We start from the raw sequence: 72,089 nt of genomic DNA on the forward strand, positions 1-72,089 counted from the left end.
ATTCAAGGCGTGGGGTGGGGGGCCTTCAGTACCTCATGGAGTGGGAGGGGTACGGTCTGGAGGAACGGTGCTGGGTCCCGGTGAGGGATATCCTCGATCCCTCCATGTTATTGGATTTCCACCGTCGCCATCTGGCTCGCCCTGCTCCACGTCCTCCTGGCCGTCCCCGAGGCCGGGGTCGGCGTGCTGCTGGAGCCGCGATTCAAAGGGGGGGGGGGTGCTGTCACGACTTCCGCCGAGGCTGCCTCCCCTCCTTGTTCGGGTATGTTTTCACGTTCAACGTCACCGGCTTACTAGCTACTGCTGATCCATTTATCATCACTCCATTTGTCTTTTCTTCAATCACACACACCTGGTCCTTATTCCCTCAAGAGTCATTGTATAAGTGTTCCCTCTACTTCCTTGTCTGTGTGGGTGATTGTTTATTGTGGAGGATAGTGAAGCTCGGTGGAGCTCGTGTATTTTGTATCGACGGGAGTATTTTCCAATGTGCCTTGTATTTTCCAGTGAGCCTGTTTTGTGCCCAGGAGTGTGTTTGACGCATTTCTGCGTAAACCGTGTTTTTGCGGATTAAAGCCTGTTATTCTGTGATTTACCCTCCTGCGCCTGACTCCTTCAACATCACCTCATCACAGAGAGGGATAGATGGATTGATAGATGGGGGAGCGTTTAGGCCTGTGCCACGTTCAATAGGCAAACATTGCTGATAGAAATGTTCTAAATAGAGCTGATGTGAATACTTATTTTACATGACAGACAGGTGTGTTTTGTTTTACATAATATGTTTCTATCTGAATGTTCCACCAACTTTGTGTTCTGCTGAACCCAGCATTGGTGTGGCGTGTGGTGTAGGGTGAAATTTTCCCTTGGGTCAGATTTAGTTTCATTTATATTTACATTTACATCATTTAGCAGTCGCTCTAATCCAGAGCGACTTACAAATTGGTGCATTCACCTTATATCCAGTGGGATAACCACTTTACAATATGTTTTTTTTTTTTTTGGGGGGGGTGGGGTAAGGAAGGATTACTTTATCCTATCCCAGGTATTCCTTAAAGGGGTGGGGTTTCAAGTGTCTCCGGAAGGTGGTGAGTGACTCCGCTGTCCTGGCGTCGTGAGGGAGCTTGTTCCACCAATGGGGTGCCAGAGCAGCGAACAGTTTTGACTGGGCTGAGCGGGAACTGTGCTTCCGCAGAGGTAAGGGGGCCAGCAGGCCAGAGGTGGATGAACACAATGCCCTCGTTTGGGTGTAGGGACTGAGTTGCCGTTTCCTCACAGCTCCATAGGCAGGCACCATTGTATTGTAGCAGATGCGAGCTTCAACTGGAAGCCAGTGGAGTGTGCGGAGGAGCGGGGTGACATGAGAGAACTTGGGAAGGTTGAACACCAGACGGGCTGCGGCATTCTGGATGAGTTGTAGGGGTTTAATGGCACGGGCAGGGAGCCCAGCCAACAGCAAGTTGCAGTAATCCAGACGGGAGATGACAAGTGCCTGGATTAGGACCTGTGCCGCTTCCTGTGTAAGGCAGGGTCATACTCTCCGAATGTTGTAGAGCATGAACCTACAGGATCGGGTCACCGCCTTGATGTTAGCGGAGAACGACAGGGTGTTGTCCAGGGTCACGCCAAGGCTCTTTGCACTCTGGGAGGAGGACACAACGGAGTTGTCAACCGTGATGGCGAGATCATGGAACAGGCAGTCCTTCTCCGGGAGGAAGAGCAGCTCCCTCTTGCCGAGGTTCAGCTTGAGGTGGTGATCCGTCATCCACACTAATATGTCTGCCAGACATGCAGAGATGTGAGTCGCTACCTGGTTATCAGAAGGGGGAAAGGAGAAGATTAGTTGTGTGTCGTCTGCGTAGCAATGATAGGAGAGGCCATGTGAGGATATGACAGAGCCAAGTGACTTGGTGTATAGCGAGAATAGAAGAGGGCCTAGAACTGAGCCCTGGGGGACACCAGTGATGAGAGCACGTGGTGCGGAGACAGATTCTCGCCACGCCACTTGGTAGGAGCGACCGGTCAGGTAGGATGTAATCCAAGAGTGAGCCAGGCTGGAGATGCCCAACTCGGACAGGGTGGAGAGGAGGATCTGATGGTTCACAGTATCAAAGGCAGCAGACAGGTCTAGAAGGACAAGAGCAGAGGAGAGAGAGTTAGCTTTAGCAGTGCGGAGAGCCTCCGTGACACAGAGAAGAGCAGTCTCAGTTGAATGACCAGTCTTGAAACCTGACTGGTTTGGATCAAGAAGGTAATTCTGAGAGAGATAGCAAGAGAGTTGGCTAAAGACGGCACGCTCAAGAGTTTTGGAGAGAAAAGAAAGAAGGGATACTGGTCTGTAGTTGTTGACATCGGAGGGATCGAGTGTAGGTTATTTGAGAAGGGGTGCAACTCTCGCTCTCTTGAAGACGGAAGGGACATAGCCAGCGGTCAAGGATGAGTTGATGAGCGAGGTGAGGTAAGGGAGAAGGTCACTGTAGATGGTCTGGAGAAGTGAGGAGGGGATAGGGTCAAGTGGGCAGGTTGTTGGGCGGCCGGCCGTCACAAGTCGCAAGATTTCATCTGGAGAGAGAGGGGAGAAAGAAGTCAAAGCATAGGGTAGGGCATTGTGAGCAGGACCAGAAGTGTCATATGACTTAACAAACGAGGATCGGATGTCGTCAACCTTCTTTTCAAAATGGTTGACGAAGTCATCCACAGAGAGGGAGGGGTGGGGTGGGGGGGGGAGGAGGATTCAGCAGGGAGAAGAAGGTGGCAAAGAGCTTCCTAGGGTTAGAGGCAGATGCTTGGAATTTAGAGTGGTAGAAAGTGGCTTTAGCAGCAGAGACAGAGGAAGAAAATGTAGAGGAAGGAGTGAAAAGATGCCAGGTCCGCAGGGAGTCTAGTTTTCCTCCATTTCCGCTTGGCTTTCCGGAGCCCTGTTCTGTGAGCTCGCAATGAGTCGTCAAGCCACGGAGCAGGAGGGGAGGACCGAGCCGGCCAGGAGGATAGGGGACATAGAGAGTCAAAGGATGCAGAAAGGGAGGAGAGGAGGGTTGAGGAGGCAGAATCAGGAGATTGGAGGGAGAAGGATTGAGCAGAGGGAAGAGATGATAGGATGGAAGAGGAGAGAGTAGCGGGAGAGAGAGAGCGAAGGTTGCGATTGCGCATTGCCATCTGAGTAGGGGCAGAGTGAGTAGTATTGGAGGAGAGCAAGAGAGAAAAGGATACAAAGTAGTGGTCGGAGACATGGAGGGGAGTTGCAGTGAGATTAGTAGAAGAACATCATCTAGTAAAGATGAGGTCGTATTGAGGCGTATTGCCTGCCCTGTGAATAGGGGGGGACGGTGAGAGGGTGAGGTCAAAAGAGGAGAGGAGTGGAAAGAAGGAGGCAGAGAGAAATTAGTCAAAGGTAGATGTAGGGAGGTTAAAGTCAACCAGAACTGTGAGGGGTGAGCCATCCTCAGGAAAGGAACTTATCAAGGCGTCAAGCTCATTGATGAACTCTCCAAGGGAACCTGGAGGGCGATAAATGACAAGGATGTTAAGCTTGAATGGGCTAGTGATTGTGACAGCATGGAATTCAGATGAGGAGATAGACAGATGGGTTAGGGGAAAAAGAGAGAATGTCCACTTGGGAGAGATGAGGATTCCTGTGCCACCACCCCGCTGACCAGATGCTCTCGGGGTATGCGAGAACACATGGTCAGACGAGGAGAGAGCAGTAGGATTAGCATTGTTTTCAGTGGTAATCCATGTTTCCGTCAGCGCCAAGAAGTCGAGGGACTGGAAGGTAGCATAGGCTGAGATGAACCCTGCCTTGTTGACCGCAGAACGGCAGTTCCAGAGGCTGCCTGAGACCTGGAACTCCACGTGGGTCATGCGTGCAGGGACCACCAGGTTAGAGAGGCAGCAGCCACGCGGTGTGAGGCGTTTGTATAGCCTGTGCGGAGATGAGAGAACAGGGATAGGCAGAGACATAGTTAACAGGCTACAGAAAATGGCTACAATAATGCAAAGGAGATCGGAATGAAATGAACTAAACATCTGGCAAAGTGAGAGAGCGGGGCCTCCCTCACTTACGTTTCAATGAAACACCCAAATATAACTCTCCCAACTTCCACCTCAGAACCTATAATTGTTGTAAACTACAGCGATTCAATGTTGTCTAGGAATAGACTAACTTAGTTTATTCAGCTAGCTAACTTGGTACAGTATTCTTCCGTGAAAACCGTCCAGGGCACCTAGTCCTATGACGTCACAGCCAACTAGCATGCCAGCCTCCAACACAAGGTTTAGCACCAATACTCGGCCACAACAAACCACCAGTGTGTTAACACGCCAAGCAGATCATACGTGTGCGTGTCTAACGTTGTGGGTTAGTCCCGACAGCTTGAGCGAGTCCGTCGTCAACTTATTCAGCCAGTTAGTTAGCTAGAATAGTTAGCATACTAGCTAGCCATTGCTCTCTGTCCACGGCACGAACACGCAGAGAGAGCCAAGCTAACGTTAACTAGTCACCCATGTCCCGAATTCCCTTGAATGACTCTGGCTACCAGTATGTAAAAACAAAACACAAATGTACATTTTAACTTACCCCTAGCAGCTACTGTTAGCTAGCCAAGTGCAAAGCTAGCCACTGAATTGACTCAGCCGGTTCGCATCTGTTCGCTAGGTCATTCCAGCTATTGTTTAGTAGTTATCCAGGTAGCAACAAGCTAGCTACATTTTGAGCACAGTAGCTACTTACTACCTAACGTTAACGCTTCAGACAATGAGGTTAGAAAAACAGCTGAATGGTAGGCATTATTGTATGTAATTATTGTAGGCAGCTAGCTGGCGTAATTACAGGTACTCTCAGGCGTGAAACAACTATCCACGGTTGCTAATAGTTACCACTAGCTACCCGCCAGCCAGTCCAGGTACTGAGTTAGCTAGCCTCGTGCTTCACCGGGCTCAGCCGAATACAATACTTACCTACAATAATTACACACAATAACCTACAATAACTACAATAACCTACAATAACTACCTACAATACCTAACTACAGTCTAAATACATGGTTTAAGCTTTACTCTACACCATATAAGCCATAAGAGCCAAGCTTACCTCCCGCCAGAGAGAGACACAACCTCACCCGACGACGACACAGGGGAACACACAGTTTCCCACACTAATGGTAAAGGTTAGGGTTGGGGAGGGGAGGGGAGAGGAAATTGATCCTAGATCTGTACCTAAGGGAAACTTGACCCCGGAGCGTGACGTGGTGTGGAGGGACAAGGCGAGAGAGTGAGAGAAAAAGAGAGATTCTGCCGATCAGTCTTTCACAGTCCTCTGAGTGCATGCTGCTTTGCACGTTGGCACACTTTCCCCCTATCTCACAGCATCCAGGGCCAGAGAGAGAGGGTGCTAAAAGCAGCAGCAGAGATGAGGTATTATTTGTAAGGCCTGGAGATGCATTAAATCATTTACACTGAACATACGGTTAAGCTGATAAAAAAAGATTGTCCTAAAAGGTGCCTTGACTCGACACTTTCGTTCTCACCCTCTCTCTTTCTCTGCTCTCCTTCTCCCTCTCGCAGAGACACACTCAGACACGCACACATAAACACACGCACACAAATAAAACACATACATCAAGACACAGTTGGAAAAACTAACTGAAGAGACTGCAGGGGTTCTATTTTAACAAACCTAATGCAATGGTCAATCTTAGCGCTGGCAGTATCCCCGACACAACCAGAATTATGGGTGCAGTAGCTGGTGGTGGCGTGAAAGGGCTGGGTTTTGATTAATAAACAAGTTCTGGGTGTGTCGGGGCTTGACCACTCAAAGGGCAATCAGAACGTGCTCCATGGCTAAATTGATGGTTGTTTCAAGTTGTGTATTCACTGTATTTTATGTATTGTGTTGTCATCAACTGCTCGAATGTTAGTCCGTTATAGCCTAGTTCGTTAAATAGCCTGCCCCATATTTGCTAAATATGTTGAACATGTTTGCAGTCCACATTGTTCTAATTGCATTGATTCATAGGCTATAGCATTCGCACTGATATAGGGGCTAGGCGTACTGTAAATTGCAGTCTGGACATGGACATGCCAAATGTAGTCAGTAAGCAACATTAAATTCACTGGGCTAAAAATACAGTGTATAATTCTAATCAAATTTGAATAAAAACTAAACAACAACTTGTTTTAAATACACTGTTAGCCATTTCTGTAATTGTATCAGTAATGTACTGTATTAATCAACAGTATGATACTGTATGAACAGAATACAGTAGATTACTGTAGAATGCACAGTAAAATATCATACATTTGTTTTTCAGCACACTGTAAGCCCTTTCTGTAATTTCAACAGTAAAACACTGTAGAATGCACAGTAAAATCTCGTAAAATGTGTTTTATAGCATTATGGTGCATTGTGGGAAAATGTTGTAGGCGGGGAAGGGTGTCTGGCTCATTAACATATTTTAAGGCATGCCTATATTTGTTACACCCGTGAGTGAAAATGCTGTACGCCCACCAGAGCATATGAGCGGAGTGGAGCGGTGAGAATCTCAGCTCCACGCTCACGGAGCTGTTCACCCCTCCGCTCCCCCCGCTCAAAGCCACATCAGGCCAGTCCGCTCATTATTGCTCAGCGCTCAACGCAGTTTGCATCGCGCTCCACTCAAATCGCCCCCCGCTCACTCCAAAAAAGGAACAAAATCTGCATGTATTTCAATTTTAGCTTAAACCACAGCCTTACTTTATCTCCCCGAATTTGTTGCATACAGACTCATCTCGGATTATCCATTCTATCTTGAAATGGGGATCTAACACTGACGCTAAAATGAGATGTTAATCAGTATAGTATATTCCATAGCGAATTGACACGTTGTTTGCCAATGTTTCTGCAAAAGCAGCGATGCCCATTGGAAGTGCAGCGTGAGTGTAATCGGTGAGCAGGGATTTGATTTCTGTGACAGCAGGGAGGATCATCCCCAGGTTCCCCAGCTCCTTCTGCATTTTGTCTGTGAGGTCTGCTAGTGGTGTCAGCACACTGACAAGGTGCGTCAGCTGCCGTACTTGATTCAGGGTGATGTTAGCAACATTAGACTTGAGTTTGTTTTGCCATACCGGGTCTTTTTGGAACAACCGGATGAACGACTGAATCATCCGCAGCTGGCTGCTCCATCGAATGGCGCAGGCATTTGTGGGGCGGACACCTAATTGGTCAGTTTCCTCTGTGCTCTTGCGTACACTTTTCACCAGGTGCCCGACTTTCACTAACAGCCTATTAATGTTGTCGTGCTCGTTAACGGCGTTTTTGATCGCCAGCTGAAGCATGTGAATGGGGTATCTCAGATGTAAATTTGACAAAGTAAAGTACTGATTTATCATAGTTTCTTGGGGGGGTGTAGCCCGGTTGAGCTGCACTGGCGAAGTGTTGCATCCCTTCGCGTTCTCCTTTACTCAGCGGTTCATAGTCCATGAAAATAATTTTTAAAAATGCTACATCCAGCTCTCTTTTTCTCTCCCTTGTTATGGTTGGGCCTTTGCGTGCAGTGAATAAACTTTTGAATTCCTCAACCCTTTTCTCTTGTTGCTGCTGCTGCTCCTCTCGCTCTATAAAATACAAATTCATTAAACGACACAAATTAAATTAAACAGATGGATTCTGGGTCAGGCTTGAGCATGCTTCAGACTCGTGGTGTGAGCGAGCGAAATTGGAGCGGGACATAGGGCGACGCTCCGTCCTTTTAAAAATGCCGCTCTGCGCTCTGTTCAAAATCCGTCCGCTCACGCTCCACGCTCGCTCCCGCTCCACTCCGCTCATATGCTCTGACGCCCACAGAATACAGTAATATACTGAATTTTAGGAATTATTCAAGCCTTGTCCTGAAACTCTACAGTAATATACTGGCCAATTGCTGCCAGTGATTTACTGTAATTCAGAATACATTACCATTAACCTTTTGAACACTAGTGGGTGCATAGTATTGTTGTTTCTGACTCATTAACAAAACATTTTGGTGTGTCTTGTAAGAGGCTATATTTGTTGCACCCGTTAGTGAAAATACTGTACGAATTTAAATTATATGTGGTAGTGGTTCCCTAACAATTACATTTATATAGAGGACAGATCAGAGTGACAGCAAATCTCAAACCTTTAATCTGTTTTGCCCTGTAGTCACTGTCAGTTTAGAAGCCTTTGATAAGGCCTGAAGTGCAAGTGATTTAAAACACCAAATACCAGTTGGTATGCTGTAATATACACTGAGTGCACAAAACATTAAGAACATCTTCCTAATATTGAGTTGCACGCGCTTTTGCCCTCAGAACAGCCTAAAATCATCGGGGCATGGACTACAAGGTGTCGAAAGCGTTCCACAGGGATGCTGGCCCATGTTGATTCCAATTTGTGTCAAGTTGGCTGGATGTCCTTTGGGTGGTGGACCATTCTTGATACACACAGGAAACTGTTGAGTGTAAAAACCCAGTAGTGTTGCAGTTCTTGACACAAACAGGTGTGCCTTGCACCTACTACCATACCCCGTTCAAAGGCACTTAAATATTTTGTCTTGCCCATTCACCCTCTGAATGGCACACATACACAATCCATGTCTCAGTTGTCTCATTAAAAATCCTTCTTTAACCTGTTACCTCCCCTTCACCTAGGCTGATTGAAGTGGATTTAACAAGTGACATCAATAAGGGATTATAGCTTTGATAGCTTTCATAGCTTTCTGGTCAGTCTATTTCATGAAAAGAGCAGGTGTCCTTAATGTTTTGTACACTAAGTGTATAATTAAATATTTACTATTAGCAATTGTTGATTTTATTTTCAATACAATTTAACAATAAAGTACTGTATTGCTGTTTTGCTATATATTTCCGGTAGCATACTGTACATGATGATGCAATGTGGAGAAATATTGTGGCAGGAGAAAGAATCACTGGCTCATGAGCATATTTGAAGGTGTGCCTTGTGATTGGCTATATTTGTTGCACCTTTAGTGAGAGTCCTGTACGAAAATGGTTGAATATACAGTGGGGAGAACAAGTATTTGATACACTGCCGATTTTGCAGGTTTTCCTACTTACAAAGCATGTAGAGGTCTGTAATTTTTATCATAGGTACACTTCACCTGTGAGAGACAGAATCTAAAACAAAAATCCAGAAAATCACATTGTATGATTTTTAAGTAATTAATTTGCATTTTATTGCATGACATAAGTATTTGATCACCTACCAACCAGTAAGAATTCCGGCTCTCACAGACCTGTTAGTTTTTCTTCAAGAAGCCCTCCTGTTCTCCACTCAATACCTGTATTAACTGCACCTGTTTGAACTCCTTACCTGTATAAAAGACACCTGTCCACACACTCAATCAAACAGACTCCAACCTCTCCACAATGGCCAAGACCAGAGAGCTGTGTAAGGACATCAGGGATAAAATGGTAGACCTGCACAAGGCTGGGATGGGCTACAAGACAATAGGCAAGCAGCTTGGTGAGAAGGCAACAACTGTTGGCGCAATTATTAGAAAATGAAAGAAGTTCAAGATGACGGTCAATCACCTTCGGTCTGGGGCTCCATGCAAGATCTCACCTCATGGGGCATCAATGATCATGAGGAAGGTGAGGGATCAGCCCAGAACTACACAGCAGGACCTGGTCAATGACCTGAAGAGAGCTGGGACCACAGTCTCAAAGAAAACCATTAGTAACACACTACGTTGTCATGGATTAAAATCCTGCAGCGCACGCAAGGTCCCCCTGCTCAAGCCAGCGCATGTCCAGGCCCGTCTGAAGTTTGCCAATGACCATCTGGATGATCCAGAGAAGGAATGGGAGAATGTCATGTGGTCTGATGAGACAAAAATATAGCTTTTTGGTCTAAACTCCACTCGCCGTGTTTGGAGGAAGAAGAAGGATGAGTACAACCCCAAGAACACCATCCCAACCGTGAAGCATGGAGGTAGAAACATCATTCTTTGGGGATGCTTTTCTGCAAAGGGGACAGGACGACTGCACCGATGAGGGGAGGATGGATGGGGCCATGTATCGCGAGATCTTGGCCAACAACCTCCTTCCCTCAGTAAAGCATTGAAGATGGGTCGTGGCTGGGTCTTCCAGCATGACAACGACCCGAAACACACAGCCAGGGCAACTAAGGAGTGGCTCCGTAAGAAGCATCTCAAGGTCCTGGAGTGGCCTAGCCAGTCTCCAGACCTGAACCCAATAGAAAATCTTTGGAGGGAGCTGAAAGTCCGTATTGCCCAGTGACAGCCCCGAAACCTAAAGGATCTGGAGAAGGTCTGTATGGAGGAGTGGGCCTAAATCCCTGCTGCAGTGTGTGCAAACCTGGTCAAGACATACAGGAAACGTATGATCTCTGTAATTGCAAACAAAGGTTTTTGTACCAAATATTAAGTTCTGCATTTCTGATGTATCAAATACTTATGTCATGCAATAAAATGCAAATTAATTACTGAAAAATCATACAATGTGATTTTTAAGTAATCATACAATTTGATTTTCTCTCACAGCTGAAGTGTACCTATGATAAAAATTACAGACCTCTACATGCTTTGTAAGTAGGAAAACCTGCAAAATCGGCAGTGTATCAAATACTTGTTCTCCCCACTCATGGACATTTGATCTGTTTTGCCCTGTAATCACGGCCAATTTGAAAGCCTTTGTTTAGGACTCTAGAAGTGCAAGTGATATAAAACAACAAGTAATTCAGTAATATGCTGTAATATGCAAATGCCTACAGCCAACCTGCTTGTGATAACCCCTTGTAATTACAGTAAAATACTGTAGAAATCATTTTTGTTTCATTGCTCTCGCTTCAAGTTACCATGATTATCTCAGTATTGTATTGGCACTATCCAGAGATACAGTATATAATATGATATCTTGTTGTAATTACAATTGTTTTGAAGACCAATATATCCTTAACTACAACAACATTTTCAGTAACAGTTACAGAAACATTTTACTTGCTATAACTGTGATATGTGTTTTTTTTAATCATCCTTGGTTGAATGCACTGACTGTAAGTTGCTAAGGACAAGAGTACCCGTGGGCCTCCTATAGCTCAGTTGGTAGAGCATGGTGCTTGCAACGCCAGGGTTGTGGGTTTGATTCCCACGGGTGGCCAGTATGGAAAATGTATGCACTCACTAACTGTGAGTCACTCTGGATAAGAGCGTCTGCTAAATGACTCAAATGTAATTCCAGTAATATACTATACATTAGCTTACAGTAAAATGTTTGATACCGTAAAATGGATTACCATAAAATGGATTGCATTAGCTATACAATAAATTACAGTATCTTGCTGGCCCATTGCTGCCAGTAAGTTACAGTACATTTTACAGAAAATGTTTTACAGTGTAGGCTATGTCTACAGTTACAGGCGCCATAATTGCTTCCCGTAGGCGTATAATACAGACAAGGCAATTTAGACTATGGAGGATTTAACGCACATCCAAACTTTTCACAGGAGCTATAAAGAGAAAGGGGGAATGTCCACTCACCATTGTACTGCTCACAAATGTAATGTTTTTAAACATCATGGAACCATCTTACAGATCATATTTGCACTTCTCCAGATATAGCAGACAAAAATGCATTTCATTCGAGCCATGTACGTTTGCGCCATAAACCCATGGACGGTGAATCTTTCTAATAAGTTTGGTTTTCAATCAAATTAAACAAATTAAACAATCTATCTGTTTTTTAAACCAACAACAATATTCCTAAATAGGATCGGGTCAGAAGCATGATATCATAAATCACTTCTCTCATTCCATGGCACTGTGTGCAGACGTAGGCCTGAATGTCTTTACGCATACAATATAAAATACTAGGCTCCTGTCAATTGTATCATTGCCGATGTGCGAGGCAGAATCTGCCATTGATATGGCATTATAGGATTAATAGTTTGGAGGAGTGTGTGTGTGTGTGTGGGGGGGGTGTTCTACTAAGGGGGGTCATAATAGTTTGTAGGCCAAACCGTGATAATTTTGTGAGAAGACCGATTTTTGGGATGTCTCATGGTCCGACAAACACCGCTCTAGCTCCGTCACCTTTCACTGCAGATGCGGAAGTGCGACATCGGCGGATGCATCCAATGCAAAAAAACTGATATTTCTAACTTAAACTGACAGATTTCTATGAATATGTTTTGTTATTATGCTAATTAGATTAAGTGGGGTGCGGACATCCACTCAAGGGGTTTTTAAAACCCCTTTATTCATAGGCTACTTTTGGCTAATGGCCAGGATAAAAAGACGCACCTACAGTGAGGGAAACAAGTATTTGATCCCCTGCTGATTTTGTATGTTTGCCCACTGACAAAGAAATGATCAGTCTATAATTTTAATGGTAGGTTTATTTGAACAGTGAGAGACAGAATAACAACAATAAAATCATGAAAAACGCATGTAAAAAAAAATTATAAATTGATTTGCATTTTAATGAGGGAAATAAGTATTTGACCCCCTCTCAATCAGAAAGATTTCTGGCTCCCAGGTGTCTTTTATACAGGTAACGAGCTGAGATTAGGTGCACACTCTTAAAGGGAGTGCTCCTAATCTCAGCTTGTTACCTGTATAAAAGAGACCTGTCCACAGAATCAATCAATCTATCAGATTCCAAACTCTCCACCATGGCCAAGACCAAAGAGCTCTCCAAGGATGTCAGGGACAAGATTGTAGACCTACACAAAGCTGGAATGGGCTACAAGACCATCGCCAAGCAGCTTGGTGAGAAGGTAACAACAGTTGGTGCGATTATTCGCAAATGGAAGAAGCACAACAGAACTGTCAATCTCCCGCGGCCTGGGGCTCCATGCAAGATCTCACCTCGTGGAGTTGCAATGATCATGAGAACGGTGCGGAATCAGCCCAGAACTACACGGGAGGATCTTGTCAATGATCTCAAGGCAGCTGGGACCATAGTCACCAAGGAAACAATTGGTAACACACTACGCCGTGAAGGACTGAAATCATGCAGCACCCGCAAGGTCCCCCTGCTCAAGAAAGCACATATACAGGCCCATCTGAAGTTTTCCAATGAACATCTGAATGATTCAGAGGAGAACTGGGTGAAAGTGTTGTGGTCAGATGAGACAAAAATCGAGCTCTTTGGCATCAACTCAACTCGCCGTGTTTGGAGGAGGAGGAATGTTGCCTATGACCCAAAGAACACCATCCCCACCGTCAAACATGGAGGTGGAAACATTATGCTTTGGGGGTGTTTTTCTGCTAAGGGGACAGGACAACTTCACCGCATCAAAGGGACGATGGACGGGGCCATGTACCGTCAAATCCTAGGTTTCCAAGATGGCGAAGTAGTGCAGTCCTGTTTCTCTCGTGTGTCTGTAAATAGCCTGTAAATACCCTGTTTTTTTGTATTTTTCGTACATATTTCCCTATCAGACTTTTCATCCTTCTACAAAATATACTTTCCTGCAACCCGCCTCACTCAATGTGGAACGGATTCTATTATTGACTTACCTTTTATCTAGAATCTAGAATCTCCAGTTGAAACTAGCTAGCCAGCTAACTAGCTACTTGCTACTAGCCACAGCTAGCGGTGTTTCACCCAGATCATTGGATTTTTTCCGCGGGATTAATGTTTAATCACTGGACATTGATCACCGGATATTCGGCCAGTCTGCACAGCGCGTTATCGACCCAGAACATATCAGTTTTTCCGCCGGAATCGCTGATTCACTGGACCTTTAACTCCGGATTCATCGCTACCAGCTGGCTACAACAAAACGGACGCTGTGGTCTGGCTAATCATCCCGAGCTAGGCCCATTCTCCCATTCTCCCGGCTATCTACCTCTCTATCAACCGGACGGGACCACCTAGTGTTGACACGGAGCCCCGCCGATCCTACACGACTGGTCTGCCGACGAAATCGTCTGATGTGGTTACGACGTTAACCACGAAGATTCCATCCATCTGCTAGCCCTGGCCCGTTAGCACACTTTATCCGTGGCCTCTTACTCACTAAACTGAACTAGCTACTGAACTAGCTACTTGCTATTAGCCACAGCTAGCGGTGTTTCACCCAGAATATTGGATTTTTTTCCGCGGGATTAATTTTTATTCACTGGACATTGATCACCGGATATTCGGGCCAGTCTGCAGCAGCGTTATCGACCCAGAACATATCAGTTTTTCCGCCAGAATCACTGAATCACTGGACCTTTAACTCGGATTCATCGCTACCAGCTGGCTACAACAAAACGGACGTAGCACACGCTAGCCGTGGCCTCTTACCACCGGACCTTATGATAACTCAGCTATACAGCTGATATCTGCTGGACTGTTCCTTTTTACGGTACTACATCCTGTTTATGTTTAGCCTCAGCCCAAACATGGTTAGTTTATTGTTGTTTCGGTTATTTCTAATTGTACTATATCACTGTAGACCCCCAGCCTAGCTAAACCTGCCTTAGTTAGCTCCTTTGTTCCTCCCCCATACACTCAGAGACCAACTCAATTGATGCCTCTAGAGATACTATCTCTTTCATTGTTACCCAACGCTTAGGGTTTACCTCCACTTTACTCATATCCTTCCATATCCTTGTCTGTACACAATGCCCTGAATCTTTTCTATAACACCCGGAAATCTGCCCCCTTTATTCTATGTACCCAACACACTAGAAGACCAGTTCTTAAAGCCTTTAGCCGTATCCTTATTCTAGTCCTCCTCTGTTCCTCTGGTGATGTAGAGGCTAACCCAGGCCCTGTAGCCCCCAGTATAACTCCTACTCCCCAGGAGCTATCATTTGATGACTTCTGTAATCGCAAAAGTCTTGGTTTCTTGCACATAAATATCAGAAGTCTACTTCCTAAGTTTGAGTTATTCACTGCGTTAGCACACTCCGCCAACCCTGATGTTCTAGCAGTGTCTGAATCCTGGCTCAGGAAGGCCACCAAAAATTCTGAAATTTCCATCCCCAACTATAACATTTTCCGTCTAGATAGAACTGCCAAAGGGGGTGGAGTTGCAATCTACTGTAGAGATAGCCTGCAGAGCTCTATCATACTATCCAGGTCTGTGCCCAAACAGTTTGAGCTTCTACTTCTAAAAATCCACCTTTCCAGAAATAAGTCTCTCACTGTTGCCGCTTGCTACAGACCCCCTCAGCCCCCAGCTGTGCCCTGGACACCATATGTGAATTGATTGCCCCCATTTATCCTCTGAGTTTGTACTGCTTGGTGACCTAAATTGGGATATGCTTAATACCCCAGCCATCCTACAATCCAAGCTAGATGCCCTCAACCTCACGCAAATTATCAACGAACCTACCAGGTACAACCCTAAATCCTTAAACATGGGTACCCTCATAGATATCATCCTGACTAACATACCCTCTAAATACACCTCAGCTGTCTTCAACCAGGATCTCAGCGATCACTGCCTTATTGCCTGCGTCCGTAACGGGTCCCGCGGTCAAACGACCACCCCTCATCACTGTCAAACGCTCCCTAAAACACTTTAGCGAGGAGGCCTTCCTAATTGACCTGGCCCAGGTATCCTGGATGGATATAGATCTCATTCCGTCAGTAGAGGATGCCTGGTTGTTCCTTAAAAATAATTTCCTCTCAATCTTAAATAAACATGCCCCATTCAAAAAATACAGAACTAAGAACCGATATAGCCCCTGGTTCTCCTCAGACTTGACTGCCCTTGACCAGCACAAAAACATCCTGTGGCGTACAGCATTAGCATCAAATAGCCCCCGCGATATGCAACTTTTCAGGAAGTTAGGAACCAATATACACAAGCAGTCAGGAAAGCAAAGGCTAACTTTTCAAACAGAAATTTGCATCCTGTAGCACTAACTCCAAAAAGTTTTGGGACACTGTAAAGTCCATGGAGAATAAGAGCACTTCCTCCCAGCTGCCCACTGCACTGAGGCTAGGAAACACTATCACCACCGATAAATCTACAATAATCGAGAATTTCAACAAGCATTTTGCTACAGCTGGCCATGCTTTCCATCTGGCTACCACTAACCCGGCCACCAACTCTGCACCCTCTGCTGCAACTTGCCCATGCCCCCCCCGCTTCTCCTTCACACAAATTCAGACAGCTGATGTTTTGAAAGGCTGCAAAATCTGGACCCCTACAAATCAGCTGGGCTAGACAATCTGGACCCTTTCTTTCTAAAACTAGCCGCCAAAATTGTCGCAACCCCCTATTACTAGTCTGTTCAACCTCTCTTTCATAACGTCTGAGATCCCCAGAGATTGGAAAGCTGCCGCGGGTCATCCCCCCTCTTCAAAGGGGGTGACACTCTAGATCCAAACTGCTACAGACCTATGTCCATCCTGCCCTGCCTTTCGAAAGTATTCGAAAGCCAAGTTAACAAACAGATCATCGACCATTTCGAATACCACCGTACCTTCTCCGCTATGCAATCCGGTTTCCGAGCTGGTCACGGGTGCACTTCAGCCACACTCAAGGTCCTAAACGATATTATAACCACGATTGATAATAGACAGTACTGTGCAGCCGTCTTCATCGACCTGGCCAAGGCTTTCGACTCTGTCAACCACCGCATTCTTATTGGCAGACTAAATAGCCTTGGTTTCTCAAATGACTGCCTCGCCTGGTTCACCAACTACTTCTCAGATAGAGTTCAGTGTGTCAAATCGGAGGGCCTGTTGTCTGGACCTATGGCAGTCTCTATGGGGGTGCCACAGGGTTCAATTCTTGGGCCGACACTTTTCTCCGTGTATATCAATGATGTCGCTCTTGCTGCTGGTGACTCTCAGATCCACCTCTACGCAGACGACACCATTTTGTATACATCTGGCCCTTCATTGGACACTGTGTTAACAAACCTCCAAACGAGCTTCAATGCCATACAACAATCCTTCAGTAGCCTTCAACTGCTCTTAAACACTAGTAAAACTAAATGCATGCTTTTCAATCGAACGCTGCTAGCACCCGCCCACCCGACTAGAATCACCACTCTCACGGGTCTGACCTAGAGTATGTGGACAACTACAAATATCTAGGTGTCTGGTTAGACTGTAAACTCAACTTCCAGACTCACATAAAGAATCTCCAATCCAAAGTTAAATCTAGAATCGGCTTCCTATTTCGCAACAAAGCCTCCTTCACTCATGCTGCCAAACATGCCCTCGTAAAACTGACTATCCTACCGATCCTTGACTTTGGCGATGTCATTTACAAAATAGCCTCCAACACTCTACTCAGCAAATTGGATGTAGTCTATCACAGTGCCATCCGTTTTGTCTCCAAAGCCCCATACACTACCCACCACTGTGACCTGTACGCTCTTGTTGGCTGGTCCTCACTACATGTTCGTCGTCAAACCCACTGGCTCCAGGCCATCTATAAATCACTGCTAGGCAAATCCCCGCCTTATCTTAGCTCATTGGTCACCATAGCAGCACCCACCCGTAGTCTGCGCTCCAGCAGGTATATCTCACTGGTCATTCCCCAAAGCCAACACCTCCTTTGGCCGCCATTCCTTCCAGTTCTCTGCTGCCAATGACTGGAACGGATTGCAAAAATCTCTGAAGCTGGAGACTCTTATCTCCCTCAATAACTTTAAGCATCAGTTGTCAGAGCACCTTACCGATCACTGCACCTGTACACAGCCCATCTGAAATTAGCCCACCCAACTACCTCATCCCTATATTATTATTTATTTTGCTCTTTTGCACCCCAGTATCTCTATTTGCACATCATCTCTTGCACATCTAGCATTCCAGTGTTAATACTATTGTAATTATTCTGCACTATAGCTTATTTATTGCCTTACCTCCATAACTTGCTACATTTGCACACACTGTATATATATATTCTGTTGTATTTCTGACTTTATGTTTTTTTTTTACCCCATATGTAACTCTGTGTTGTTTTTATTGCACTACTTTGCTTTATCTTGGCCAGGTCGCAGTTGTAAATGAGAACCTGTTCTCAACTGGCTTACCTGGTTAAATAAAGGTGAAATAAAATAAAATAAAAAAAAGAACCTCCTTCCCTCAGCCAGGGCATTGAAAATGGGTCGTGGATGGGTATTCCAGCATGACAATGACCCAAAACACACGGCCAAGGCAACAAAGGAGTGGCTCAAGAAGAAGCACATTAAGGTCCTGGAGTGGCCTAGCCAGTCTCCAGACCTTAATCCCATAGAAAATCTGTGGAGGGAGCTGAAGGTTTGAGTTGCCAAACGTCAGGCTCGAAACCTTAATGACTTGGAGAAGATCTGCAAAGAGGAGTGGGACAAAATCCCTCCTGAGATGTGTGCAAACCTGTTGGCCAACTACAAGAAACGTCTGACCTCTGTGATTGCCAACAAGGGTTTTGCCACCAAGTACTAAGTCATGTTTTGCAGAGGGGTCAAATACTTATTTCCCTCATTCAAATGCAAATCAATTCATAACATTTTTGACATGCATTTTTCTGGATTTTTTGTTGTTATTCTGTCTCTCACTGTTGAAATAAACCTACCATTAAAATTATAGACTGATCATGTCTTTGTCAGTGGGCAAACGTACAAAATCAGCAGGGGATCAAATACTTTTTTCCCTCACTGTATGTGATGCTGCTAAACCAGCCTTGATTAAGCGGAGAGTAGGATATGCTTGGTTTTTAATCAAATTAAATACGAGATTCACCGGCACAAAAGGCACATCTCTCCTTCCATGTGCACTGTGCGCCATGATTGGATAGGCTGCGCATCTGCTTTCAAAATCCATGCCACTATCAACTGCGTTACCGTTAAGACCTGCTTTTTGTCACCGCTTGAAATGGTCTCTTTTGCTCTTGTTTTTACGGACACACCTCAAATATTGCCACCCCTCCTACCTCAGCGCAAACGAGCTGATGTTAGACTGTCAGCGAGCTGATGTTATATCTGGCGTTAGGGCTGTAAAATGCCAGTGCGCCAGTTTTTGCATGATGAAATTGCAAACTAATCTGCATTTGACACTTGCGGCTCCTTAGCGCCAGCCGAAAAATAGAGCTACCAGATGTTTGCTAAAACATTTTTTTATTGATATTAAAAATTAAAGTACATGTATTGTGCATTTCGGACATTGTAGCATGCAGATGTTCAATCAATAAAATACACATGGGCTGAGTGTGTTACTGACACAAAAATAACTGCTGATGCTCGCCAAGAGATCCCTTCATATCCAGAGCAAAGAAGTGGTTGTCTTCTACGTCAATCAAAAGAACACTAGAGTTGCCTGTTTGAACAATACAATAGTGAATGCAGTCTTAGCAGGGAGAACACATTTCTAATCAAATTTGATAAACAATTAAATAAACCTTGTCCTTGTCACTGTCTGGAAACAAGATACATGTAGATAACCTTCTGGGAAATCTAATAATAGTAATAATAAGTGCACTGCTTTGTTACACAACTGAAGTGTAATTTAGAATCAAAGACAGGGAGTCATAAAGGTCACAGGCTAGGTCAGGGCCCCCTTAAGGTGGAGGGGAAGAGAGAGGATATTCAGTATTGGCTTGATTCACCCCTACCCCTCCTGCTGGGATGAGTATCTGTTACATAGGCAGATATCATATAAAATAGCAAGAAATAAAAGTGGCACAGACTTCCAGCATGGAAGTCTGTGCAAATCATACTAAAATGAACGTTTTGTTATTGTTGATGTCATTGACATTATTGTTGTTATTGAATTTTTTCTTCTTATACCCGTTATTTTTGTACTATACTCTTCTTATTTAATTCTATTGAATGAAAGGTTGTTGTGGCCAGATAGTCTCACTATACTAATTTATCCCTTACACTCAACAACAACTCCACATCTTCCTTTTTAGAAGCTATATATTTTCCTGAGTAGTTCAACTGCTTAAAAAATGGTTCAGTGTGGTAGCCCTTCATCGAGTACATGTTGATGATAGATCAGGGTTGGGGTGGTATAGGAGGGATGCTCCACCTCTGTGCCTATGGCAACAGGCCCAACCGTTCACACTATGAATGGCACTGGCATAAAGGCTCTTTATATAACATGATGCACATTAATACAGAGAGAAAGAAAATGTAAATGTAGGATAAAAAGGACTGATCAGCAATACTGAAGTGCTTTTAAAACGTAGTGAGTTGAGTACAATCAATGCATAATGTTATTGAACTGGTATTTGCTACTCAGGTCAGTCATGGATATGTTACTTTAACACAGAGATACCGTCCAGGCTTCTGAATGTCCATGCCGACCAGTGTAGTCAAAGTATATGCCTATTTCTGTGACATAACAAGCCTAAGCAATCCAGGCTATTCTACTGTTAAAATATTTAAGTAACTCTGTGACTCTGAAATATTTTTGGTACAAAGCATCTACAAAAAACATTACAAGTTAAATGGGAAAAAAATTTGATCATACAAAGAAATATGTCAGTTGAGCATCAGTGCTACTATGTATATTATTTGGACAATGTTTCATATATATTTTTAAAACGAAATAAATAATGCCTTTATACAGTGCCCTTATTTGTATTTCATCAAACAAACAAAAAAAGCTTGGTGGCTCATTATGCAAGATCTCCCCTGGAAACTATTTATATACACACTACCAGTCAATGGTTTGGACACACATACTCATTCAAGGATTTATCTTTATTTTTAATATTATTTTTTTTACATTTTAGAATAATAGTGAAGACATCAAAACTATGAAATAACAAATATGGAATAATGTAGTAACCAAAAAAGTGTTAAACAAATCAAAATATATTTTATATTTGAGATTCTTCAAATAGCAACTCTTTGCTTTAGATGACAGCATTCTTTCAACCAGCTTCACGAGGTAGTCACCTGGAATGCAATTCAATTAACAGATGTGCCTTCTCAAAAGTTAATTTGTGGAATTGCTTTCCTTCTTAATGAGTTTGAGCCAATCAGTTGTGTTGTGACAAGGTAGGAGGGGTATACAGAAGATAGCTCTATTTGGTAAAAGACCAAGTCCATATTATGGCAAGAACAGCTCAAATAAGCAAAGAAAAACGACAGTCTATCATTACTTTAAGACATGAAGGTCAGTCAATACGGAAAATTGTGCAGTTCAAAAAATTGTGCAGTTGCAAAAACCATCAAGCGCTATGATGAAACTGGCTCTCATGAGGACCGCCACAAGAAGGGAAGACCCAAAGTTACCTCTGCTGCAGAGGATATTTTCATTAGAGTTACCAGCCTCAGAAATTGCAGCCCAAATAAATGCTTCAAAGAGTTCAAGTAACAGACACATCTCAACATCAACTGTTCAGAGGGGACTGAGTGAATCAGGCCTTCATGGTCGAATTGCTGCAAAAGAAAAACACTACTAAAGGACCCCAATAAGAAGAATATACTTGCTTGGGCCAAGTAACACGAGCAATGGAAATTAGACCCGTGGAAATGTTTCCTTTGGTCTGGAGTCCAAATTTGAGATTTTTGGTTCCCACCGCTGTGTCTTTGAGAGACGTGGTGTGGGTGAACGGATGATCTCCCCTTGTGTAGTTCCCACCGTAAAGCATGGAGGAGGTGTTATGGTGTGGGGGTTCTTTGCTGGTGACACAGTCTGTGATTTATTTAGAATTCAAGGCACACTTAACCAGCATGGCTAACACAGCATTCCGCAGCGTTACGCCATCCCATCTGGTTTGGGCTTAGTGGGAGTATAATTTGTTTTTCAACAGGACAATGACCCAACACACCTCCAGGCTGTGTAAGGGCTATTTTACCAAGAAGGTGAGTGATGGAGTGCTGCATCAGATGACCTGGCCTCCACATTTCCCCGATCTCAACCCAATTGAGATGGTTTGGGATGAGTCGGATAGCAGAGTAAAGGAAAAACAGCCAACAAGTGCTCAGCATATGAGGGAACTCCTTCATTACATTACATTTACATTACATTTTAGTCATTTAGCAGACGCTCTTATCCAGAGCGACTTACAGGAGCAATTAGGGTTAAGTGCCTTGCTCAAGGGCACATTAACGTCATTTAGCAGACGCTCTTAGCCAGAGCGACTCACAAATTGGTGCGTTCACCCCTATAGCCAGTGGGATAACCACTTTACAATTTGGGGGGTTAGAAGGAATACTTTATCCTATCCCAGGTATTCCTTAAAGAGGTGGGGTTTCAAATGTCTCCGGAAGGTGGTGAGTGACTCCGCTGTCCTGGCGTCGTGAGGGAGCTTGTTCCACCATTGGGGTGCCAGAGCAGCGAACAGTTTTGACTGGGCTGAGCGGGAGCTATGCTTCCGCAGAGGAAGGGAGCCAGCAGGCCAGAGGTGGATGAACGCAATGCCCTCGTTTGGGTGTAGGGACTGATCAGAGCCTGAAGGTACAGAGGTGCCGTTCCCCTCACTGCTCCATAGGCAAGCACCATGGTCTTGTAGCGGATGCGAGCTTCAACTGGAAGCCAGTGGAGTGTGCGGAGGAGGGGGGTGACGTGAGAGAACTTGGGAAGGTTGAACACCAGACGGGCTGCGGCATTCTGGATGAGTTGTAGGGGTTTAATGGCACAGGCAGGGAGGCCAGCCAACAGCGAGTTGCAGTAGTCCAGACGGGAGATGACAAGTGCCTGGACCAGGACCTGCGCCGCTTCCTGTGTAAGGCAGGGTCGCACTCTCCGAATGCTCTCCTTCAAGACTGTTGGAAAAGCATTCCAGGTGAAGCTGGTTGAGAGAATGACAAGAGTGTGCAAAGCTGTCATCAAGGCAAAGGGTGGTTATTTGAACAATCTCAAATATAAAATATATTTTGATTTGTTTAACAGTTTTTTGGTTACTACATGATTCCGTATGCATTATTTCATAGTTTTGATGTCTTCACTATTATTCTACAATGTAGAAAATATTACAAATATAGAAAAACCCTTGAATGAGTAGGTGTGTCCAAACTTTTGACTGGTACTGTATATATATATATATATATACTGTATATATTCAAGTATTTGTTTTCAGGCAAAAGCATGTGAAAACTACTGCTATACAATCAATCATTTTATGTTAGTTGACATTATTGCAGTTTTTTTCCCAGGCTTTGAATTTAATTTAAATTTGTGCCTTTCTTAAAAAACGTCAAATAATATTCTAACAATAACCATGGACAAAATGTAAAACTAAAAATATGCCTTTTTCACAAAAAATAGGAACGTCACGGTACCAGAAACTGACAAGGTTTTCAATTTTTGAAACATAGATATGAAAAGAAAAAAACTAATATGTCAAAAACAAAAAATGTATTCATCATCATCCCATTCGTTATGTGTCCATATTAATGTGTCACTTCCTGCCAGAGCAGGTCAGGGTTCTACAAAGCCACGAAAATACAGGAAGTACTGTCCCGGAACAGGAAGTCCCAATCCAGGCAGTCCATAATGTCCAATTTGTGTCCCAACAATGCTCCCCGTTCTCCTAGGGCCTTGGGGCCATCGAAGGGGGAGCGGGAGGTGGATGTCAGGTCCCCCATACCACTTCCTCCGCCGAGCCGTTAGCGCCGAGAGCTAACACGAGCCGTTAGCCGTGATGATAACGTAGCCTACGGCTCCTCTCAGTGACACGTCCCCCTATAACTTTGCAACAGCCAAGTACTTTGCATCCTTTATTCTCCTTTTTCAAGTCACACTTTCCTTAAAACGGAAAATTTTAATATTCATTCAAAGGAAAAAAAACGTGTTCAACCTCTTCTTCTTTGAGTCCATTCCCAAAGCTAGCACCATGACATTTATTTAAGCAACACGTTTATTGTTCATAAAAAAAAAGTGCCTTTTTTTCTTTACTTTGACGTAATCCGTGGCATTGTGCAATTTTGCAGACTTCTTTTATGTTTTCTGTTTGCGATTAAAAGGTGCTGGAACAGGAATCAAATTGTATAAAATAATTCCTTACAGTGTGAAAGGCCCTTTATAGTTACAGGTGCAAAATAATAAGAAAAAGGACTAACAGAAAGAAAAAAGATCTGCCTCAGGAAGGCCTTCCACAAGGACAAAAAACATTCCGCCTGCTGTCCTCTTGACACTTGCAAGCCATAGAGCTCTTTCATATTCTTCTTCTTTTCTTCCTTTCGTTCTCTTTTTTATTTAAGAATCCACCTGAATTGCATCCAGCCTTGTTGTTAACTTTTTGTTCATCGTTTGTGTTGGTGCCTTTTGTGTCAGTGAATGAAAGAGAGAGAGAGAGAGAGAGAGAGAGAGAGAGAGAGAGAGAGAGAGAGAGAGAGAGAGAGAGAGAGAGAGTAGAGTAGAGACAGGAAGAATGTGAACATATGTTTGATTGTCTGGGTGAGGAGGGCTGGGGTAGGTTGGGGTTGGTTGGGGGGCTCAGTGGGGCAGGGCTTGGGAGTGGGCTTGGGGGTGGGGGGAGAGGTCAAAAGAGGGCTTGCCACAGAAATGATGTCAGAGACAAAGCTATAATCCCCTATTTTTTTTCCCCCCAATCTCCCTCCAAACTTGTCTGTGCAAAGGACTTGCGATGGGGGGGGTTGGGGTGCTGGTTGGGAGGCTCGCTGTGGCTGACGTAATTGTCCGTGGGGTACAGGACTGGGGGAAGCTTGTTGGGCAGGGTGATCAGGGGCAGGTGGAACATCGCCTGCTCCTGGGCCTTGATCTTCTCTGCCTGCCTCTGGAACTTCCGGGCCCTGAGGATGGCCGGGACACCTCTCCGGAGCCGCTGAGCAGCTTTCCTCTGCCACACCTCGTATTTAGAATATTTCATGGTCACATATTTTCTTGGGACATCCTGTGGAGTCAGGAAAGAGAGAGAGAGAGAGAGAGGGAGGGGGGGGGGTTAAAAGATTTGTCGGCACATTGGGTGCCCACCATACACTGAAGGTAGCTGCCGATTCTGATTACAACGGCTATCATAATGTCTGAGGGAATGCGGGATACTCCCTCGACCCTTTAGCTAACCCACCCCCTCTCCCCAACACACACACACACACAAACACACATTGTGGCAGTAAACACATTCCGGTTGAACACCATCCCTGGCCAACTCCTTAAAACAGGGAGACTGGGAAATCCCCAAGGCTGAGGCAGAGGGGGATTGTTTGTGTGTGTGTGTGTGTGTGTGTGTGTGTGTGTGTGTGTGTGTGTGTGTGTGTGTGTGTGTGTGTGTGTGCGTGTGCCTGCGTGCATGCGTGCATATATGTGAGAGAGACACAGAGATTGGGTGGGGTGGGGGCAGAATTTATCTACGACTAGTACTCCTCCTAAATGGCTTGTTTTGTTCCTGCCACTTTGAGAGTACTCTGTGTCTCTTTCTTCCTACACACACAAAACAGCTGGGGGAAAGAGAGAGAAAGAGAGAGAGAAAGAAGAGAGAGCAAGGGAGACGGAGTGAGAGAGAGTGTGAGAGTGTAAGAGAGAGTGTGAGGGAGAGAGTGTGAGAGAGGGTGTGTGTGAGAGAGAGAGAGAGACTGGGGATGTGTCCGAACATATCCGCCTCACACTCACAACACGTAGTAGACGTGAACCATTAGTCTTCAACAGCCCTATGCTTAGCCTGAAAGAGTCGTAAAGAAAGTTGCTCAAATTTACTTAATAGTGCTAAACAGTCATTAGCAGTTCTAAATATTCCTATCACCTTCTCCTTCTTTTGCAACCAACTGATGTTGGCATGAAATGGCAGGTGAACGTTAAAACGGAGGGATATCAATCCAACCCTGAGGGGGTAGTCATAAAGAACAGGAGATGAGAAGAGGAAGACATTTACAGTAAGAGGTTTGGAACGCTGCCCACAGTTGAGATTGTTGTTGACAAAATTCAAAAGCCTGCAGCTTCTTTTCGATTTTGTTTGTATGCTTGATTTTGACATGATTTACAGCACATTGTTTCTCAGGGCTAGGTAGTTAGTGCTGTTTCGGCGAAGGGTGCCAAATGTATGTGAGTTTTGAAGCATCTAGTGTTCCGTGACTAATCGAGGCACACTGCAAATGTTAAAAAAAGGATCTTGATGTTCTTTGTTAAGGTCGTTTTGAAGGAGGCTGTATGAATCAGATCCTAACAGTCAGTGTAACGCGTCACAACATTTTCTAATCTGCTCACTTTCTCGCCAGTTGTGACCTTATTAACCGAAACAGGCACACACACACACGCAAACATACAAACATACACACATACACTCACACACACCTGCAGTTGACCCTGCTCCGCTCTACCCAAATGTACTCTCGGGCCCTGTCGTTTTCCACCTCGGTCAGCAGGTGGAAAACACAACCTATGGCTTTATTTCTGCTCCCATAGACGGGGGCATATGGGTTCAGTATGCAGTGGAACGGAGACAGATGAGATGTGGGGAAATACACTTCCGGTCAAAAGTTTTAGAACACCTACTCATTCAAGGGTTTTCTTTATTTTTACTATTTTCTACATTGTAGAATGATAATGAAGACATCAAAACTATGAAATAACACATATGGAATCATGTAGTAACCAAAAAAGTGTTAAACAAATCAAAATATATTTGAGATGAGATTCTTCAAATAGCCACCCTTTGCCTTGATGACAGCTTTGCACACTCTTGGCATTCTCTCAACCAGCTTCACCTGGAATGCTTTTCCAACAGTCTTGAAGGACTTCCCACATATGCTGAGCACTTGTTGGCTGCTTTTCATTCACTCTGCTATCTGACACATCCCAAACCATCTCAATTTGGTTGAGGTCGGGGGATTGTGGAGGCCAGGTCATCTGATGCAGCACTCCATCACTCTCCTTCTTGGTAAAATAGCCCTTACACAGCCGGGCGGTGTGTTGGGTCATTGTCCTGTTGAAAAACAAATGATAGTTCCACTAAGCCCAAACCAGATGGGATGGCGTATGGCCGCATAATGCTGTGGTAGCCATTCTGGTTAAGTGTGAATTCTAAATAAGTCACAGACATTGTCACCAGCAAAGCACCCCCACATCATAACACCTCTTCCTCCATGCTTTACGGTGGAAAATACACATGCGCAGATCATCCGTTCACCCACATCACGTCTCATAAAGACACGGCGGTTGGAACCAAAAGTCTCCAATTTGGACTCCAGACGAAAGGACACATTTCCACGGGTTTAATGTCCATTGACCGTGTTTCTTGGCCCAAGCAAGTCTCTTCTTTTTATTGGGGTCCTTTAGAAGTGGTTTCTTTGCAGCAATTTGACCATGAAGGCCTGATTCATACAGTCTCCTCTAAACAGTTGATGTTGAGATGTGTCTGTTACTTGAATTATGTGAAGCATTTATTTAGGCTGCAATTTCTGAGGCTGATAACTCTAATGAACTTATCCTCTGCAGCAGAGGTAACTCTGAGTCTTCCATTCCTGTGGCGGTTCTCATGAGAGCCAGTTTCATTATAGCGCTTGAAGTTTTTTGCGACTGCACTTGAAGGAACGTTCAAAGTTATTGAAATGTTCCGTATTGACTGACCTTCATGTCTTAAAGTAATGATGGACTGTCGTTTCTCTTTACTTATTTGAGCTGTTCTTGCCATAATATGGGCTTGGTCTTTTACCAAATAGGGCTATCTTCTGTATACCTTGTCACAACACAACTGATTGGCTCAAACTCATTAAGAAGGAAATAAATTCCACAAATTAACTTTAAAGAAGGCACACCTGTTAATTAAAATGCATTCCAGTTGACTACCTCATGAATCTGTTTGAGAAACTGCCAAGAGTGTGCATAGCTGTCATCAAAGCAAAGGGTGGCTATTTGAAGACTCTCAAATATAAAATATACACTGCTCAAAAAAATAAAGGGAACACTAAAATAACACATCCTAGATCTGAATGAATGAAATAATCTTATTAAATACTTTTTTCTTTACATAGTTGAATGTGCTGACAACAAAATCACACAAAAATTATCAATGGAAATCAAATGTATCAACCCATGGAGGTCTGGATTTGGAGTCACCCTCAACATTAAAGTGGAAAACCACACTACAGGCTGATCCAACTTTGATGTAATGTCCTTAAAACAAGTCAAAATGAGGCTCAGTAGTGTGTGTGGCCTCCACGTGCCTGTATGACCTCCCTACAACACCTGGGCATGCTCCTGATGAGGTGGCGAATGGTCTCCTGAGGGATCTCCTCCCAGACCTGGACTAAAGCATCCGCCAACTCCTGGACAGTCTGTGGTGCAACGTGGCATTGGTGGATGGAGCGAGACATGATGTCCCAGATGTGCTCAATTGGATTCAGGTCTGGGGAACGGGCGGGCCAGTCCATAGCATCAATGCCTTCCTCTTGCAGAAACTGCTGACACACTCCAGCCACAGGAGGTCTAGCATTGTCTTGCATTAGGAGGAACCCAGGGCCAACCGCACCAGCATATGGTCTCACAAGGGGTCTGAGGATCTCATCTCGGTACCTAATGGCAGTCAGGCTACCTCTGGCGAGCACATGGAGCTCTGTGCGGCCCCCCAAAGAAATGCCACCCCACACCATGACTGACCCACCACCAAACCGGTCATGCTGGAGGATGTTGCAGGCAGCAGAACATTCTCCATGGCATCTCCAGACTCTGTCACGTCTGTCACGTGCTCAGTGTGAACCTGCTTTCATCTGTGAAGAGCACAGGGCGCCAGTGGCGAATTTGCCAATCTTGGTGTTCTCTGGCAAATGCCAAACGTCCTGCACGGGGTTGGGCTGTAAGCACAACCCCCACCTGTGGACGTCGGGCCCTCATACCACCCTCATGGAGTCTGTTTCTGACCATTTGAGCAGACACATGCGCATTTGTGGCCTGCTGGAGGTCATTTTGCAGGGCTCTGGCAGTGCTCCTCCTGCTCCTCCTTGCACAAAGGCGGAGGTAGCAGTCCTGCTGCTGGGTTGTTGCCCTCCTACGGCCTCCTCCACATCTCCTGATGTACTGGCCTGTCTCCTGGTAGCGCCTCCATGCTCTGGACACTACGCTGACAGACACAGCAAACCTTCTTGCCACAGCTCGCATTGATGTGCCATCCTGGATGAGCTGCACTTCCTGAGCAACTTGTGTGGGTTGTAGACTCTGTCTCATGCTACCACTAGAGTGAAAGCACTGCCAGCATTCAAAAGTGACCAAAACATCAGCCAGGAAGCATAGGAACTGAGAAGTGGTCTGTGGTCACCACCTGCAAAACCAGTTCTTTATTGGGGGTGTCTTGCTAATTGCCTATCATTTCCACCTGTTGTCTATTCCATTTGCACAACAGCATGTGACATTTATTGTCAATCAGTGTTGCTTCCTAATTGGACAGTTTGATTTCACAGAAGTGTGATTGACTTGGAGTTACATTGTGTTGTTTAAGTGTTCCCTTTATTTATTGAGCAGTGTATTTTGTTATGTTTAACACTTTTTTGGTTAATAAATGATTCCATATGTGTTAGACACTTGAAACCCTACCTCTTTAAGGAATACCTGGGATAGTATAAAAGTAATCCTTCTACCCCCCCACCCCACCCCCACAAAAAAAAAAATAATAATAATAATATATATATATATATATTAAACAAATGAAAATTAAAAATATACTAAAAAAATTATCATTGTAAAGTGGTTGTCCCACTGGCTATCATAAGGTGAATGCACCAATTTGTAAGTCGCTCTGGATAAGAGCGTCTGCTAAATGACGTAAATTAAAATGTACATTTCATAGTTTTGATGTCTTCGCTATTATTCTACGATGTAGAAAATAGTAAAAATAAAGAAAAACTCTTGAATGAGTAGGTGTTCGAAAAACTTTTGACCGGTAGTGTATATGGACACAGGGACAGGTCAAGGACAGATGAGGACAAGTAGGGATGGTTTCCTGGTTTTCCTATACAGGTTTGCTAAGAGGTTATTGTCGTACCTGTTTGAGTGTGGGCACCATGGATATGACCTGCAGAGAGGTGTCCGACACGTCCCTCTCTGACTTGGCAGGTTTGGCACAGTACTGCTCCAACAGGTTGAGGTCACAGCTACGGAAACAACACTCCTCCACGATCCCACGGTTCTGGGAGCGTCTGCTGTTAGACCTGCTGGTTGGTCTACCTGCAGAGAGAGAGAAGAAGGGATGGAGAGCAAGAGAGAGAGAAAGAGAGAGAAAGAGAGAGAGAGAGAAATCATTAGGACATGAGGCAATGAAGTGAATCAAGATAGCGGCATTGGCAGTTTGGTCAAATCCATCAAATCCATAATATTTTCCACCAAGTGACAAATCCACTTCACTTTGTCCAAACACAGGATGAAAGGCTATCTGAGGCCAACTCTGACAGAAGTTGATGTTTGTTTGTTTGCTTGTTTATATGTTTGTTTGTTTGTTTGTGGAAGTGGTAATCTTGTCAGGGTATCTACAGTAATTGAGACATCCAGAAGTCCTTTAGTGGGTAACTACATCAGTAAACATTCCTCACACACTGGAGACTGCAGCAGACCTGGGCAGAAAATAGTTGTATTTTGTAGTTTATTTGGAAATACCAACTTTTCAAATTCTCAAATTGTTAAATATAGAGTTTCAAATCAAATGTAACTATATTTTTGGGATATTCAAATACAGGTCTCAGAAAACCACATCATATTTGAAGGTATTTGAATATATGCAAGTTATTTGAAAACAAAACAAAAATGTTATTTGATGACTGCCAATTATTTGATGAAGAACCAAAAACTACAACAGTTAGTTGAATTAGTATAAATATGATCATTAGCACATAGTTTGGAGGGCTCTCAGATATAAATCTTAATATAGCCTAGAATTAAATACATGAGGGACATGGAATAACTTCAACATTAGAGAGGACCACTTGTGCAGGTTCAAAATGACTTACAAATAGATTTTCGTAAGAGTGAGATGTAAGGTAATACAGATACACTTGACATCAAGTTCTTACACATGTGTAGTAACTTTGCGATTATTACATTAGCGAATTGTTGTTACATAGGACTTTGGAAATTGCTTCATAATTGCATAATAATGGAGTTGTTACAGAAGTGGAATGAGGAATAGACACTATTCCTCTTGTGTACAGTAGTTACAAAAACTCTCAGCTCATTGCTATGTAATTACCAAAGTATTATGTAACAACATGTTAATAAAATGTTGCTCCAAAAGTAATTACAGTTTTATTACACAGGTACAAGAACAGTTTAATGTTAAGTGCTACTGAGAATGCTAACAGTAACAAAACATGGATATTAAGTGTCGAAAGGAAACTCAATTTCCCAAAACTGCCTTCTTGAATCAACTACAGCCAAGGTAGGTGGAAAATCATGTTAATTTGTATTCTGAGTAAACTATCCCTTTAAATATGGTATAGTGTGTGTTTGAAACAAGTGTTTTTGCTAAGCATCCAACTTGCTGTTTGCAATGTTTGTACATGGCTTTGAATTTCTCTGCAGTATTTTCAGGTATCATAACATGTATTGCAGCTTTCAACCTTTTCAGTGGCATGCTGAAAGAGTCACACAGTAGTTGAGTGTCACAACTTATTTATACTTACAGTTGAAGTCGGAAGTTTACATACACCTTAGCCAAATACATTTAAACTCAGCTTTTCACAATTCCTGACATTTAATCCTAGGAAAAATTCCCTGTCATAGGTCAGTTAGGATCACCACTTTATTTTAAGAATGTGAAATGTCAGAATAATAGTAAAGAGAATGATTTATTTCAGCTTTTCTTTCTTTCATCACATTCCCAGTGGGTCAGAAGTTTACATACACTCAATTAGTATTTGGTAGCATTGCTTTTTAAATTGTTTAACTTGGGTCAAATGTTTTGGGTAGCCTTCCACAAGCTTCCCACAATAAGTTTGGTGAATTTTGGCCCATTCCTCCGGACAGAGCTGGTGTAACTGAGTCAGGTTTGTAGGCCTCCTTGCTCGCACACGGTTTTTCAGTTCTGCCCACATATTTTCTATAGGATTGAGGTCAGGGCTTTGTGATGGCCACTCCAATACCTTGACTTTGTTGTCCTTAAGCCATGTTGTCCTTAAGCCATTTTGCCACAACTTTGGAAGTATGCTTAGGGTCATTGTACTTTTGGAAAACCCATTTGCGACCAAGCTTTAACTTCCTGACTGATGTCTTGAGATGTTGCTTCAATATATCCACATAATTTTCCTTCCTCATGATGCCATCTATTTTGTGAAGTGCACCAGTACCTCCTGCAGCAAAGCACCCCCACAGCATGATGCTGCCACCCCCGTGCTTCACGGTTGGGATGGTGTTCTTCGGCTTGCAAGAGACCCCCTTTTTCCTCCAAACATAACGATGGTCATTATGGCCAAACAGTTCTATTTTTGTTTCATCAGACCAGAGGACATTTCTCCAAAAAGTATGATCTTTGTCTCCATGTGCAGTTGCAAACCATAGTCTGGCTTTTTTATGGCGGTTTTGGAGCAGTGGCTTCTTCCTTGCGGATCTGCCTTTCAGGTTAAGTTGATATAGGACTCGTTTTACTGTGGGTATAGCTACTTTTGTACCTGTTTCCTCCAGCATCTTCACAAGGTCCTTTGCTGTTGTTCTGGGATTGATTTACACTTTTCACACAAAAGTACATTCATCTCTTGGCGACAGAACGCGTCTCCTTCCTGAGCGGTATGACGGCTGCGTGGTCCCATGGTGTTTATACTTGCGTACTATTGTTTGTACAGATGAACGTGGTGCCTTCAGGCATTTGGAAATTGCTCCCAAGGATGAACCAGACGTGTGGAGGTCTACAATTTTCTTTCTGAGGTCTTGGCTGATTTCTTTTGATTTTCCCATGATGTCAAGCAAAGAGGCACTGAGTTTGAAGGTAGGCCTTGAAATACATCCACAGTTACACCTCCAATTGACTCAAATTATGTCAATTAGCCTATCAGAAGCTTCTAAAGCCATAACATAATTTTCTGGAATTTTCCAAGCTGTTTAAAGGCACCGTCAATTTAGTGTATGTAAACTTCTGACCCACTGGAATTGTGATACAGTGAATTATAATTGAAATAATCTGTCTGTAAACAATTGTTGGAAAGATTACTTGTGTCATGCACAAAGTAGATGTCCTAACCGACTTGCCAAAACTATAGTTTGTTAACAAGAAATGTGTGGAGTGGTTGAAAAACAAGTTTTAATGACTCCAACCTAAGTGTATGTAAACTTCAGACTTCAACTGTATCTGTACCAAATCTCATTGGTTAATTGGTTTGACTTGATTATGTACACCTGGGGCAATGGTCATTCAGAATGGACATTTAAAAATATATTGTGTAGATCAAATATAACTGCCAAATAGATTGGAATAGTATAGGAGATTGTGTGTGCTCTATTCCTTCTATGTCTATCTTCAGCATGCAGTTCCAGATACAGCCCTGCCATTAGTTGAAGGCAGCCAATCCAATAGTTTCTGAAAAGTAGTCACTTCCTGAGATCTGTATTCAAATCATTTTTAAAAGTAGTTGCTTTCCTAACTCTGTATTCAAATCGTTTTAAAAAAGTAGTTACTTTCTGATATCTGTATTCAAATAGTTTTGAAAAAGTTGTCACTTTCTGAGATCAGTATTCAAATATTTGTAGTCACCTCCAAAGTAACTTTTTGTTCCCCTCCCAATTAAAAAAAAAAACTTTCCACAAAGCATAGTTTCAACTATAGTTATCCCAGGTCTGGACGGCAGATACAACACAGCCAAGCACAGAGACACATAACCAAGCACATACACAGCCATGAAGAGAGACACAGAGATTACAGACACACATAGCCAAGTACAGACACAGAGACAAATAGATCTGAAGCCCTCACTCTTTGGGTGAGTAAACAAACAACATGGACGCCATCCTTTGACCTTGTCCCTTGCCAACTCAGCAGAGATAAAGGGAAGAGAGAGGGGGGAGAGTCCACAGACATCTGAAATACTAGGGGAAGACAGGAGAGGGGAAGGAGGGGTAGATAGTGAGGGAGAGGAACAGAAGAAGAGAGGAATAAAGAATGTAGAGAAATGCACATAAAGATCGAGAGAGAGAGAGAGAGAGAGAGAGAGAGAGTGTGTGTCCAACAAATAGGTAGATAATGCAAGGGAGGCAGAAAGGAAAAGGGTGACTGAGAAGACATGAGAGAGAGAGAGAGAGAGAGAGAGGGATGATAAAGGAGAGATAGAGAGGGTATGAGATAGCGAGGGTATGAGAAGAGAGAGAGAGAGCAAGAGAGAGAGAGAGAAGTGTGGGCGGAGGGTTAAGTAAGTCATAGCACAGGGGAATTCTATCCACGATCAACAATGACCTTGTTTGAAGTCCTTCTTCACCCCATACACAATGTTGAAGAAACCTCAGGAGAGGCAAGGCCAGTATTTGATTACAGGAAGAGAGGAACATGAGATAGAAAGAAAGGGTGAACCAGAGGGAGGAGGAGGGGGGAGCCCATCCATGTTAGTCCAAATTGGATAATGACCTCTCTGGGTAGACAGAGGGCTTCCATGGCAAGCAGCAGCTCAAAGAAGCAGACTGTTTGTCAATGCCAGTGGGTGGGAGATGACAAATATTGAATAAGTTGCATTGTTCAACTTTTGTTTTTGCTGTCTGTGTCAGGGCAAAGGAGGGGGAGAGGACAGGGGAAGAGAGGACAGGAGAGGAACCCTCTCAGTTCTACATACTGCATGTTAATAGTTAGAATTGTTAAAATGCATTTTAGGTCAGCTAATAATAACAATCACAAAGCTGTTACTGGTATAGATCTAGATTAAGTCTACTAGAAGAGCAATACAACTATTAATAATAGTACTGTAGTAATAATCCTTGCTCAATGAAATAATTAAATCCTTCAGATCTAGATCAAACGCAGCGTGGTTGCCTATAGCCTGGGTAGATTTGTGGTGAGGTGAGTGGTATGCCTCTTGGGTGCTATTACTTTCTCGTGCGGAATGCGCTAGTAACAGGCGGCAGATAGCCTAGTGTTTAAGAGCATTGGGACAGTAACTGAAAAGTTGCTGGTTCGAAATCCCGAGCAGACTAGGTGAAAAATCTGTCGATGTGTAATAGAGCAAGGCACTTTACCCTAATTGCTCCTGTAAGTCGCTCTGGATAAGACCGTCTGCTAAATAAGCGGCCCTCAGTGTCCATTTGGGTACTATGTGTGTGCCTTCTGTCCTCACCGCTCTTTCATATGCAATCAGAGGTAGACTATAGCGGCAGAATGCGTCCACTCGGCAGTATCACGTGTGTCTTCAGACACATCACAGTGAAGCACAGCTGGCTATTAGCAAGTGAAGTGGTGTGTGTGAGAGAGTGACAGCACGCGCATACCAAACACAGTGACAAACATGCACGTGCACACAGGAACACCAGAGAAAGAGACATTCCATTTAGTTGGAAAGCCAAAAGAAATGAAAACGGAAATAAAATATTGAAGTTAAAATGGGAATAAGTGAAACCTACTGAAATAGAATCCTGTATCTCCACAGACAAACTGCAAAGCGTCCACCAGTTCTCCTCCACATAGTGTTTCTGCCGAGGCCACTTCAACGATGTACAGAGTCAGTGCCAGTGCAATGACGAGCACTCGACTTGGCGAAGACATCTTCTTGACCTGAGGAGAGAACATTTTTTACATAGTCTACATCTAAAATCAAACATTCACTCCATGCAATAGAAACTGCTAATTGTTGGTGCCTCCCATAGCCACTGTTCAGAAATGTAGGTTACCGGCTTGAATATTGAAACATTCCAGAATCAAAGCTCAAAAGTCAGAGATATAGGCCTAGGCTTCAAATTAATATCTTGCATAAATGACCCTTACAAATAACGTACAGTGTCATGAAACCTATCCAATAAGATTTGTAAATCAAAGTGATTTTCTTACAGTTAAAAGTCTTAAAAGTAATATGGCTCAATAAAAAATTGTAATTCTGTGCAGCTTTGCACTTGAGCTGTATCTTCCACAATCATCAGCTGTTATCGCCCTATTGCATCTGGCGGAGAGTTGCTTATTCTGAGGGAAAATATACTTATCTCTGCTGCCGCACTCTTACACAACAGGCTCAACAAGTTGCAAGACAGGCTATTCAATAGTCAACTCTCACAATCCCCATACTCTCTCAATCCCCATATATTTCCCCTAGCTCACCCTCTGGTAAGGGGCAGACTGAGCTCTCTGAACCGCAGGACTCTCGCCCCCTAGCGGCCTTTGAGGCATCTCCTGGCAGTCCCTAGTTCAGCAAAGGGACGCAAGAACAAGGCACGAGCGGAGAAGAAGATTATGTTTCGGGAGAACATACCCCAGAGAAAAGGTAAGCTATTGTAGCCGACTGAAAAGTAGCTAAATGCAAGAATCAACCCATCTCAATGTGTGCACCCTCCAAATTCTCACTGCGTCAAGTAATTTCTATTTCATCACGTTCTCAAATTCTCCCTTCTCTCCAAAATGCACAAACACAAAAAACACAAGCTTGCGTAAAAGCCAATTACACGTCTTTTCAATTTAGAAAAATTTATTGTTTTACGTGGACAAAACAAGTAGAAGAGCAAGAAATGTCAGGTCTCCACAGATTACCTTCATTTTTGTGTTTTCCATTCTCTGGCAGGTGTGGCAAACTGAGCGGTGTCTTTGCTGGGTTTCCATGTTAGTTGGCTGTAGTCTAACGTTGAGCGCTATTTGGTTGGAGAGGTTGCAGGTGAGTTATTTTCCCAGTTGGGGAGGGCTATAGAGATGTGAGTGAGGCTGTCCCAAAGACCAGGCAACAAGGAAAAGTTCTCAGGGAGAAGTATTATATACCAAAACCCGCCCCTTACCTCCCCTTCTCCATGCCCCCCTCCTCACGAGGCCAACGACGCTCTATGGAAAGACGGTGTGTGTGAGAGAGAGAGCGTGAGAGAGAGAGAGAGAAAGTGTGTGTGAGAGAGAGAGAGAGAGAGAGAGAGAGAGAGAGAGAGAGAGAGAGAGAGAGAGAGAGAGAGAGAGAGAGAGAGAGAGAGAGAGAGAGAGAGAGAGAGAAAGTGAGAGAGAGAGAGTGTGTGAGAGAGAGAGAGAGAGAGAGAGAGAGAGAGAGAGAGAGAGAGAGAGAGAGAGAGAGAGAGAGAGAGAGAGAGAGAGAGAGAGGCCCAATTTTAAACAATGACTACTTTTGGACTGTAGCCTACAATGACTACTTTTTACAAGTGTCTCGTAGCCTACATAAACGTTTGGTGGTACTGGAAGTAAAACATTCAAATGTAATAACCCCTAAAAGTCTAAGCCTTGGGGGGGAGGAGGATTCTAGTAATTTGACCATACTGCTATTAGCCCACTGAAATGCATTGAACAACATATTCATACTTTACATGGCAAAACTGAAAGAGGGGACAATCTGAACTAAATATTTTTCTTAATGGAAAACATTTCACAGTTGAAACACAAAATACTGCAAAGGACAGTGTAGTACTAAATGTGTTGGAAATTGCCTAAAACAGGAGGAGGCACATGCACGTACCGATAGGACACATGGGAAGTGAGTAGCTCCGTTTTGTGCCGTCAATACTGTGATTACACACTCAATTTAAATATAAACGCAACATGTAAAGTTTTGGTCCCATGTTTCATGAGCTGATATAAAAGATCCCCGAAATTTTCCACAAGTACAAAAAGCTTATTTCTCTAATTTTTTTGCAAAAATGTGTTTACATCCCTGTTAGCGAGCATTTCTCCTTTGTCAAGATCATCCTGACAGGTGTGGCATATCAAGAAGCTGATTAAACAGCATGATCATTACACAGGTGCACCTTGTGCTGGGGACAATAAAAGGCCACTCTAAAATGTGTAGTTTTGTCACACAACACAATGCCACAGATGTATTCCATGCCATAGGTTACTTCCTAGGTTCCTGCCTTTCTTGGGAATTTTTCCTAGCCACAGTGCTTCTACATCTGCATTGCTTGCTGTTTGGGGTTTTAGGCTGGGTTTCTGTATAGCACTTTGTGACATCTGCTGATGTAAAAAGGGCTTTATAAATACATTTGATTGATTGGTTGAATGAATTAACACAATTGCATTTTATCGATGGCAATTTGATTGCACAGAGATACCGTGATGAGATCCTGAGGCTCATTGTCGTGCCATTAATCTGCTTCCATCACCTCATGTTTCAGCATGATAATGCACGGCCCCATGTCGCAAGGATCTGTATACAATTCCTGGAAGCTGAAAATGTCCCAGTTCTTCCATGACCTGAATACTCACCAGACATGTCACCCATTGAGCATGTTTGGAATACTCTGGATCGACATGTACGACAGCGTGTTCCAGTTCCCGCCAATATCCAGCAACTTCGCACAGCCATTGAAGAGGAGTGGGACAACATTACACAAGCCACAATCAACAGCCTGATCAACTCTATGTGAAGGAGATCTGTCGTGCTGCATGAGACAAATGGTGGTCACTCCAAACACTGACTGGTTTTCTGAAACACGCCCCTACTATTTATTAAGGTATCCATGACCAACAGATGCATATCGGTATTCCCAGTCATTTGAAATCGATAGATTAGGGCCTAATGCATTTATTTCAAGTGACTGATTTCCTTATATGAACTGTAATTCTTTGAAATTGTTGCATGTTTCGTTATTTTTTTTTGTTCAGTGCATCTACATCTGCATTGCTTGCTGTTTGGGGTTTTAGGCTGGGTTTGATTGATGCATTCGGAAGGTATTCAAACCCCTTGACTTTTCCACATTTTGTTACGATACAGCCTTATTCTAAAATTGATTAAATTGTTTTTTCCCCTCATCAATCTACACATCAATCTACACACAATACCCCATAATGACAAAGAAAAAACAGTTAAGAATTTTTGCAAATGTATTAAAAATAAAGAACTGAAATATACAATTTACATAAGTTGTCCTCTGTAGCTCAATTGTGGTCCTCTGTAGCTCAATTGGTAGAGCATGGCGCTTGTCCCTGGGACCACCCATACGTAAAAAAAATGTATGCGCACATGACTGTAAGTCGCTTTGGATAAAAGCATCTGCTAAATGGCACATTATTATTATATTTAAGTATTCAGACCCTTTACTCAGTACTTTTTTGAAGCACCTTTGGCAGCGATTACAGCCTCGAGTCTTCTTTGGTATGACACTACAAGCTTGGCACACCTGTATTTGGGGAGTTTCTCCCATTCTTCTCTGCAGATCCTCTCAAGCTCTGTCAGGTTGGATGGGGAGCATCGCTGCACAGCTATTTTCAGGTCTCTCCAGAGATGTTCAATCGTGTTCAAGTCCGGGCTCTGGCTGGGCCACTCAAGGACATTCAGAGACTTTTCCCGAAGCCACTCCTGCATTGTCTTGGCTGTGTGCTTAGGGTCGTTGTCCTGTTGGAAGGTGAACCTTCGCCCCAGTCTGAGGTCCTGAGCACTCTGGAGCAGGTTTTCATCAAGGATCTCTCTGTACTTTTTTCCGTTCATCTTTCCCTCGACCCTGACTAGTCTCCCAGTCCCTGCCGCTGAAAAACATCCCCACAGCATGATGCTGACACCACCATGCTCTGACTCCAGACGTGACGCTTGGCATTCTTGGTTTCATCAGACCAGAGAAACTTGTTTTTCATGGTCTGAGAGTCTTTAGGTGCCTTTTGGCAAACTCCAAGTGGGCTGTCATGTGCCTTTTACTGAGGAGTGGCTTCCGTCTGGCCACTGTACCATAAAGGCCTGATTGGTGGAGTGCTGCAGAGATGGTTGTCCTTCTGGAAGTTTCTCCCATCTCCACAGAGGACCTCTGGAGCTCTGTCAGAGTGACCATCGGGTTCTTGGTCACCTCCCTTACCAAGGCCCTTCTCCCCCGATTGCTCAGTTTGGCCTGGGGGACAGCTCTAGGAAGTCTTGGTGCATCCAAACTTCTTCCATTTAAGAATGATGGAGGCCACTGTGTTCTTGGCGACCTGATCTGACATGCACTGCCAACTGTGGGACCTTATATAGACAGGTGTGTGCCTTTCCAAATCATGTCCAATTACATTTTAGTAATTTAGCAGACGCTCTTATCCAGAGCGACTTACAGGAGCAATTAGGGTTAAGTGCTTTGCTCAAGGGCACATCGACAGATTTTTCACCTAGTCGACTCGGGGATTAGAACCAGCGACCTTTCGGTTACTGGCACAACGCTCTTAACCACTAAGCTACCTGCCACCCAATCAATTGAATTAACCACAGGTGGACTACATCAAGTTGCAGAAACATCTCAAGGATGATCAATGGAAACAGGATGCACTTGAGCTCAATATTGAGTCTTATAGCAAAGGGTCTGAATACTTATGTAAATAAGATATTTCTGTTTAAAAACATATACAAATTGTGTGTAGATTGATGAGGAAATAAATACATTCAATCAATTTTAGAATAAGGCTGTAACTTAACAAAATGTGGAAAAAGTCAAGGGGTCTGAATACTTTCTGAATGCACTGTATAGTAGCCAGACAACATAGTTTAAATTAAGCATCTAAAATCAATATATCCCCAAGCAACCGGGAGAGAGTGAGCGTTCAGTTATATACAGCGAACCAATCTGTTGGTAAAGCGATGCTGTGACACGAACCCAAAAAGCCATTGCTTCCTTTCGAGGAAAACACAAAGAACAACTCGGCGAAAAGTGTGGCGTTAAGTGAGTGAGAAAGGAAATGGTTGCATATCCCAGAACCAACGTGTGTCTGTGAGCAGGGGTTGTTAGAGAGAGCTTTCAATTTTGTGCAGATGAGGGATATACATTTAAAAATGAAGTATACATCTAATCTATTATTTTATTGTCCTATCATGATGGAACGATCCCCATCCCTATATCCTAGATACCCACCCGAGCGACCCATACACCAAAGAGAAGTCCCCATCTGTTTTATGGACCTGCTGTGAGTTGCCTATATGTAGCCAAAACAGAATAATAAATGCAGTCAGAGACCTACTTGAGCAGCACCGCCCTCTCAAGATTCTGAGCCTGCCTGGCAGGGTTGGTCCTAAAAAGCCAGAGCCCCCTGATGGGAGAGCATAATATACAAGAAAATTCTCAAAGCTGCTAATGAGAACCTTGACGACCTTGTACCTAGCCAGTGGGGATTCCTTTGGGGTACCCCACCCGGGTAGTGGCAGTGCTGGCAACACTGGCTGCAGTAACCCATGGGGAGGGGGTCACACTCTGACAATCAGAGTGGCACAAAATAATCAAAGGTCTGACTGCATGGAGATGCTTGGGGGAAATGGTTACAGCGGGGGACCAGAGTGTTTGTGTCTCAGGGGAAGGGGGTGGATCTGATCTCCATCACCTATGACTTGACATAGATTAATCAAATATCACATTGTTGTCCATTTTTGCTCAATCTTGCATGCTTTCAAAAACAGCTGTAACTGTATATGCATTCGTAAATCAGGTCCTTTCTTGAGTTGGGCTCTGGGATATAACAACCGTTGAGCATCTGATCTTATGGTTGATTGTGGAGGAAAGGGGTTGAGTGTGTTAGAGTATGTGCACGTGTGTGTGTGTTTATCCCACATCTGTTGCAAGGGGGTAAGGATGTTAGGGAGAATATAAGATGAACCACAATAATTGTTTGCAAAAATAATAATTGCTTGAAAAAAATATAATTTACAGTGGGGAAAAAGTATTTAGTCAGCCACCAATTGTGCAAGTTCTCCCACTTAAAAAGATGAGAGAGGCCTGTAATTTCCATCATAGGTACAGGTCATCTATGACAGACAAAATGAGAAAAGAAAATCCAGAAAATCACATTGTAGGATTTTTTATGAATTTATTTGGAAATTATGGTGGAAAATAAGTATTTGGTCAATAACAAAAGTTTCTCAATACTTTGTTATATACCCTTTGTTGGCAATGACACAGGTCAAACGTTTTCTGTAAGTCTTCACAAGGTTTTCACACACTGTTGCTGGTATTTTGACCCATTCCTCCATGCAGATCTCCTTTAGAGCAGTGATGTTTTGGGGCTGTCGCTGGGCAACACGGACTTTCAACTCCCTCCAAAAATTTTCTATGGGGTTGAGATCTGGAGACTGACTAGGCCACTCCAGGACCTTGAAATGCTTCTTACGAAGCCACTCCTTCGTTGCCCAGGCGGTGTGTTTGGGATCATTTTCATACTGAAAGACCCAGCCACGTTTCATCTTCAATGCCCTTGCTGATGGAAGAAGGGTTTCACTCAAAATCTCACGATACATGGCCCCATTCATTCTTTCCTTTACACAGATCAGTTGTCCTGGTCCCTTTGCAGAAAAACAGCCCCAAAGCATGAGGTTTCCACCCCCATGCTTCACAGTAGGTATGGTGTTCTTTGGATGCAACTCAGCATTCTTTGTCCTCCAAACACGACGAGTTGAGTTTTTACCAAAAAGTTATATTTTGGTTTCATCTGACCACATGACATTCTCCCAATCCTCTTCTGGATCATCCAAATGCACTCTAGCAAACTTCAGACGGGCCTGGACATGTACTGGCTTAGGCAGGGGGACACGTCTGGCACTGCAGGATTTGAGTCCCTGGTGGCGTAGTGTGTTACTGATGGTAGGCTTTGTTACTTTGGTCCCAGCTCTCTGCAGTTCATTCACTAGGTCCCCCCGTGTGGTTCTGGGATTTTTGCTCACCGTTCTTGTGATCATTTTGACCCCACGGGGTGAGATCTTGCGTGGAGCCCCAGATCGAGGGAGATTATCAGTGGTCTTGTATGTCTTCCATTTCCTAATAATTGCTCCCATAGTTGATTTCTTCAAACCAAGCTGCTTACCTATTGCAGATTCAATCTTCCCAGACTGGTGCAGGTCTACAATTCTGTCCTTTGACAGCTCTTTGGTCTTGGCCATAGTGGAGTTTGGAGTGTGACTGTTTGAGGTTGTGGACAGGTGTCTTTTATACTGATAACAAGTTCAAACAGGTGCCATTAATACAGGTAATGAGTGGAGGACAGAGGAGCCTCTTAAAGAAGAAGTTACAGGTCTGTGAGAGCCAGAAATCTTGCTTGTTTGTAGGTGACCAAATACTTATTTTCCACCATAATTTGCAAATAAATTCATAAAAAATCCTACAATGTGATTTTCTGGAAAAATGTTTCTCATTTTGTCTGTCATAGTTGACGTGTACCTTTGATGAAAATTACAGGCCTCTCTCATCTGTTTAAGTGGGAGAACTTGCACAATTGGTGGCTGACTAAATACTTTTTTTCCCCACTGTACATTACTCTTACTGAATTTCCACATGGGCGAGGATATTGGAAATTTAATCAAAGCCTATTGGATGATAACTTGTTTTTAACTAGGACAGAGGAATTTATAACATATTTTTTTCCAACATAACATAGGTACATGAAATCCACTTATTGTACGGGACACATTTAAATGTGCCTTTAGTACTCATCTCGAAAACAAAAGCAATTTAAGTCAAAAGAGTCCATACTAACAAAGGAAATAGAAGGTCTAACAGAACAGAGAGATAGCCATAAAAACTGTAACATAGAGGCTCAGAATAAATTAAAGGAAAAACAAAAAGAAATGGAGAAACTTATTCAAGAAAGGTCAAGTGTAATATATTATAAAAAATAAAGCCAACTGGATGGAATATGCTGAAAAATGCACCAAATTATTTTTAAATCTTCAAAATAGAAATGCTACCAAAAATAATTGACTGAAACTGGTTACAAATGACGTCAACCATGATTCACCAAATTATATTTTGAAGGTGGAAGCAAAGTACTTTAAGCATATGTTTTCGTTTCAGTTGCCTCCATTATCTCTAACTGAAGATAATTGTCTCAATTTTTTTTCTATTGATAATGTAAAATTAACGGCCATACAGAAAGACTCATGTGAAGGTGAAATTACAGAGGAGGAACTTCTGGATGCAATTAAATACTATAAGTCCGGGAAAACTCCAGGGTTGGATGGCATTCCAGTTGAGGTATACAACATCTTTTTTGATATACTCAGAGGACCGTTAGCAGCATGTTTTAACCACTCCTATGTAAATGGTAGATTATGAGACACTCAAGAAGAAGGTCTGATTTTATTATTACTGAAACAGGATACAAGTGGAAAATATAAAGATCCAGTCCATTAAAAAAATTGGAGGCCCCTTACACTTCACTTGTGATGCAAAAATTCGAGCAAAATGTATACATTTACATTTACGTATAGTGCATAGAATTAAAAAGGTATTGTCGTACATGATTCATTCTAATCAGACAGGTTTTTTACATGGACGATACATTGGAGATAATATAAGGCAAGTACTGGAAATAATAGAACACAATGAAAAATCTGGGAAACCAGGACTGCTATTCATAGCAGACTTTGAAAAGGCATTTGATAAAGTATGACTGGGGTTTTTATATAAATGCCTGGAGCATTTCAATTTAGGAGAATCTCTTATAAAATGGGTTAAAATCATGTATAGTAACCCTAGGTGTAAAATAGTAAATAATCGCTATTTCTCAAAAAGTCATAAACTGTCAAGAGGAATGAAACAAGGTTGTCCACTATCGGCATATCTATTTATTATGACCGTCGAAATGTTAGCTATTAAAATCAGATCCAACAATAATATCAAGGGATTAGAAATCCAGGGTTTAAAAACAAAGGTGTCAATGATTCACATTTTCTTTTAAATCCACAACTTGAATCCATCCACAGCCTCATAGAGGATCTAGGTACATGTTCTAACCTCTCTGGATTACAACCAAATTATGATAAATGTGCTATATTACGTATTTGATCACAAAAAAATAAATGTTTTACATTACCATGTAGTTTACCAATAAAATGGTATGATGGTGATGTGGATATACTCGGAATACATATCCCAAATAAAATAAATTATCTCACTCCAATAAACTTTAAAAGAAAGGATCTAGATACATTTTCTAACCGCTCTGGATTACAACCAAATTATGATAAATGTACTATATTACGTATTGGATCACAAAAAAAAATAAAAAAATTACATTACCATGTAGTTTACCAATAAAATGGTCTGATGGTGATGTAGATATACTCGGAATAAATATCCCTTTAATGATCTCACTCCAATACATTTGAATAGAAAGTTAGCAAAAATAGATAAGATCTTGCTACCATGGAAAGGTAAATACCTGTCTATTTGTGGAAAAATCACTCTGATTAACTCTTTAGTATTATCCTAGTTTACCTATTTGCTTATGGTCTTGTCTAGAAATTATTTTTTTATTTTTTTATTAGATGAGAAAAATATATTCCATTTTATTTGGAACGGCAAGCCAGACAAAATTTAACGGGCCTATTTATATAATGAATATGAATTCGGAGGACAGAAATTATTAAATATTAAAGCATTAGACCTATCACTAAAAGCTTCAGTTATACAAATGTTATACTTAAATCCGAACTGGTTCTCTGGCAAATTAGTAAGATTGTCTCACTCAATATTCAAGAATGGCCCTTTTCCCTTTATTCAGATGACAACCTCTCACTTTCAGTTATTTGAAAAGGAAATAATCTCCCAAATATCACAATTTCTAAAACAAGCCATAGAAAGTTGGTTGCAATTTCAATTTAAACCTCCAGAAACGACAGAACAAATAATGCAACAAATAGTATGGTCTAATATACTAATTGATAAAAAAACATTATTTTTTGAAAAAATGTTTAATCTTCTTAAATGACATCATAGGTAGGACTGGTGGAGTTATGTCGCACATGCAGCTAACTGTCACACCCTGGCTCTGGGACTCTATATGTTGAGCCAGGGTGTGTTCATTCTTTGTGTTATATTTCTATGTTGGGGGTTCTAGTTCTTCTGTTTCTTTGTTAGCCTGAGTGACTCCCAATCAGAGGCAACGAGTGTCAGCTGTGGCTGGTTGTCTCTGATTGGGAGCCATATTTATACTGTCTGTTTTCCCTTGGTGTTTGTGGGTTTCTGTTCCAGTTGGTCATTGTTACCTAGGACGTTACGAGTCGTTTTGTTGTTTTGTATCGTGTGTGCACTTTAACTAATTAAAGTATGTTCGCTCAACACGCTGCGCCTTGGTCCTCCTCTATTAATGACGATCGTGACAGAAAAACCCACCATACAAGGACCAAGCAGCGTGTCCAGGAGCAGGCAGCCTGGACGTGGGAGCAGATTTTGGACGGGCAGGGGTCCTGGACCTGGGAAGAAATCCTGGCCGGGATGGATCGCCGGCCATGGAGTGAGACTGTAGAGAGGCGACGGAGAGAGGAGCAACGGCGTGATCAGGGTCGTCGTCGGACGGTCGAGAGGCAACCCCAAATAATTTTTAGGGGGTGGCACAGGGCATGGACGACGGGGCTGACGGAGGCAGAAAAGGGGCGTATTCAGAAGGCCACCAGGTTACGGGGGCTACTGGTCAAGGAAGGGAAAGAAGGTTTAGAGGCACGGCGAGAGGTACTGGGGTGTGTTACCAGTCCGGTCCGGCCCGTTCCAGATCCCGGGGTAGAGCCAGTGGTGTGTGTCCCCAGTACGGTCCGGCCTGTTACGGCCCCTCGCACCAAATGTACGGTGCGCGTCGCCAGCCCGGTCCGGCCTGTTCCTGCCTCTCGCACCAAGCCTACGGTGTGCGTCGCCAGCCCGGTCCGGCCTGTTCCTGCCTCTCGCACCCAGCCTACGGTGTGCGTCGCCAGCCCGGTCCGGCCTGTCCCTGCTCCACGCACCAAGCCTACGGTGTGCGTCGCCAGCCCGGTCCGGCCTGAACCCTGCTCCACGCACCAAGCCTACGGTGTGCGTCGTCAGCCCGGTCCGGCCTGTCCCTGCTCCACGCACCAAGCCTACGGTGTGCGTCGTCAGCCCGGCCCGGCCTGTTCCTGCCACTCGCACCAAGTCTACGGTGCGCGTCGCCAGCCCGGCCCGGCCTGTTCCTGCCACTCGCACCAAGCCAGGGGTGCGAGTCGTCAGCCTGGTCCGGCCCGTTCCTACTCCACGCACCAAGCCAGGGGTGCGAGTCGTCAGCCTGGTTCGGCCCATTCCTACTCCATGCACCAAGCCAGGGGTGCGCGTCGTCAGTCCAGCACAACCCGTGCCTGGGTCACCGGTGCCTGGTAAGGTACCGGTCAACTGCTCCACTACGGAGCTGAAGCTAACCGCTCCTGCTACGTCCAGTTCAGCTCCAGCCAGCGGGGCCAGACCGGACCAGGGGCGCTATGGGGGGTTTATTGGAGGGTGGTGGGCAAGGCCGGAGCCAGAACCGCCGCCGAGGAGGAATGCCCACCCAGCCCTCCCCTGTTTTGTTCTAGTGGAGGCGCGGTCGCAGTCCGCGCCTTTAGGGGGGGGGTACTGTCACACCCTGGCTCTGGGACTCTATATGTTGAGCCAGGGTGTGTTCATTCTTTGTGTTATATTTCTATGTTAGGGGTTCTAGTTCTTCTGTTTCTTTGTTGGCCTGAGTGACTCCCAATCAGAGGCAACGAGTGTCAGCTGTGGCTGGTTGTCTCTGATTGGGAGCCATATTTATACTGTCTGTTTTCCCTTGGTGTTTGTGGGTTTCTGTTCCAGTTGGTCATTGTTACCTAGGACGTTACGAGTCGTTTTGTTGTTTTGTATCGTGTGTGCACTTTAACTAATTAAAGTATGTTCGCTCAACACGCTGCGCCTTGGTCTTCCTCTATTAATGACGATCGTGACACTAACAAAAACATATGGAAATGTCTGCTCGACTCAAAATTACAACCAAATAATTGCAGCCTTACCGCAAAATGGAAGAGGAAAGTGGAAGGGAGAGAAAGTAAGGAACTTGGTTAAGGAAAGTTGTGATAAATAAAAAAGTATATCAGTTTCATTTAAGGACCAAAGGATTGATAGCCGTCCCATATAGATTGCAAAATATTTGGGAAGAGATTTTTGACGTACCGATCCCATGGCATAGTGTTTATGAACTGATACGCAAAACGACACCGGATTCAAAATTAGAATCTTTCAATTTAAATTATTATATAAAATTCTTGCTACCAATAGAATGTTATTTAGATGGGGGATACAATCTTCCCAGCGCTGCAGATTTTGCTGCGAAGAGACAGAATCATTAGATAATTTGTTTTGGTACTGTCCATTTGTAGCTTGTTTTTGGACACAGGTCCAGGAATGGCTAAAGGATTGCAATATTTACCTGGAGCTAACCTTGCAGATAGCATTACTGGGTGATCTGAAAAGTCATAGTCAATCAATCAATAATATTATAATACTTTTAGCAAAAATGTTTATTTTTAATTCACAATCTGTTGAAACAATGAGAATAGAAAGGTTCAGAATTTTTGTAAAACATCACGGTTCAGTTGAAATATATATGGCAAATAGAAATCCTATATGGATGGTGTTAAGAAATGGATGGGAGGTGTTGAATGGAGTTGAAGGATGGGACTAATAACAACTTACAACAAAATAATAACAAGATAACTAATAATGTAAGCATACTGTGGGGAGAACAAGTATTTGATACACTAAAACAAAAATCCAGAAAATCATATTGTATGATTTTTAAGTAATTCATTTGCATTTTATTGCATGACATAAGTATTTGATACATCAGAAAAGCAGAACTTAATATTTGGTACAGAAACCTTTGTTTGCAATTACAGAAATCATACATTTCCTGTAGGTCTTGACCAGGTTTGCACACACTAAAGCAGGGATTTTGGCCCACTCCTCCATACAGACCTTCTCCAGATCCTTCAGGTTTCGGGGCTGTCGCTGGGCAATACGGACTTTCAGCTCCCTCCAAAGATTTTCTATTGGGTTCAGGTCTGGAGACTGGCTAGGCCACTCCAGGACCTTGAGATGCTTCTTACGGAGCCACTCCTTAGTTGCCCTGGCTGTGTGTTTCGGGTCGTTGTCATGCTGGAAGACCCAGCCACGACCCATCTTCAATGCTCTTACTGAGGGAAGGTTGTTGGCCAAGATCTCGCGATACATGGCCCCGTCCATCCTCCCCTCAATACAGTGCAGTCGTCCTGTCCCCTTTTCAGAAAAGCATCCCCAAAGAATGATGTTTCCACCTCCATGCTTCGCGGTTGGGATGGTGTTCTTGGGGTTGTACTCATCCTTCTTCTTCCTCCAAAGACGGCGAGTGGAGTTTAGACCAAAAAGCTCTATTTTTGTCTCATCAGACCACATGACCTTCTCCCATTCCTCCTCTGGATCATCCAGATGGTCATTGGCAAACTTCAGACGGGCCTGGACATGCGCTGGCTTGAGCAGGGGGACCTTGCGTGCGCTGCAGGATTTTAATCAATGACGGCGTAATGTGTTACTAATGGTTTTCTTTGAGACTGTGGTCCCAGCTCTCTTCAGGTCATTGACCAAGTCCTGCCGTGTAGTTCTGGGCTGATCCCTCACCTTCCTCATGATCATTGATGCCCCACGAGGTGAGATCTTGCATGGAGCCCCAGACCGAGGGTGATTGACCATCATCTTGAACTTCTTCCATTTTCTAATAATTGCGCCAACAGTTGTTGCCTTCTCACCAAGCTGCTTGCCTATTGTCCTGTAGCCCATCCCAGCCTTGTGCAGGTCTACAATTTTATCCCTGATGTCCTTACACAGCTCTCTGGTCTTGGCCATTGTGGAGAGGTTGGAGTCTGTTTGATTGAGTGTGTGGACAGGTGTCTTTTATACAGGTAACGAGTTCAAACAGGTGCAGTTAATACAGGTAATGAGTGGAGAACTGGAGGGCTTCTTAAAGAAAAACTAACAGGTCTGTGAGAGCCGGAATTCTTACTGGTTGGTAGGTGATCAAATACTTATGTCATGCAATAAAATGCAAATTAATTACTTAAAAATCATACAATGTGATTTTCTGGATTTTTGTTTTAGATTCCGTCTCTCACAGTTGAAGTGTCCCTATGATAAAAATGACAGACCTCTACATGCTTTGTAAGTAGGAAAACCTGCAAAATCGGCAGTGTATCAAATACTTGTTCTCCCCACTGTATATAGGTTATATGTTGGGAGCTTTTGGGAAAGACCACAGTTAGAAAGATATGGCATATAGAAGCAAACTGGATGGACATCATGAAAATGATCGGAGAGGTTGAGAGTAGAAAAAGTTCAGGAGAAAAAAAATATATATACAGTGCCCTCCACTATTATTGGCACCCCTGTTTAAGATGTGGTCGAGGACTTCCAAAAATTCTCTTTTTTTTTAAACAACATAGAACCCAAATGCAAAAAAATAGAAAAATCCAACCTTTTATTTAAGTACATTACGTTGGTGGTAAAAAAAAAAATCACCCATTTAGAAAAAAAAATACTTGAAATCATGTGTCCCACAATTATTGGCACCCCTAACAATTCCGCTGAAAATTTTAATTGATTTTTTTTTAAATAAAATGTTCTGTAGTTGCTAAAGTTGGTCAGGGTATCTAGGAACTTTTAATTAGTAATTCATGACTTCCTGTTTCCCTGGGGTATAAATATGACGTGACACAGAGGCCTAATTCTCTTACCCATTTGTCAACATGGCAAAGACAAGAGAACACACCATTCAAGTAAGGCAGATTTGTGTCGACCTTCATAAGTCAGGCAATGGCTACAAGAAAATAGCCACTCGCCTTAACTTGCCCGTATCTACAGTCAGGGGAATCATTAAGAAGTTTAAAACAACTGGAACAGTGACAAACAAGGCTGGAAGAGGTCCCAAGTTTATCTTGCACAGTGAGGAGGATGGTAAGAGAAGTAAAAAAAAGTCCTAAGCTCACTGTCACAGAATTGCATAAAAGAGTGGCATCTTGGGGTCACAAAGTCTCCAAAACAACCATCAGACGCTCTCTACATGCCAACAAGCTGTTTGGGAGGCATGCAAGGAAAAAGCCTTTTCTCACTAACACTAACAAATGTAAACGTCTGGAGTTTGCTAAGCGGCACTGGGACTTCAAATGGGATCGTGTGCTTTGGTCAGATGAGACTAAGATTGAGCTTTTTGGCAACAAACACTCTAAGTGGGTCTGGTGTAAAACAAAAGATGAGTATGCCGAAAAGCACCTCATGCCCACCGTGAAGTATGGTGGAGGATCTGTGATGCTGTGGGCCTGTTTCTCTTCCAAGGGCCCTGGGAACCTTGTTAGGGTGCATGGCATTATGAACGCTTTGAACTACCAGGACATTTTAAATAAAAACCTGATGGCCTCTGCCAGAAAGCTGAAGATGGGTCGTCATTGGGTCTTTCAGCAGGATAATGATCCAAAACATGTGGCAAAATCTACACAAAAATGGTTCAGCAGTCACAAACTCAAGGTCCTCCCATGGCCATCTCAGTCCCCAGACCTCAACCCAATCGAAAACCTGTGGGGCGAGCTAAAGAGGAGAGTGCATAAGAGAGGACCCAGGACACTGGATGATCTAGAAAGATTGTGCAAAGAAGAATGGTCAAAGATCCCTCTCTCTGTGTTCTCCAATCTTGTGAAATGTTATAGGAGGAGATTAAGTGCTGTCTTGTTGGCAAAAGGGGGTTGTACAAAGTATTAACATCAGGGGTGCCAATAATTGTGGGACACATGATTTCAAGTTTTATTTTTTCTAAATGTGTGATTTTTTTTTTTTTACACCAAAGTAATGTACTTAAATAAAAGGTTGGATTTTTCTTTTTTTGCATTTGGGTTCTATGTTGTTTAAAAAAAAAGGAGAATTTTTGGAAGTCCTCGACCACATCTTAAACAGGGGTGCCAATAATTGTGGAGGGCACTGTATATATATATAATTATTGTAAAATTGACTGTGTCCATAAAATATAGATAGTAAGTATTAGCTGGAAGTAGAGACCTAAGCATTGTTGTTCCCTAGTTTACCCCAAGTAGGGAAAGGGTGGCGGGGTTGGAAAGTAATAAAGGGGAATATATATATATATATATATATATATATATAAACATGGGGGATTGGAAGTGATGTAGACAATTACATTGATGGAACTTACAATCAATCTGCAATATTAACCTGATCTACCCCCCAAATAAATAAATAAATATATATATATATATATATAAATAAATAAATAAAATAACAAAAGGAAAATATTTTTTAAAATACAATAAAAAAAGAACCCATTACGACAGCACATGCCTTGTGCTGTTGGGAAGATTCACATCCTGTTTTTAAATATAGTTCATACCAATGTGGGGGGGACAAACTGTCTTGTCATTTTTCCTATTGATAACACCTTTTGCTATAGTTTTAGGACCACACCCTATATAATTCATCATGCAGCTCCTGATGAACATAGTGACAAGTTCACACACAAACAGAACACCACAGCCCTTCCCCCATGGAACAACACAACGCTTACCCTATAGAGTCCAACATCCCCGTACCAACACAATCCCCCCATGGCCTATCCACCGACAGCCCCAACTCAACCAACCTCCCATTGATGCGACCAGACAGATGGCCAAGGTGTACTTTAAGGTAATTCAAGCAATACACCACAGAGCAATAATCGAGAAGGCCATTTCAACCCAAATGTTCCCTGTTGGAATGATGAGACAGGTGAAACATTTCACCACCTTCATCAAATCCTCCTTACATGCAGATCACACCACAGCCCTGGTAGCAGCAAACACTAACCAATGGTTGAACAATCATGCAGATATTACAAATACACAACAACAACATCATCCAATCACTCACACAACCACAAAACACCTTCAACTCTCTGGCACTAAAATATAGCTGTGGGCTGGGCAGAGAAACGTTTCGCACATAAACTCACATTGACCACCATCACTACAGTAGAGGCAACTCTCAATCCCTCCCCAGCCACAAGCAATAGTCAAGCTCCTAGGAACACCCCTTCTCACTACAGTACAGAACCCCACTTGCCATTTTCCGCAGCCCCTTTGAAAATACCAACAACCAGAATGGTAATTGCTAAACCGGCTACCGCCCCAGCCCCCTACCTACCACCAATTGATGAGTACCCTCCCCTACCCAAGCCCCCTCCTTGACCCAAATGGAAGATGCCATACAAACGCTCACTTTCACTTGGACCACACCCAAGAGCATTTGACACCACTGACACCACTAACACTATTAATGAAAGAGCACAACCGACCCCTCTACCCACTGCCCCAACCTCAGTACCCACTCGGTCTTCAATAGCAAAGGACTGCATAGAACAATATCCCCCCTCTCACACCCCTCCCCAGACACAACCGGGTACTCATACAACAATAAAAGAGAACCTTACCACAACCCCGCACAATCACACTACTCCTCTGCAATTACAGATGGATGTCAGCAATATTGAACCCATACCTCCCAAGTCCTCGAACAATATTAACATACCCGTCATGATACATCACAGAGGGATGCGAACCCTGGTTAGGGTAAGGTTTAAGGTTAGGATTGGGGTTGCGAGCGGGATGCGAACCTTGGTTGGGGTATGGGACAGGGTTGGGTAAGGTGATAAGCCAGGGTTGGGTAGGGTTGGGTTCAAACAGAGAATTGGATAGGTTTGTGTTGTATGCTTGTGTTGGCTGAATGGGAGGGAGAGCCGCCTACGTGCTGTTCTTGATTGTTCTTAAAAACCTCTTGGAGTAACTTCACCCTCTAAGGACATGAAATAAGGTTGAGATGGCATGGTCCAAGTCCTGATGATGGGAGGAGATTCTATTGAAGCAAATTAATTGTGATTTTGCTATACCTTTGAAAGTGTGTTTTGGATGGTAGCTGAGTTTATGGAGTAGAGCATGTGTATCTGTAGGTTTAAAGTATACTTTGGTGAGTAATGTTTTCTGTGTTGCATTGTTTTGGTTGAAGAAGGCTGTTGTATCCAAGAAATGTACTTCCATTGGATCTATTGTGTATTTAACTTGAATTGATGCGTGGTGATTATTGAGAATATTAATGGAATCTGTGAAAAGTGTGATGTCATGGGGCCAAGCTCCTATGATGTCGTCTAAAATAGAAGGTGGGTTGGAACGGGCACTTTGCCAGTACCTCTCTCTCCCGTTCAGCCATGTAAATGTTCGCATATGCAGGTGCAAATTTCTTAACCATAGCTTTTCCCTCCACCTGTAAGTAGTGCCTACCATTAAACATGAAGTCATTGCTCGTCAGGCTAATCTCTAATAGTTGTAATATGTCGTTGTCCGGTCTATCCCTATCTGGAAACCTATTGAAAAGTGTTCTAACTGCCTCTATCCCTACTACAGTGTTGATATTGGTGTATAAGCTATCTATATCAATGGTGAATATACAGTGAGGAAAAAAAGTATTTGATCCCCTGCTGATTTCGTATGTTTGCCCACTGACAAAGAAATGATCAGTCTATAATTTTAATGGTAGGTTTATTTGAAAAGTGAGAGACAGAATAACAACAAAGAAATCAAGAAAAACGCATGTCAAAAATGTTATACATTTATTTGAATTTTAATGAGGGAAATAAGTATTTGACCCCCTCGCTATCAGAAAGATTTCTGGCTCCCAGGTTTCTTTTATACAGGTAACGAGCTGAGATTAGGAGCACACTCTTAAAGGGAGTGCTCAAAATCTCATTTTGTTACCTGTATAAAAGACACCTGTCCACAGAAGCAATCAATCAATCAGATTCCAAACTCTCCACGATGGCCAAGACCAAAGAGCTCTCCAAGAATGTCAGGGACAAGATTGTAGACCTACACAAGGCTGGAATGGGCTACAAGACCATCGCCAAGCAGTTTGGTGGGAAGGTGACAACAGTTGGTGCGATTATTCGCAAATGGAAGAAACACAAAATAACTGTCAATCTCCCTCTGCCTGGGGCTCCATGCAAGATCTCGCCTCGTGGAGTTGCAATGATCATGAGAACATAGAGGAATCAGCCCAGAACTACACGGGAGGATCTTATCAATGATCTCAAGGCAGCTGGGCCCATAGTCACCAAGAAAACAATTGGTAACACACTACGCCGTGAAGGAATGAAATCCTGCAGCGCACGCAAGGTCCCCCTGCTCAAGAAAGCACATATACATGCCCATCTGAAGTTTGCCAATGAACATCTGAATGATTCAGAGGAGAACTGGTTGAAAGTGTTGTGGTCAGATGAGATCAACATCGAGCTCTTTTGCATCAACTCAACTCGCCGTGTTTGGAGAAGGAGGCATGCTGCTGTAGTATCTGAGGAATTATGACTTTGTTAGTGTTTTCAAATGGTAGCTTAGAGAATGTTGATTTGGCCCAGGGAGACATCTGGAGAGCAGTTTTATGGGGACAACCCATAGAACAGAGGAAGTCTGTTGTGTGGAGACTGGGATTGGTCTGTAGGGGAAACACCCATATCAGATTACATAGGATATATACTATGGTTTGGGACAAAGGACGGAGAGAATAGCATGTTTGAATTTGGGTCGGCTGTTCTCCGGGTGTCTGCAGACATCCATAAATTGAAGCTGGAATATTCTGATAGAATAAACCTTTATGATCAAAGTACAGCGTCAGCGGATCTCCTTGTTCTCACAGCATAATTAGCAACGTTTTCTCGACACAACACTGCCTATGACCCCAAGAACACCATCCCCTCCGTCAAACATGGAGGTGGAAAAATTATGCTTTGGGGGTGTTTTTCTGCTAAGGGGGCAGGACAACTTCACCGCATCACAGGGACGATGGACAGGCCATGTACCGTCAAATCTTGGGTGAGAACCTCCTTCCTTCAGCCAGGGCATTGAAAATGGGTCGTGGAAGAAGCACATTAAGGTCCTGAAGTGGCCTAGCCAGTCTCCAGACCTTAATCCCATAGAAAATCTGTAGAGGGAGCTGAAGGTTCGAGTTGCCAAATGTCAGGCTCAAAACCTTAATGACTTGGAGAAGATCTGCAAATAGGAGTGGGATAAAATCCCTCCTGAGATGTGTGCAAACCTGGTGTTCAACTACAAGAAACGTCTGACCTCTGTGATTGCCAACAAGGGTTTTGCAACCAAGTACTAAGTCATGTTTTGCAGGTCAAATACTTATTTCCCTCATTAAAAAGCAAATCAATTCATAACATTTTTGACATGCGTTTTTCTGGATTTTTTGTTGTTGTTATTCTGTCTCTCACTGTTCAAATAAACCTACCATTAAAATTATAGACTGATCATGTCTTTGTCAGTGGGCAAACGTACAAAATCAGCAGGGGATCAAGTACTTTTTTCCCCTCACTGTATATATATATATATATATACACACACACACACACATTATCTCACAAAAGTGAGTACACCCCTCACATTTTGGTACATATGAGTATATCTTTTCATGTGACAACACTAAAGAAATGACACTTTGCTACAATGTAAAGCAGTGAGTGTACAGCTTGTATAACAGTGTAAATTTGCTGTCCCCTCAAAATAACACAACACACAGCCATTAATGTCTATATCGCTGGCAACAAAAGTGAGTACACCCCTAAGTGAAAATGTCCAAATTGGGTCCAAAGTGTCAATATTTTGTGTGGCCATCATCATTTTCCAACACTGCCTTGACCCTCTTGGGCATGGAGTTCACCAGAGCTTCACAGGTTGCCACTGGAGTCCTCTTCCACTCGATATCACGGAGCTGGTGGATGTTAGAGACCTTGCACTCCTCCACCTTCCATTTGAGGATGCCCCACAGATGCTCAATAGGGTTTAGGTCTGGAGACATGCTTGGCCAGTCCGTCACCTTTACCCTCAGCTTCTTTAGCAAGGCAGTGGTCGTCTTGGAGGTGTTATTGGGGTCGTTATCTTGTTGGAATACTGCCCTGTGGCACAGTCTCCGAAGGGAGGGGATCATGCTCTGCTTCAGTATGTCACAGTACATGTTGGCATTCATGGTTCCCTCAATGAACTGTAGCTCCCCAGTGCGGCAGCACTCATGCAGCCCCAGACCATGACACTCCCACCACCATGTTTGACTGTAGGCCAGACACACTTGTCTTTGTTCTCCTCACCTGGTTGCCGCCAAACACCCTTGACACCATCTGAACCAAATAAGTTTATCTTGGTCTCATCAGACCACAGGACATGGTTCCAGTAATCCATGTCCTTAGTCTGCTTGTCTTCAGCAAACGGTTTGCGGGCTTTCTTGTGCATCATCTTTAGAAGAGGCTTCCTTCTGGGACGACAGCCATGCAGAACAATTTGATGCAGTGTGCAGCATATGATCTGAGCACTGACAGGCTGACCCCCCACCCCTTCAAACGCTGCAGCAATGCTGGCAGCACTCATATGTCTATTTCCCAAAGACAACCTCTGGATATGACGCTGAGCACGTTCACTCAACTTCTTTGGTCAACCAAGGCTAGGCCTGTTCTGAGTGGAACCTGTCCTGTTAAACCGCTGTATGGTCTTGGCCTCCGTGCTGCAGCTCAGTTTCAGGGTCTTGGCAATCTTCTTATAGCCCAGGCCATCTTTATGTAGAGCAACAACTATTTTTTTCAAATCCTCAGAGAGTTCTTTGCCATGAGGTGCCATGTTGAACTTCCAGTGACCAGTATGAGGGTGTGTGAGAGCGATGACACCAAATTTAACACACCTGCTCCCCATTCACACCTGAGACCTTGTAACACTAACGAGTCATATGACACCGGGGAGGGAAAATGGCTAATTGGGCCCAATTTGGACATTTTCACTTAGGGGTGTACTCACTTTTGTTGCCAGCGGTTTAGACATTAATGGCTGTGTTGAGTTATTTTGAGGGGACAGCAAATGTACACTGTTATACAAGCTGTACATTCACTACTCTACATTGTAGCAAAGTGTCATTTTTTCACATGAAAAGATATACTCAAATATTTACAAAAATGTGAGGGGTGTACTCACTTTTGTGAGATACTGTATATATGTGTATATGTTTGGGAGGGAACAGCTATGTGTTTGATATGTGTCCCTAAAATAACTGGGGTGCTTAGTGGAGAGGGGGTTGATATAATAGTCAATGTATTCTGAGATGTTGTAGGACTCACTGTTGCAGTCAGAAACAATTTCTCTTCCAGAGGGCACCTCAACGGGAACTATCCAGGTGTCTGGTTCTTTGTGTATACACCCACTCAATTGGTTGGCTCTTAAAATAGCCTTTGGGGGTTGAGTAGTCAAGGTGAAGCCGCAGTAGTGAATTTACTTGGCTTTGACGGCCTTCTCTGACTTCTTGGGAGTAGCACCGCCCGGATGTTGGGTCCTCGTCGTTACGGAAGGCCAGCTGCAGGTGACAGGGGATGATGTGAGTCTTCTTGTTTTCACGGGCAGTGTCTCCGGCCAACTCCAGGATCTCAGCAATCAGGTAATCGAGCACGCCGGCCAGGTAGACTCGTGCGACAGCGCCCACACGCTCAGCGTAGTTGCCTTTGCGCATCAGCCTGTTCACTACATTCTGATTTTAAAATATTAAGGGCATCTTGTAATCCAGCTTGATTTAAATGTTCATGTAAAATGTGTTCCCAACATTGAAAGAATGTCTGTGTTTGTGTGTTATTTTTTTTCAGGAAGATGAAGGGGGTGATGTTTGTTTTCCACTATCCCTAGCCGTTTAAATGTCTGACATATAACCGTGCTCGAGAAAGCCACAGGAAGCATAATGTATTCCAGCAGATTTCGTGTGTTTCTGTGTGGAAAGACACAAATTTAAGGTGTTTTACTTTCACATTGTCTAAAATCATGTTTTAGGCAAAATCCACAATGCACCTAGTTCGGCATATGAAGGGAGACACAGTTTGTCTGTCACGATCGCTGGAGGAAGTGGACCAATGCGCAGCGTGGAATGTGAACATACTTTATTTTAGAGTCACCACACGAACAAAACAACAAACGATACGAAACGTGAAGTCCTTGGTTACAAGACAAACCATACGGAACAAGATACCACATTAAACAAATGCCAAACGGCTACCTAAGTATGGCTCCCAATCAGAGACAACGAGCTACAGCCGTCTCTGATTGGGAACCACCCTGGCCAACATAGAAATACCAAACTAGAAGCAACACAACCTAGAACAAAAAACATAGAAACTCATACCCTGGCTCAACATACGAGAGTCCCCAGAGCCAGGGCGTGACAGTACCCCCCCCCCCCAAAGGCGCGGACTCCGACCGCGCCAACCAAACACAACAGGGGAGGGACCGGGTGGGCACTCCGCCTCGGCGGCGGATCCGGTTCCGGGCATGACCCCCACTCCCTCTGTAACCCCCAAAGCGCCCCTGGTCCGGTCTGGCCCTGCTGGCCGGAGCTGGACTGAATACTGGTGGAGCGGATTGCTCTAGCTCCGGAGTGGAGCAGCTGACCGGTGCCGGACCAGGCACTGGTGGAACAGGCACGGGCTGTGCCGGACAGACGACGCGCACCACTGGCTTGGTGCGGGGATCAGGAACAGGCCGGACCGGGCTGGCGACGCGCACCACTGGCTTGGTGCGGGGATCAGGAACAGGCCGGGCCGGGCTGACGACGCGCACCACAGGCTCGGTGCGAGAGGCAGGAACAGGCCGGACCGGGCTGGCGACGCGCACCACAGGCTCGGTGCGAGAGACAGGAACAGGCCGGACCGTACTGGGGACACACGCCACTGGCCCTACGCGGGGATCAGGAACGGGCCGGACCGGACTGGCAACACACCCCAGTACCTCTCGCCGTGCCTCTACAGTCTCCTTCCCCCTGGTGTCCAGTAACTCCCGTAACCTGGCGGCCTCCTCTGCCAACCCTCTGAACCACTCTATCCCGTACTCCTGCTGCCCCGTCGTCCACGGCGTGAGCCCCCCCCCCTAAAAATGTTCTGGGCTTGTCTCTCCCCCGTGGACCAGGCCTCCATGGTTCTCGCCCAACTCTCACTCCACTGCTCCCAATTCCAACCTCTCTCCTCATCACGCTGCTTGACCCAGTCGTGGTGGTATCTTCTGTCACGATCGCTGGAGGAAGTGGACCAATGCGCAGCGTGGAATGTGAACATACTTTATTTTAGAGTCACCACACGAACAAAACAACAAACGATACGAAACGTGAAGTCCTTGGTTACAAGACCAACCATACGGAACAAGATACCACATTAAACAAATGCCAAACGGCTACCTAAGTATGGCTCCCAATCAGAGACAACGAGCTACAGCCGTCTCTGATTGGGAACCACCCTGGCCAACATAGAAATACCAAACAACATAGAAAACCAACACTACCTAGAACAAAAAACATAGAAACTCACACCCTGGCTCAACATACGAGAGTCCCCAGAGCCAGGGCGTGACATTGTCTAATACAAATCTGAAACATATTTTTGAACCGTTTTCCCTGAACAGTGCAAAAAAATATTGTTTTAGGTTCAGCACTGGAATAACTTGATTTAAGATGCAGTATGTAATATTTTTCAAGCTTGAAATAAGGTTTTAAGCTTTTCAACATGAACATGGTCTAAAATCATGTTTTAAGCAAAATCCACAATGCAACTACATCAGCATATGACAGGAGACACCGTTTCTGTATAACAAACGTGAAACATATTTTTTATCCATTTTGCATGAACAGGGTTTAAAATCATTGTTTTACATTCAGCAAAGGAAGGACAGATGTAGAGTACAATATGCAAGGGTTTCAAAGTTTCAAAGAACTTTTTTTTTTTTTTTCATTAACATTGTCTAAAGTCATGTTTTAGGCAAAATCCACAATGCAACTGGTTCGGCAAATGATGGGAGACACAGTTTGTCTAATACAAATCTGAAACATATTTTTTAACCGTTTTCCCTGAACAGTGCAAAAAATCATGTTTTAGGTTCAGCACTGGAATGACATGATTTAAGAAACAGTATGTACTAATTTTCAAACTTGGAATAAAGTTTTAAGCTTTTTTACATGAACATTGCCTAAAATCATGTTTTGGGAAAAATCCACAATGCCACTAGTTCAGCATATGACAGGAGACACCTTTTCTGAATAACAAACGAGAAACATATTTTTTAACCATTTTGCATGAACAGGTTCTAAAATCATTGTTTTAGGTTCAGCATTGGAATGACTTGATTTAATATACAGTTTGTAAGATTTTCAAGTTTAAAATATTTTTTTAAGCTGTTTTCCCTTAACATTGTCTAAAATCATGTTTTGGGCAAAATCCACAATGCAACTAGTTTGGCATATGAAGAGAGACATAGTTTGTCTAATACAAATCTGAAACATATTTTTAAACCATTCTCGCTGAACAGTGCAAAAAATAATGTTTTAAGTTCAGCACTGGAATGACTTGATTTAAGATACAGTATGTAATATTTTTCAAGCTTGAAATAACGTTTTAAGATTTTTTACATGAACATGGTCTAAAATCACGTTTTATGGAAAATCCACAATGCAACTAGTTCAGCATATGACAGGTGACACCGTTTCTGTATAACAAACATTAAACATATTTTTTTACCATTTTGCATGAACAGGGTCCATAATCATTGTTTTAGGTTCAGCACTGGAATGACTTGATTTTAGGTACAGTATGTAATATTTTTCAAGCTTGAAATAACATTTTAAGCTTTTTTACATGAACATGGTCTAAAATCCTGTTTTAGGCTAAATTCACAAACATCATTGATCATGATTGAGAACAACAGAGGAGAAATCACGCTCCACAGCGGTGTACCATTATCCACCAAGTAGCTGCCTGATAAAGACTTTTTGCATGAACAGTGTATAAAATCATTGTTTTTCCTTTAGCACTGGAAGGGCAGATGTAGAAACCATTATGCAGGGGTTTTAAAGTTAGAATTTTTTAAAGCTGTTTTCCATTAACATTGTCTAAAATCAAGTTTTAGGCAAAATCCACAATGCAACTAGTTTGGCATATGAAGGGAGACACAGTTTCTTTATAACGAACGTGAAACATATTTTTTATCCATTTTGCATGAACAGGCTCTAAAATAAAATAAAAATGTACGTTCAGCACTGGAAGGACAGATGTAGAATACAATATACAAAGGTTTTAAATTTGAATTTGTTTTTTAAGCTGTTTTCCATTAACATTGTCTAAAATCATGTTTTAGGCAAAATCCACAATGCAACTAGTTTGGCATATGAAGGGAGACAGTTTCTTTATAACGAACGTGAAACATATTTTTTATCCATTTTGCATGAACAGGGTCTAAAATAAAAAAAAAATGTACGTTCAGCACTGGAAGGACAGATGTAGAATACAATATACAAAGGTTTTAAATTTGCATTTGTTTTTTTAGCTGTTTGCCATTAACATGGTCTAAAATCATGTTTTAGGCAAAATCCATAATGCAACTAGTTCAGCATATGACAGGAGACATAATTTCTGTTTAACAAATGTGAAACATATTTTTTAACCATTTTGCATGAACAGGGTCTAAAATCATTGTTTTACGTTTAGCACTGGAAGGACAGATGTAGAATACAACATGCAAGGGTTTTAAAGTCAGATTTTTTTAAAAAGTTGTTTTCCATTAACATTGTCTAAAATCATGTTTTAGGCAAAATCCACAATGCAACTAATTCGGCATATGAAGGGAGACAGTTTGTCTAATACAAATCTGAAACATATTTTTTAACTGTTTTTCCTGAACAGTGCAAAAAAATCATGTTTTAGGTTCAGCACTGGAATGACTTGATCTATGATAGAGTATGTAATATGTTTCAAGCTTGAAATAAAGTTTTAAGCTTTTTGACATGAACATGGTCTAAAATCAGGTTTTAGGCAAAATCCACAATGCAACTAGTTCAGCATATGAAAGATGACACCGTTTATGTATAAAAAACGTGAAATATGTTTTTTAACCATTTTGCATGAACAGGGTCTAAAATCGTTGTATTAGGATCAGCACTGGAATGACTTGATTTAATATACAGTTTGTAAGATTTTTAAAGTTTGAAATAACTTTTTAAGCTGTTTTCCATTCATATGGTCTAAAATCATGTTTTAGGCAAAATCCATAATGCAACTAGTTCAGCATATGACAGCAGACACCGTTTCTGTATAAAAAACGTGAAACATATTGTTTTAACATTTTGCATGAACAGGGTCTAAAATAATTTTTTTAGGTTCAGCACTGGAATGACTTGATTTAATATACAGTTTGTAAGATTTTTAAGTTTGACATTTTTTTAAAGCTGTTTTGCATTAACATTGTCTAAAATCATGTTTTAGGCAAAATCCACAATGCAACTAGTTCAGTATATGACAGTAGACACCATTTCTGTATAAAAAATGTGAAATATGCTTTTTATCCATTTTGCATGAACAGTGTCTAAAATCATTGTTTTAGGATCAGCACTGGAATGACTTGATCTAAGATACAGTAGGTAATATTTTTCAAGCTTGAAATAATGTTTTAAGCTTTTTTACATGAACATGGTCTAAAATCATGTTTTAGGCAAAATTCACAATGCAACTAGTTCAGCATATGACAGATGACACCTTTTCTGTATAACAAACGAGAAACATATTTTTTAACAATTTTGAATGAACACGGTCTAAAATCATTGTTTTAGGTTCAGCACTGGAATTACTTGATTTAATATACAATTTGTAAGATTTTTAAAGTTTGAAATAATTTTTTCAGCTTTTTTCCATTAACATTGTCTAAAATCATGTTTTAGGCAAAATCCATAGTGCAACTAGTTCAGCATATGACAGGAGTCATCATTTCTGTTTAACAAATGTGAAACATATTTTTTTACCATTTTGCATGAACAGGGTCTAAAATCATTGTTTTACATTTAGCACTGGAAGGACAGATGTAGAATACAATATGCAAGGGTTTTAAAGTTCGATTTTTTTAAAGCTGTTTTCCATTAACATTGTGTAAAATCATATTTTAGGCAAAATCCACAATGCAACTAGTTCAGCATATTAAGGCAGACAGTTTGTCTAATACAAATCTGAAACATATTTTTAAACTGTTTTCCCTGAACAGTGCTTAGAAATTAGAAAGTTTTAGGTTCAGCACTGGAATAACTTGATTTAAGACCCTATCCAGGTGAGGGTGGGGAAGTCTTAATCAGGCAGCTACTTGGTGGATAATGGTACACCGCTGTGGAGCGTGATTTGTCCTCTGTTGTTCTCAATCATGATCAATGATGTTTACTCTCAGGTACAGCCGGATATAGGGAGGTCGTTATTTGTAGATGATGGTGACTTATGGAAGAGGTGAAGAAATGTGCCATACATAGTCAGGAAGGTACAGGAAGCAATTGATGAGGTAGAGCGGTGGGCATTAATGTGGGGATTCAGGTTCTCTGTAGAGAACTCAAACAGTGTTCTTTAGTAAGAGGAAGGTGGGAGATGAGGTATGCTTGAGGTTATATGGGAGAAACTTGGAGAGGGTGGTGGCCTTCAGGTTCTTTGGGGTATACTTTGATACTAGACTGACCTGGGCAGAACACATTGAGAGAGTGGTGGGAAATTGTAAGAAGGTGCTAAATGTGATGCGCTGTCTGACGGAGTGGGGGGCTGGGTGTTCCTCATTGAAGACCATGTATGTTGCATTGATCCGATCTGTAATAGACTATGGAAGTATAGCATATGGTTCGGCAGGCCGGACCTCACTGGAAAGGCTAGATGTCATACAGGGGCAAGGACTCAGAATATGTAGTGGGGCGTTTTGGACGTCCCCAGTGGCTGCATTACAGGTGGAGATGGGGGATATGCCATTGCAGATTAGGAGACAGCAGCTGGCAATGAATTACTGGATCAACCTACAAGGACATGGGGTGTCTCATCCTGCGAAAGGGATTTTACAGGCATGCTGGGAACATGAGCGAAGACCGAACACAAGCTTTGGGTCGGTGGGTAATACCCAGGCGAAGGAGATGGGACTGTATGGAAGGGAGTTTAGTCCAACGGTAGTTATTCCTGTAAATCCACCATGGCTACTCCCATCTCCAGTAGTTGATCTAGAAGTGTTGGAGAGACTACTGAAAGACAGGGGGGGTGTTGATCCAGCTGATTTCTTTAAGAGACCTCTGGAATTCAGGATTTTGTGGCCATTTACACAGATGGTTCAAAAGATCCAAGGACAGGATGTACTGGGTCAACATTTGTAGTGCAGGATTTTAGTTATGGTGATAGTACAACAATGGAATACTCGACGCCTGTTGGCTAATGGGCAGGAATTCAAGCAGTTGATTGTTGATATGATAGCTAAGCCTGATGTCATTTGTATGCAGGAAACATGGCTCAAACCGAATGTGGTTTATCATACAGGGATATGTAGTAGTTCGTAGGGACCGAGATATAGGGGGAGGCGGGGGGGCGGGGGGGGTGTGCCCTCACCCGTCTGGCTGCTGACAGTGTACAGCATGGATGTGCTGTCGCGGCTTGACGAGGTGAAGGCCAGGGTCACCTCTGTCTTCAGGTCCATCTTAAAGATGGACTCCACGAAGAAGGAAGGTAACACTTTTGTCACACCATATTGAAAGTATACCATCATTTCATCCCTCCGCATCCCACTGACGCTCACTCTCTCCCACCCTCACTCTCTTGACAGGTGACCAAGAAGCTTAGCGGTTACACTTCGGACATGGCTGCCTGGGCCACAAACGTGGGGAATGAACACGGGCAGGTCCTCAAGTGTGTCCTCACTGCTGGTGAGGGTGAGGGCCTTATGAAGTGGTACCAACTCGCTGGGGTACCACCCCCCCCAGCTCATGTATGTGGACCGGGACTGTTGCTCCAGCTTTGGTGGAACGAAGACAGCTGCCATGTTTCCTGAATGGGCCAAGCGGTCCGAGCTGGGGAAGCAGTGAATGGTTGGCCTTACTGACGCAGAGGTCTACAGCCACTTGGGGAGGAGGGAGATGACTCTTCACTGCCGTTGCCGTACGCATGGAGCTGTAGAGACGGAACTCTTCCTCATGGACACGCTGGGGACCTTCAACATTGAGAAGGGGCATGACACCTTGGGCATTCCGCTGCTGGACCCCGTCCGCATCCAGGCAATCTGGCAAGAGCAGTGGCGTCACCTGAGCTGCATCCAAGACCCTCCCGGTGTACAGTTGTACACAGACACCGGCGAGCCAATCACCAAGGGCGGAGTGAAGCTGCCAGTGTATTGCTACACACGCAGCTCCACATCTCTGGAGTGGTACCACCTCCACCTCAACCGGTTCATCCCAGGTAATTACAACTATAGAACTATCATTTTGAAATGTTACCAGTAAAATCATTGACACTAAAGTGAGTTGTGTTCACCTTCTCATCACCCATTATTCTACTCTTAGGCACCAGTGCCAATGGAATGCATTTCCAGGCCTTCCTCCTGGATGGACTGGCGAGGTGGAACGACAGAATTAGCCTCTGCACTGCTACAGTGGCCACCTGCAGCATTCCCTCAACCAGCTCATTCAAAGGGTGCATGGCTCAGGTCAGGTTGAGGACTTCACCAAGCCTGGCGTGTACAGAGGTACGTTGATATATGTCATAGGTTTGTGTAAACATGTGATGCATTTTTATGTCATTAAGCTTTGTGTGCTCTCCCACTACATCGCAGGGGAACTCATTGGTCTTGAGTACCTGTACGCCCAGACCAACAAAGTGCTGCAGGCCATCAGCTTGGACACTGACACTCCGGACGAGGCCGACGCCACCGAGGGACCCTTGGAGGATGAGGGATTTCAGGAGGCGGAGGATGAGGACCCCACTCTCAACGTCCCCGACCCACCTCCGCCAGTTGCCTCATCCTCCACCTCTGCGGCAGCCCGGTCAGGTGATCCAGCTGACGCTCCCAGGTCTGGGTCATCCAGTCCGGCCGCCACCGACCGTGACCCTCCTGAGGCCCCTGAACACCAGGATTCTCCTCCCTCTGACTCCTCCTCAGGCTCTGAGGACATTGTATGTGACCAATAACATTGGAGTAGTATTACATTCAAAATAACAGATGTGTTATTACAGGGAGGGGGATGAATAGGAGATAGGTCAGCAAGTTTGCTTTCCAGTGCACAGGCCTAAAACACAATCCTATTCAAAACCTAGCCTTAACCACAAACCCCTTACCTTAACTCTAACCCTATTTGGGAGCTCAAAGGAATAAGTCAACTCATATAGGGAGGGATTTCCCCTCCACCTGTTGGACCAGAAGTAATGTTCCCAACACGCTGCTTAAAATCATTAGGAGCTATAAGGAGTCAGTCAACTAACTGGTCAGTCAAGTCATATAGGCAGGGCTTTCATTGCCACCTGCTGGATCAGAAGTAATGTAATGTTGCCAACACTGGCCTTAAATTCATTAGGAGCAATAAGTAATAAGTCACCTCATCATTCAAGTCATATAGGGAGGGGTTTTAGCGCCACCTGCTGGATCAGAAGTACTATTCACCATGGCCACAGAGAGCCATCATCGTAAAACAACAACAAATCATCAAATAGGCAGTGGTTTCAAAACTCTAAGCACATTTTCAAGTAGAGCACACCAAATCATACAGTTACTTTTTCACCAAACGTAATCAGTGTGTCATCTAGAAATGCATGCTTCACATTGCAATACATGTTCTTATAAAGTAATTGCTTTCCACAATGCAATGCTCCCATGACTTTTGATAGGATATTTTTCATTTGTTAGAATGTATGCGACTGTTACTTAATCCGACTGCTCTGAATTCATAACCTCTTAACCGTTTGGTGTTAACCTACAGATTTGTTTGTCTACTGCAGATTTGGAACACTACATCATGAAAATGTATGTTTGTGAAGTATAAAATGAGGGTAACTTGGGGGGAAAACGCCCCCCTTAAGGCAAATGTCTATTTTCTGACTGCACCAAAAAAAACAATGTTTGGTAAGATTTAGATATGTGCATACTGACTATCCTCAGGGGAAAGAAGTGGGACAAATTAATACTTTTTTTGGTCTTTAACAAAAACACAACCTTTACAAGAAGGCTGCGTTTGGCTCCAAAATGACCCCTGAAGATTAGCGTGTTAACATTTTTCAGTAATTGACCCTAACATACTCCCTTTAAATTGTACTATTTTATTAAAAACGGATTGCAACTTTTCTCTCGAACCAAGTGCTGTCACGCCCTGACCGATAGAACTCTAGTTAGTTTGGTCAGGGTGTGAATATCATGTGAGTTTACATTCTATGTTTGTACTTCTATGTTTGGCCGGGTGTGGTTCCCAATCAGAGGCAGCTGTCGCTCGTTGTCTCTGATTGGGGATCATACTTAGGCAGCCAGTTTTCCTGCCTGTGTTGTGGGATCTTGTTGTGTTCCTGTTTAGGCTTGAGTGTTAGCCCTTTGGATAGTCACGGTTAAGTTTGTTATTTTGGTTACTGTGTCGTGTGTTTATTAGTTAAATAAACATGTACGCCTTTCACGCTGCACCTTGGTCCGACCCGTCTCTTAACGTACGTGACAAGTGCATTATTTATCTATAGGCTCCCCTACTGGTATATGTATATACAATATGTTTCTAGATTTAATTACATTATATAGCCTATATAACTTTTACTCAATGACAAAATATTACATCAATGCACCTCAAAAATCATTTTGTTGCAGTGACTTAAAAAGTAGAAATGACAGATTACATTTTTTGTTGAGCAAGACTAGGGACGTCCAGGGAAAGTGTTGAAATAAAGGGGTTTCTGTGAGAATTACAGGAGGGGGGATGATATATACTGTGATGTACTAATGTTATGATGATGACTAATATGATTTAACTTCACAGTAAGTAGAGCAAAATGCTGATATTGACCAGATCAGAGACGTACGGTATGTAACACATGCATCCCCTATACCGTAACGAGTATCCTAAATGAAGTTGCTGGGGTCTATTGGATGAGGGGTGTCCTGAACTGTGCCTTTAGCATGTGAGAATTCCCTCAAACGGGAAATATCCCTTGCCAACTGGGCAGAGGCACAATACATTTCAGAAATGCATGCGCCGAGCCTTCCTGATTTGGCCAATTGTTTGGTTGGAGTTTTTCGGCCTGCCATGCAACTTTGACTATTGTAGATAATCCATTTGGAATGATTCCTTTTATTTCAACGCCTCAGGCAAGTAAAATGTGCAATACGTAGCTTTTAGATGGGTTAGTTAACAACATACATGGTTAGCAGACGCTTTTATGCAAAGCGACGTACAGTCATGTGCGCATACATTTTTACATCCCGGGGATCGAACCCACAACCCTGGCATTACGAGCGCCATGCTCTACCAATTGAGCTACAGAGGACCACGAATAAATAGATCAATTGTGCCTTTTTGATGGAAATAAGGAGGTGGGATTTTGGAGATCAGGTCATAATTTACCCGCACTCTCTGCGAATAAGGCGGGCCAGCCTACTGTCCTATGGCACGATGGTCACCCTCTTTGCGTGGATGGCACACAATTTGGTGTCCTCAAACAGACCGACCAGGTAAGCCTCGCTAGCCTCCTACAGGGCCATCACAGCGGTGCTCTTGAAGCGCAGGTCGGTCTTGAAGATCTGGCTGATTTTTTTCCCACAAGCACTGGAAGGGCACATTGTGGGCAGCTCAGTGGACCTTTGGTAACGACGGATCTCTCTGAGACACGGTGCCGGGCCTGTAACGGGGAAGCGCTCCTGCGCGCAGCCTTGGCGGCGAGCTGCAACCTGTAGGCTTTGCCACGGGTGGATTTGCGAGCGGATTGCTTGGTTCTGGCCATGGCGCTAGCTTCCTTCTTTAGACAGTCGGATTATAGCCACGAAATGCCCATGTGAAATGTATAAAGCCGACAGTGGCATCTGCTGATTGGACCCCATCGCCCCACCACCCCGATTGGCCCGTTGCGGAGGCCTCCTCTGTCGGCTATCGGAAAGGATGCTTTGCTTCAAAACAGTACACTGCGTGCCCAGAACAATACACTTTGCGTGCACCCGCAATAATACACTGCGCGCCCAAAACAATAGTACACTGCCGGCCTTTACGCGCAATAATAGTCGCCGAAGTCAAGAGTGAAATCTTATGTTCTAATCTAATGCTAGCTTGCTATGGCAAACGAGGCCAATAGTACACTGTGTGGACGCAACTGCACACTGCGCGCAGGCAAAAGCACACTGTGTGTGCAACAGTACACTGCCAGCCCTTTATGCGCAATAATAGTCACCAAAGTCAAGAGTAAAATCTTAAGCTCTAATCTAATGCTAGCCTGCTAGGGCAAACGATGCCAATAGTACACTGCGCGCAGGCAACAGGACACTGTTGCGCAATAATAGTCGCCAAAGTCAAGAGTGAAATCTTGTGTTCTAATCACCACATGTTCAATAATGGCATTTTACCCCTTTATTCAGATTACAACCTCTCACTTTCAGTTATTTGAAATGAAATAATCTCTCAAATATCACTATATCTAAAACAAGCCATAGAAAGTTGGTTGCAATTTCAATTTAATCATCCAGAAACGACAGAACAAACTCAAATGAGGATGAAGGGAGAGGAGAAGAAGTGGGGGCAGCATGCTGCTCGGGAGAGGTGGAAGGGGGGTTTAGGGTTAGTGTAGAGGGGGTGTTTAGGTTTAGTATAGAGGGGTAGGGAGGAAGGTGTGAGGGTGTGTTTTTGAGGCTGGGTAAAAAGGGGAGGGAAGGTGCTCCCCTGAGGTGTATTTAGTGTTATTGTTTGTGGCGGTATATAAGATGTGAATTTTCTTTTTATTTGATGTGGCTCAGTGGGTAGAGCGTGGCGCTTGTAACACCATGGTAGCGGGTTTGGTCCCCGGGGCCGATCACGTAAAATGTAAGCACACGTGATGGGAAAGCGTCTGCTAAATGGCATAGTGTTTTATTATTATGATGGTGTTGTTGGTTGGTTAGTTAACAGTGATGGGGTGATGGAAAGAGGAGGGTGAGGATACAGGAGTGAGTATGGTGTGGCGTGATGCAAATATTGTATGGAAATGAAATGATTTAAGATGTATGGTTTTTGTATGATTTTAATAAAAACCCTTAAATCAGAACCAAGCAAACCACTCGCAAATCCACCGGTGGCAAAGCCCCCAGGAAGCAGCTCGCCACTAAGGCTGCTCGCAAGAGCGCCCCGGCCACCGGCGGTATAAAGAAGCCTCACCGTTACAGGCCCGGCACCGTGGCTCTGAGAGAGATCCGTCGTTACCAGTAGTCCACTGAGCTGCTCATCCGCAAGCTGCCCTTCCAGCGCCTGGTGAGAGAAATCGCACAGAACTTCAAGACCGACCTGTGCTTCCAGAGCTCCGCCGTGATGGCCGTGCAGGAAGCTAGCGAGGCTTACCTGGTCGGTCTGTTCCAGGACACCAACCTGTGCGCCTTCCACGCCAAGCGGGTGACCATCATGCCCAAGGACATCCAGCTGGCCCGCCGTATTCGCGGAGAGCGCGCATAAATGAGGATGACCTGATCTCCAAAATCCCCCAAAGGCTCTTTTAAGAGCCACCTCCATATTTCCATCAAAAAGGCATAATTGTTCCATTTATACACGCACCTCTACATTACCCAACATGTATGTTGTTCACTAACACGTCTAAAAGCTACGTATTGCACCTTTTAGTTGCCTGAAGTCTAGCTTCAATGTTTGTGTGTGTGTGTGTGTGTATATACAACCATCTGGCATCATCCACTTCCTTTGGACTATAGTAGCACAGTAAAATGCTTTACAAAGGAGGGGAAAAAGAAACAAGTGATAATATAGGCCGAATAGTAACAAGAATTGTGTTCAGATGAATAATTGACACTATTAGTTGTGTGTAATAGCCTTGCATGCAGTCAAGAAAAAACATTGCATGCCAACTGACTTTGAAAGTCCCATGTTGCAGTGCTGCTGAGAGACTCATGCAGAGGCCAAAACTTTACAGTGGAGCACGGAGGACATCTTGTGGTTCAACTCGGGTACTGCCAATGTGTACGCACATCAGAGTCCCTTTTAGTATTAGCTCTTTAGCCCAGCGTTTCCCAGACGCGGTCCTGGGGTCCCCAAGGGGTGCGCGTTTTACGTTTTGCCCTAGCACTCCACAGCTGATTCTAATAATCCCAGCTTGATGATGATGAGTTGATTATTTGAATCAGCTGTGTAGTGCTAGGGCAAAAACTCCCAAAATGTGGCCCGAGTTTGTGAAACCCTGCTTTAGGCTAATACTAGACTACCACCTTCCGGAGACATTTGAAACCCCACCTCTTTAAGGAATACCTGGGATAGGATAAAGTAATCCTGCTAAATGACGTAAATGTGCCCTTGAGCAAGGCACTTAACCCTAATTGCTCCTGTAAGTCGCTCTGGATAAGAGCGTCTGCTAAATGACTAAAATGTAAATGTAAATGTATTAAGATGACTTGGTTTGATCGCTTTAATGC

At 43.5% G+C, this 72,089-nt stretch overlaps 2 protein-coding genes across 5 annotated transcripts; one reads left to right on the forward strand and one right to left on the reverse strand.

Moving 5' to 3' along the window:
- Window positions 1-22,865: 22,865 nt before the first annotated feature.
- LOC121555290 (insulin-like growth factor II) lies at window positions 22,866-36,629 on the reverse strand. 4 transcript variants are annotated; one of them, XM_041869105.2, is made up of 5 exons: window positions 36,452-36,629; window positions 36,026-36,107; window positions 35,338-35,488; window positions 29,801-29,982; window positions 22,866-24,724 (listed from the first exon to the last, which is right to left on the reverse strand). In XM_041869105.2, the coding sequence occupies exons 2-5, from the start codon at window positions 36,092-36,094 to the stop codon at window positions 24,404-24,406; spliced, it is 723 nt and encodes a 240-aa protein (XP_041725039.1). In that variant the 5' UTR covers window positions 36,095-36,107; window positions 36,452-36,629; the 3' UTR covers window positions 22,866-24,403. The 4 variants fall into 4 exon arrangements, with proteins under 4 accessions (XP_041725039.1, XP_041725037.1, XP_041725038.1 ...); XM_041869103.2 differs by lacking the exon at window positions 36,026-36,107; XM_041869104.2 differs by lacking the exon at window positions 36,452-36,629 and having other exon boundaries at window positions 36,026-36,392.
- A 28,823-nt stretch (window positions 36,630-65,452) lies between these two features.
- On the forward strand, window positions 65,453-67,962 carry LOC123491977. The gene is made up of 3 exons (XM_045223561.1): window positions 65,453-65,926; window positions 66,031-66,212; window positions 66,300-67,962. Exons 1-3 carry the CDS (start codon window positions 65,557-65,559, stop codon window positions 66,681-66,683), a joined length of 936 nt encoding a protein of 311 aa, XP_045079496.1. The 5' UTR covers window positions 65,453-65,556; the 3' UTR covers window positions 66,684-67,962.
- The last annotated feature ends 4,127 nt before the right edge of the window (window positions 67,963-72,089 follow it).

Source organism: Coregonus clupeaformis, chromosome 11 (assembly GCF_020615455.1).
Source record: "Coregonus clupeaformis isolate EN_2021a chromosome 11, ASM2061545v1, whole genome shotgun sequence".
NCBI lineage: Eukaryota > Metazoa > Chordata > Actinopteri > Salmoniformes > Salmonidae > Coregonus > Coregonus clupeaformis.

What these genes read in the sequence shown, in the direction of transcription:
- LOC123491977 (XM_045223561.1), top strand. Translation starts at nt 65,557, where the DNA reads ATGGTTGGCCTTACTGACGCAGAGGTCTACAGCCACTTGGGGAGGAGG. An exon ending in CCTCAACCGGTTCATCCCAG is followed by an intron (nt 65,927 to 66,030) that starts GTAATTACAACT and finishes TTCTACTCTTAG; the next exon opens with GCACCAGTGCCAATGGAATG. An exon ending in CAAGCCTGGCGTGTACAGAG is followed by an intron (nt 66,213 to 66,299) that starts GTACGTTGATAT and finishes ACTACATCGCAG; the next exon opens with GGGAACTCATTGGTCTTGAG.
- LOC121555290 (XM_041869103.2), bottom strand. Translation starts at nt 36,520, where the DNA reads ATGGAAACCCAGCAAAGACACCGCTCAGTTTGCCACACCTGCCAGAGA. An exon ending in TGGAAAACACAAAAATGAAG is followed by an intron (nt 35,489 to 36,451) that starts GTAATCTGTGGA and finishes TTCTCTCCTCAG; the next exon opens with GTCAAGAAGATGTCTTCGCC. An exon ending in TGGTGCCCACACTCAAACAG is followed by an intron (nt 24,725 to 29,800) that starts GTACGACAATAA and finishes CTGACTCCACAG; the next exon opens with GATGTCCCAAGAAAATATGT.